Source organism: Amborella trichopoda, chromosome 10 (assembly GCF_054954075.1).
Source record: "Amborella trichopoda isolate Santa Cruz 75 chromosome 10, AtrichopodaSantaCruz75HAP2 v2.0, whole genome shotgun sequence".
NCBI lineage: Eukaryota > Viridiplantae > Streptophyta > Magnoliopsida > Amborellales > Amborellaceae > Amborella > Amborella trichopoda.
Window position 1 is genome coordinate 26491883 of NC_142345.1, and position 60948 is coordinate 26552830.

Below are 60948 nucleotides of genomic sequence, written 5' to 3' on the forward strand. Positions count from 1 at the left end.
TCACTTGCCGGTAGTGTTTCTGAGGTACGCCAGAAGGCTGCCCAATCCCTTTCTGCAAAAGGCAAGCAAGTTTTCATTGCTCCTATGGGTCGCCATAAGGCTACCGTCCACATTTCTATACCTTTGATCTCTATCCTTAGAGGCTCAACACTTTGAGGCGGACCACGGCCTCCATCCATCACACACACCACAAGGCTCGTGGGTCACCTGCTCGTAGTTCTCGGCCTCTTAAGGCTAGATCACTTGCATGAGCCTGGGTTGACCCTCAAGTCTCCTGTAATCCTTCTTCAAGGGGCGCACACACTTCGCCATCTCAGACGTCCCCTCGTCCTGGACTCAAGCCTCCTCATGAATCGATCCTGCACCTCCTTCATCTACCTTCAGCCTTGGTACTCGAAGGTTTTCCTGAAGAGTACCATCCTGAACCAGCCCCAACACTTTGGTCATGTCTCTAGAGCTCATAAGAGAGCTAGGGGCAAGGACCTCACGGAAGATCGAGTCCTTCATCCTCCCCGGCCCAAGATGACTCCAGTTCCTGGCCCTCATCCATTGTCACACTTAATGGAGACAACTCTCTCATGTGCAAGAAGAGTTGACCAGCCGCAACCTAGATAGCAGTTTTGGGGTGAGGTCCATCAAAACCTCAAGGATAAACGCGATAGAGGTCTGTGAATTTTGACTAGGGAGGTGACCAAAGCAGTCAAAACAGTCAATTTTGATGACCCTCTCCACCTAAATCCCTTCTACCCCCTTCAGACCAAGAAGCCTGAAGAAGAACTCAATGAGCCCTGTGTTGTGGTTACTGTGGCAGAAGAAGACTCGGCCACTCAATAACCACTGTCCCAAGGCTATCATGAATCGACTCCCCAATCATGGTCCCAAGACCATAGAGAACTGGTCCAAACGGGATTTGCGTACAAAAGTCAAGTTCAGTCAGGGCATGCTGACCCCTTACAAACTGACCAACCACGTATGACCCGTCAAGCTCGCAAGCCTTCAGCTGCCACTAATGTTGACCTCCCTAGAGAAACGGTCAACATAATGGTCGTAAGCGAGCCCAGTGACGTGCAGGAGGATCGCATGAACAAGTTTGAGGATATGGTGCGTGCGATGATGGAAAAGATCGATCGTATTGACACTCCACGCCATTCGCCTAGCCATGTGGTCAATTCCCATCACTTTGATGATATACCTCCACGGCAGCCTCCTCCATCTACCTCGCAGGACAATTTTGTCCTTCATTTGGTCTCTCAGTCTGATATTGACGCTATGGTCACCCATAGCCTAAAGAACAGACAAATTACAGGCATACAAGGGGCGACCCCTTATCAAAGACCGTACCCCTCCTATATTGATCAAGTCTTATTCCCCTCAGACTATAAGAAAGGGAAGTTTCCTCTATTCAGTGGAACCACCTCCCTAAATCAGCATATCGCCCACTTCCAGGAGACATGTTAGGAAACGGCAGTTGACGGGAGACTTCCTCTCCACCAGTTCGTCGAGACCCTTGATGACCCGGCATTTCAATGGTATGCCTGACTTCCTCCAAACTCGGTGCATACATGGGAAGAGATGGAGAAACTATTCTATCAACGCTTGTTTGAGGTCGAGAGAGAGGTTCAAACCATCGAGCTTCTCACCCTGACTCAAGACCCTGATGAGCCTATAGATTAGTTCATATCAAGATGGAGAAACTTGTCTTCCCGTCATCCTAACCCTATGCCTGGGAAGGAAGCAATCCAATTTTGCATGCGGAATATGCGACCTGAAATCGCTCTACATGTCGAGGCCTCCAATCCAACCTCCATGTCAGAGTTGATCTCTAAATCAGTTTGCATAGAAATTTTGTCACGCCATCATGGTGCGACACGACAGCCATCTACAAGTTCAGCAAGTAACTGAGGCAGTGGTAGCTCTCGAAATAACACACAGGGCAGCCAATAGAAAGGGGTAATCAGTGTAGCCGTTATGGTCACTGATTCAAAGAAGGCTTCCCCCCAAACTTTGGACCTCTCTAAAGGGACAACCGCAACAACAGTAACCTCTCTCCAAGTATAGGAATAAGTTTTATCCCTTCGAGAAGGAATGGGTCCTTGCGTTGTTCCAGTTATTATTGGAGCAGAATATGATCCAGCTTCCAGAGACTAAGTTCCTCGAGCAATCTGGCCTTGACGATTAGGCGAATTATTGTGCTTACCATCGGAGGATTAATCATCTTACGGATGACTGCTGCATGCTGAAGGCCATCATTGAGGCCTTGATTCAGAAGGGTCGAATAAAGCTTGAAGACCTAAAGAAGGCCTTCGGGGCAGCTGAGGCCTCCCATGTTGTAACCATCCAGGAGGAGGATGAAGTGCCTGAAATTCTCTATACCTTCTTCATTGTAATGCTTCAGGAAGGCATAATCAAACCGAAGCAGGCAAGGCAACCCCTTCGCCTTGTTAAGGGGACTGAAGATTATTGGTGTCCGTACCATCAGATAAGAGATCATTACTTCTTTCCTTGACATATTCACAAAGAAGATGCGGAAGTGTCAAGAATTCTACAATCTTCCCTTAAGTGATCCTCAAATCACTTCCTCATCAAGGCAAGAAGATCTCACAAGGCAGGACCTTCCCATCAATGACTCAGACCCTGTAGAACCCTCAACTTCCCAGTCATGGATGATCTACCATGGCCGAAGAGAACTCAAGTCTTTGAGGCGAGTAGCAGTTCGTCAAGGTAAGGTTGTTCGCCAGTCCAGTGAAACGAATCACACATTACCTCGGAAAACCAGAAAAAGACGGGCACCAAGGGCTATTCGCTGAAGAAACAAGACCTCTCAACCCATAGTCGAGCAGGAATTTCTTAGGCCCCTTCCTCCTTTGCCAACTTTGCTAAACTTTATCCATGACACGATCCTTTTTCCTTCTTCATCCTATCAAGAAGACATCCCCGTGACATCTTCCACTCAACAAACGTACGATGATGGTGATGACGATAAGAGCACTCTCCAATGGTCTGAGCACGGGAAAGACCTAAAAGATTCCTTGCACCCGTCCAATCCTGGTGATAATGTAAAAAGCTGCCCAGATCGGTCTGATGAGGGAAACGACCTTAAAAGTCCCCCACTTCCAACCCTTCTCCACCTTCTTCTCCCGCTTCTTATTCTCTTATGTCTTCTACAGATACGACTTTGATGTCCCCAGACTTCGAGGCTCTCGACCGAGAATTCGAAGGAATCAATGTAAGCAAGACACAGCGAAAGCAATTGAGAAAGACCCTGGCACAGGCAGCAGGATTCTAAAGTTGTTGATGCCCTGGTAGCTAAAGCCAAGGTAGAGCCACCTTCATCAAAGAAGCACAAGAAGTCAAAGCCGAAGAAGCCCCAGTGGTCCCCTAAGCTTGATTTCAAGTAGAGATTGAGAGAATCAAGAGGACAAAGCTTCTATTCTTAGGAGGCTTACCACATGATACAAGTATGTGAAGAACCGCCTGGCTTGGAGCAAACACTCCAAGCATCCGTACAAATACCATATGGTTCGTATGAGGACACTCCTCACATCATCATCGCTGAACCTCAATTCCCCTCTAACGTTCAAGACAAGCCTCTCCAACCTAACGTGTTCACCACGTTTGAGGTTGACCTTTCCATCACTCGATTCGAGGAAGATTCAAAAATTAGGACCCACTTTAGACCTCTATCAGAGGTAGATATGTCAGGATCATGGGTCTCTACACTTGAGGTTGATCAAAAAATCTCTGAGAACAATGATGAAGAACTGCAAGAGGCTCTAAAAGAATGGGAAGAACGTGGTTAGGCCACAACTGACGAACTTGAGGAAATAAATCTTGGAGACAAAGCGGATCCAAGACCCACTTTCATTTCAGCGAATATGTCTCTAAGAGAAAAAGAAGATTTCACCACCTTCTTGAAAGCAAATCGAGACGTCTTTGCTTGGCACTATCATGAGATGCCTGGGCTAGAGCCTCAAGCAGAAGTTCACCATCTCATCATCGATCCAACTATCAAACCAGTCAAATAGATGTCAAGAAGGTTCAGGCCTGACCTCGAGATGCAGATAGAAGTCAAATACCCGAAATGGCTAGAAAAGAATGGTCACATCAAAGTGTGTATTGACTTTTGTGATTTGAACATTATCTTTCCTAAAGATGAATGCCCGTTGCCATTCACCGATATGCTCATTGACTCTATAGCTCACTACCAGATCTTTTCCTTCATGAACGGATACTCCAGGTATAATCAAATAAGGATGGCGCCCGAAGATGAAGAGGCCACCGCATTCTTAACTCCAAAAGGGGTCTTCTGTTACACGATGATGCTTTTTGGATTAAAGAATATTGGGGCCACATATCAGAGAGCAGTGCCGACCATTTTCAAAGACATACTACACAAAGAGGTGGTGTTATGTAGGTGAATTGGTGGTAAAACATGAAGAGAATGATGCTCACATGAAGGAACTTGAAAAATTATTTGAGCGACTACGTCTTCATCAACTTAAAATGAACCCGTTGAAATGTGCTTTTGGTGTGTGCTCCGAAAATTTCTTGGGGTTCATCGTCAAGCATCGAGGGCTTGAAGTTGAGTTGGTTATGATCAAGGCAATCCAAGAAATGTCGTCACCCACTGCACTTCGAGAACTGTACTCTCTTCCAGGGCAACTGGCATACATTCGCAGTTTCATCTCGAACCTCTCAGGTCGTTGTAAACCCTTTGCACATCTGCTAAAAAAGGATATCCCATTCATCTGGGATGAAGCATGTCAAGCAGCTCTTGACGACATCAAGCATTATTTGTTCAACCCTCCAATGCTCTCTACACCAGTATTAGGGAAACCCTTCATCCTGTACGTGACTGCTCTAGACGAACTCGAAGCATTGTTGGCACAAAACTATGAAGAGGGAAAGGAGACTGTGCTATATTACCTCAGCCTTAGGATGCAAGGAGCCGAGAGGAACTATCCCCCTATTGAGAAGATCTGTCCGGCTCTGATCTTCGCAGTACAAAAACTCTGCCATTACTTGCTTGGTCATGAAGTGAAACTTATATCAAAAGTTGATCCTGTAAAATTTCTATTGACACGTCCATATTTGTCAAGATGCCTTGCCAAGTGAGCATTATTGCTGATGGAGTTTGACATCACATGTCTCCCACAAAAGACCATCACGAGCCAGACCTTAGTTGACTTTCTAGCAGCACACCCCATGCCGGCCGAATCTCCTTTATCAAGCGACCTCCCTGATGAAGAAGTATTTTGTGACGACCTTGCTCTTGTGTGGGAATTATACTTCGATGGAGGCTTCCAATCGGAACGAGGAGGTGTCAGAGTAATATTCCTAACTCCTACAGGAGAAATACTACCACTTTCTTTCTCTCTTGCTCAAGCCGGTTCTCATAATGAAGTAGAATATCAGGCCCTTATAATCGGACTCGAGATAGCTTTCGATCTCGACTTAGACCAGCTCAAGATCTATTGCGACTCTGAGTTGGTTATCCGACAACTCAAAGGGATTTATGATGTAAGAAAAGACACCCTCAAGCCTCATCACGATACTGCAAAATCATATATGGCCCAATTCGAAGATGTATCCCTGAGTCACATCCCCATGAGGCTAAATTTGCAGGCCGATGCACTTTCGAAACTCGACGCTATAATTCAGTCATCCTCATCAGGACCCACGCTTGTTTGGGTGGCGGAATGGAGACACATCAAGCTAAGAACTGAAGTCGATTCGGATGACGAGAGAAATATTTCCCGAGTGTCCTCCTTATCCATTTGGAGCACTTCTATCGGTCAAAGAAGTAATCAAGACCGAACAAGAAATAGCACAAAGTCAAGGAGCTAAGGGTCAAAATCAAGAATCACAATTCTTTGACCCAATATGCACAGAAATTGAGCAAGTTGAAGATTGGAGAGACCCCAGTACTAGTTTCCTAAACCATAGCAGGCTCTTAGAAGATCGTGTCGAACGTAACAGTACACGTCGAATGTCCACCAAGTATACACTCCTTGAAGATGATGTTCTCTTTAGACGGTCATTTGATGACATTCTTCTTAGATGTGTTGACATCCAAGAGGCAAATAAGGTGTTAGAAGAAGTCCACTCAGGCATTTGTGGGCTACACCAGTCCGGTTCTAAGCTCTATAAACGAATAAGCAGGTTGGGATACTATTGGCCTTCTATGAGCGATAATTCCTTAAGCTACGCCAAATACACTCCAGTCTGGTTCACCAGCCTCCAGAGCCCTTACACCCTACGGTCACGTCATGGCCATTCTCACAATGGGGTATGGATATCGTAGGGCCCATTGACCCCCGTTCCGCAATGGGCCATGTTTTCATCCTAGCTGTAACAAATTATTTCTCTAAGTGGGCTGAAGCAGTCCCCCTTAAGCAAGTTCCTGGGACAGCCATGGCCTACTTTGTTCAACATCATATCATATACTGCTTCGGAGTGCCGACCGAATCATATCTGACATTAGCCCTCAATTTAGGAGTCATCACATTGATTGCCCAGTTAACCAGTTCGGTTTCGAATGGAAGTACTCGACTATGTACCACCCTCGGGCGAATGGATTAGTTGAGCTTTCAATAAGGCTCTATGCAAAGTTCTAAGAAAGTCAGTATCAAAAACAAGGAAGAACTGGCATGAGAAGCTTCCCGAAGCACTGTACTACTATATGAAATGCTACTGATTCCACTCCGTATTCTCTGATTTATGGGGGTGAAGCAATTTTACCTCTCAAAATACAAGTCCCTTCATTGCAAATAGCTATTCACCAGGGAATAACCGAAGATGAGAGAGTTAAGCTCCGGTATCAAGTATTGGATGCACTCGATGGAAAGAGGCTAGAGGCTCAGCAAAACCTTGAACTCAACCAAAGGAGAATGAAGAGGGCTTTTGACAAGACTGTCAAGATCCACTCGTTCACCCGTGGTGATTTAGTCTTAGCCATCAAGAGGCCTATTGTTGTGCATGGTCGGCATAAAGGGAAGTTTAAGCCTAAGTGGGAAGGTCCCTCTATAGTCAAAAAGGTCTCGCCCAACGGAGCCTACATACTAGCACATCCTGGTGGAGAAGAAGCCCTGCCCCCTATCAATAGCGATACCTAAAGAAGTACTATCCGTGATGTATATTCAAAAGAAAGGGACTCAACGTGAAAACAAGCAAGATAGTCCAAACAAAATGCTGACTTTTTCTTTTATATTGCAGGAACCCATTACTAGGGAGGTTACAAGTCTCTTATGTCTGAGGATAAGAGGACGGTTACAAACCAAAACTTGTGCTTTTGCTCCTGCATATGAGAGTAAGAGGACGGTTACAGGCCAAAACAAACGCCTGTCCCATGAGGAAGAAGAAAACCCACAAAAGGAAGGACCTCCTCATGAAGAAGAAGCCAAACCACTTGGAAAGTTAGCTTAAATTCATCGACGAGTAAGAGAATGGTTACAGGCCAGAAGACATAGCAGAGCCATTCCAAGAAGTTAGTAGTCCATTCGACGTGTATGTCAAACATACAAGCCAGATACCTCATCTGACGTGTATGTCAAACATACGATGTAGGATCCATTCGTCGTGTATATCAAACATATAAGAGGGGCTGCCCTGGTAAGGAGCTGGCCTATGACGAAAAGCATGCCCTATTCACAGTGGATGCCCTTCCACATAACAACATGGACCTCACTGATATTCTGGAGGATTTGGCTTCTAACAGGTACCACAATCCACGCCCCATTGTTCGCCACATTTTGCCGGCCCATAGGCATCGCTCTACGTAGCTCATCACCTAGCACCGAGAACCCCACACGTGACTTACCAACACATGCGAGCGTCAGTCTTTGCAAAATGATAAGCCACACATGTTGATCAGCGCCAATTGAAGCCAACGCTCGCTGGGTCCTCCAGAGGCCAGCACTGGTTGCGTGCCCAACCCCTAGCGTCGACTGTTTTGCTTAAGGGTCGGCACCGGTTGTATCAGCACTCCAAATCATCAGCGTCAGTTACCTTAGTTCCAATTGGACTTCTGTTAGCGCCGGCCCTATTGCGACTGTTCACCTCCCAAGACTCCTCGTTTTCACACCTCCTTAAATGGTCACAAGATTTCCAAGGACGACGGTTCACCTCCAACAACCGTATGCCTTCCTCGCGACGGTTCACCTCCAGCAACCGTATGCCTTCCCCATGACGTTTGACCTCCTGCAGCCGTATGACCCACCTCATACAACTGCTTGTCTTCCGTCAGAATTGCCCCCACACGGACAAAAACTCACAGAAAAACTTTCCCGCCTATCTTTTTAGCCTGGACTTCACAATAATCATGTCGAAAGGCTTCTGCAAACTTCCCATGAGTTCTCGAAAACCTTCGCGACACCATGAGTAGTGCCGAAAAACTTCCACAATCGCTGGGAAACCCCTAGAAAGCCCTCAAGACATGTGGAAATACTGACTGATGTGTCTCTCGTCTCTTCCCGAAAGAAAAATGATAGCCGGAGCCTCCTCTACCTCCTAAAAAGATTCCAAGAAGCTCTCCTTTCCTTGTTACCCTCTCTGCAAGTTTGCCAAATTTTGGGCAAAGTACGCACGCCAAAGGTCTTCTCAACAAAACCCTTGCCGAAATCCGGCTGCCTGCAGAAGAACCTTCCCTACAGAGACTGCTGCTGAAGTCCCACTGCTCGTTGGAAACTTCAATAGAGCACTCTCTCCTCGCGGTTAAAGAAAACTTGCTTAAGTTTTTACCCTTGGTGAAAAAGGGAAAAAAGGGGTTTTACCACATTATATAGACGACACGGCCCTCAAAAGCCCTTCACAAACTCAGAGTACCAGTTGCGTCCAAGGGAAGCCAAGCGACAACTAGCCGGGTCGGGCTTCGACATAAGGCCCAAGGTAATTCTCATCGATCCATCCCCAGTGCCGGGTGTGTTTCCAAAAATGACCCTAGCGTCGGTTGACTTGGCGCCGGGTGTGTTTCCAAACACAACTTTAGTGTCGGGTGTATCTCCAAACAACCCTAGCACCAGTTGACTAAGTGCTGGGTGTGTTTCCAAATACAACCTTAGCGCCGATTTACTTAGCACTGGGCGTGTTTCCAAAGACAACCCTAGCGCCGATTGACTTAGCACCGGGTGTGTTTCCAAATACAACCTTAACGCCGGTTGACTTAGCACCGGGTGTGTCTCCAAAATGACCCCAATGCCGGTTAACTCAGCGTCTGTTGTCTTCAAATAATACCATGGGACATTCACAAATGCAGCTGAACAGTGTCGGTTGTGTTGTGAGAACTCAACACTGGTTGAATATTCGTAATAAACCATCAGCGCTACACGTGGTACCAACCGTATTTCAAGCAGTGTATGCCTTACCACTATCCCTAGTGGAGTTGTGTACCCAAGCCAAGACGTGTCAACCTTAGTGGTCCTGCACCCAGGCCATTGCACCTAAACTGTGACTTCCTCAATGGAGTCAAGAGTTGTCCCGTCCCCCACTAGGAGTCACACCCACATTGCGGCCCATCATCCCCAGTGAAGTTGGGGTCATTCTTACCTCCCCAATACCTAGTGGGTCAGCTTCAGACTTAGCTACCTTATCCCCAGGGAGTCGGGTTACCGGTCATAAAGTCTCATCTTTCACCCCAGAGAGTGCCTGGCCCCCTTAAAAACCACAGCAAGGTCCACTTCTGTTGGTCATCCTTCATCAGGTCACCATTTCCACCTAGCCCTCAGTTTGTGAATGGTCTTAGCCATGTTATCCCGAGGGATTCAGATTACCATCCACAGGTCTATTCTCCATGGAGCTCCACCTACATGGCGATCCACACTATGGTCCATGTTGCATGACCCTAAACTGCATAGGTCTAGATGCCCGACCCTAAACTCAACGGTCCGAACTATATGACCTTAAACTGTAGCAGAGGTATAGTTGCATGACCTTAAACTGCATGGTCCAAACTATATGACCTTAAACCATAGTCTACGTCCCGGTCGCATGACATTAAATTGCCCAACACTAGGGTCTGAACTATATGACTTTAAACTGTAGCAGAGGTCAAGGTGCACGACTTTAAACTTCATGGTCCTAGTTGTATGACTTTAAACCTACATAACCATGATCCAACTATATGACCTTAAACCATAGTACACGTCCTGACCGCATGACGATAAACTGCTTTGCCCAGGTCTAGGAGGTATGACGATAAACTCACCTCCACATACGCGCACACACCTTTACGTGCACTTTCACGCACTCTTTTCCTAACCCACCTTTTAGTGTGTGCGCATCACCTTCATTACTTCCCATTTGTTCATCACCCTACATCATTCCCCAGTGAGTCTCACCCATGCTCACAAAACGACGAACTATCCCGTCATCCATACTCATTGTAAGTTAGTGGGTCACCATCATCCACTCACCTTTCATACATCACCCACATGGGTAGCCTCGAGCCATCTCCCAAAAGTGAGCCAAACCATCACCATACTCACTCCATGGCCTTCATAGACTACCATCCATCACCATTACTGTCCAGCTATATGACCTTAAACTGTAGCACATGTCCAGACCGCATGACGTTAAAATGTTTCGCACAGGTCCTTGAGGCATGACCTTAAACACTCCCTCACAAAAAAAAAATATTAACGGGCATGGTGTGTACCTGAACAAGGGAACACTATGAGTAAAAATGACGGACGGGCATAGTCACGAAACCATGAGTAAAAGAATTCCGTGAATAAAAACCGGGCACGATGAAAACTCGAAAGGGCATCGTGAGAAAAAATGGATAAAAAGGGTGGACATGGCTGAAAAGGTCATGGGTAAAAGAGCTCCAAAATAAAAATAAAAAAATTGGTGAAAACCGTCTCTACGATGTCGCTTCCCAAGTTCAAGAGAAAATCCGTAAAGGACGCTTGGACCAATAAACAGGTTGATGCAACATTCGCTTCCACAATTGACTTCAACATCCAATAGGGTGTAGACGTTAAAATCATCCCTAGACATTCCTTCTTCAGTCCTGAGTAAATGGGTAGCCCATTCGATGTCCTTCTCCAGTCTTGAGTGAGAAGTAGCCCAATCGACGTACTTCTTCAGTCATGGGTGAATAGGTAGCCCAATCGACATCCTTCTACAGTTCTGGGTGAGCAAGTAGCCTAGCCGACGTCCTTCTTCAGTCTTAGGTGAACAGGTAGACCAGTCGATATCCTGTTTCAGTCCTTGGTGAACAGATAGCCAAGTCAACATCCTTCTTCAGGGTTGGGTGACAATGTAGCCCAGTCATTATCCCTTCTTCAAGGACCTCCTCCCCATGCATGGAGTGTGCATTCCTTCTCCTTCTCTTATAGACCTCCTCCCCATGCATGGAGTGTGCATGCCTTCTCCTTCTCTTATAGACCTCCTACCCATGCATGGAGTGTGCATGCCTTCTCCTTCTCTTATAGACCTCCTCCCCATGCATGGAGTGTGCATGCCTTCCCCTTCTCTTATAGACCTCCTCCCCATGCATGGAGTGTGCATGCCTTCTCCTTCTCTTATAAACCTCCTCCCCATGGATGGAGTATGCGTACCTTCTCCTTCTCTTATAGACCTCCTCCCCATGTATGGAGTATGCATGCCTTCTTCTTCTCTTATGGACCTTCCCCCCATGCATGGAGTATGCATGCCTTCTTCTTCTCTTATGGACCTTCTTCCCATGCATGAAATGTGCGTGCCCTCTCCTTCTTCTATCGACCCCTCTCTCCATGAGGCTAGGTGACAAAGTAGCTTAGTCATCATCCTTCCAAGGCAGAAACTGACAAAGTAAAGGCGGAACCTACCAGAGACTTCAGCACGCCTAACCGGCACGACCAGACCTTCGGGATCGGCTAATAGAACCTGCCCCCGGCTAGACTCGATAGACAAGACCAATAGTGGTACTCTGATCGTCAAAAGCAAACCTAGTGTAACAACAAACAAACACCACCGAAAAAGTCTCTTCTCCCCCTAAGTCTCCATAGACGAACCCGCGAACAATGCATCCCTACATCTGAGCAACCTAGTTACACCATTACGTGAATCTCCTCAACGTTCACGTGGTCCTGTGGCTAGGAAGGAAAAAGTAAAAGCTGAAGGAAACTTTCCAAATGATTGTCCTTTTCGCTTCTCTTGAAGCGCAACATACGGTGGGGCAAGCTGTTATAACGTATTTTTCATCACCTTGGTCACTGGTAGGAAGCAAGTCAATAAAGCCTACAAAACAGTGGAAAATTCTTGACAGTCTCAAAATGGCCCCATAATTCCTCAAGATCGCCATCAACACTTCAAAAGACCACCTGCCAAGTTTCATCATGATCAGACATGTTTAAGGCAGTGAACACAAAGAAACAGTTTTTGGAAAATTAGCCTCTAGCACCCTGAAACGGACCCTACAACTGGAGTTACATCTTCGGTGTCTCAAATCCATGTGGAACCACACCATTAGATCTGAAACAATTGAAAATCCCTATGGGCCAAGTTTCGGCTTGATCAGACATTTCAAAACAAAGATATGAGCAAAACATTGAAACAAGAGAGGCCGCACACTATTCCCGTATGGCCTCACTGCACCCAAACACCAGTAAAGGTGGCTGTTCTTACGGTCACGGGCAGTCACTTTCAGATTTGTAACTCACTCATTCCAAGTCGAATCACTCCCAAGTTTCGTGAGCATATTCGTCTCATCAAGACGAACAATTCGATATGTGGCATGCCCCGAGATGATATCAATGCAGGGGGAAAAGCTAGAGGGAAGTTGTCGATCTGTGAAGATGTTGTAGAAAATTCAGCAGCGACACATCTCACTCGATTAACCAAATCACGACGTTTGCACAACGGATCGATGCAAAACCAATTCCATTGTGTACGTAAGGTTCAGGGCTATCATTGGACCGAACCACGTACATGATGGACGGTCAGATTTCATGCATGAAGCTGATAAATTTACTAAAATTTCGGCTGCCGGATTACATATTCCGGCCAAAACTCAAAATCTACGAAATCTTCGTTCGGGCTCTAAATCGCATTCTGTTTGTTGCCACGCGATCATGATGACATGCTTAGTGCGTTCCGAATAAGAAATCACAAAAAAACATTAAGGAAAGATCGCACTATTGATCCGAAGTTATCAATATTCAAACAAATTTCAAGTCTCTTGATCATGAATCAAACACATGATTCATGGCTCAAAGTTGGTATCAAAACAATCGCCAAGTTGAGACCTACAAGAAAACAGCGATCTTTCGATCAATCAAGTATCAGAATGACCCTGGGTCAGCCACAGAAGATCACACAAGTTCTCGGGCAGCCACAGGGACTGTTCTAGAACTCCACACATTGTTAGGCAAGGGCAAAACAATCTTTTTGCCCCCATTTTTAAAATTTCATTTAATTCAATTAAATCTTAATTTCAGTAATTAGATCCAATTTTGATCAATCCACCAATGTTTGGGCACAACTCTATATAAACAGGCACTGCCTCATTGTAAAGCCCGGCCCACAAACACAAAAAATCGTGGCCTTCAGTTGATATTTGAGAAAAGTGAATAGAAATTTTGATTCTCTTTCTTCTCTCTTTCTCTCTTCTTTCTCTTTTTTCTCTCTTTCTCTCTCTTCTTCTCCCTCTTCGTCTACCAGTCGACGAGACCTAGCATCGATTGGTTTTCTCTCTATTCCGTTATCAGTCAACGAGACTTTGCACCAGATGGTTTCCTCTCTCTTCGTCTATCAGTCGGCGAGACCCAGTGCTGGTTGGTTTCTCTCTATTCCTCTATCAGTCGACGAGACCTAACGTTGATTGGTTTTCTCTCTCTTCTTCTATCAGTCAGTGAGGCCTAACGTCGATTGTCTTTTCTCTCTCTTCCTCTGTCAGTCGACAAGACCTAACGCCGGTTGGTCTTCTCCCTCTTCGTCTATCAGTCGGTGAGACCTAGCGCCGGTTGGTTTTCTCTCTCTTCCTCTATCAGTCGGCTAGACCTAGCGTCGGTTGATCTTCTCCCTCCTCTATCAGTCGAGGAGACCTAGCGCCGGTTGGTCTTCTCTCTCTTTGTCTATCAGTCGGTGAGACTTCACGTCGGTCGGTTTCCCCTCTCTTCATCTATCAGTCAGCGAGACCTAGCGCCGGTTCGTTTTCTCTTTCTTCTTCTACAGGTCAACGAGGCCTAACACCAGTGGTATTTTCTCTCTCTACCAGTCGGCGAGGCCTAGCATCGGTTGGTTTATTCCCTCTCTTCTTCTTTCAGATGGCGAGACTAAGCACCAGTTGGTTCCCTTCCTCTCTTCTCATCTAACACAGTCGATGAAGCCTATCGCCAACTACTTCCTCTCTCTCCCATCTCTTGAAACAGTCGGTGATGTCTAGCGCCGACTGCATCTCCTCTTCCTTCTTCTCTCTCCTTTCGTCTATGCCATTCTTCTCTTTAACCATTCCACTGCTGCTCTCTCGTTCGACCAAGAGGGATTGAAGTTAGCATCTCATGATAGTCCTATCGTCTAGCTGTAATGTTGTTGTGCCAGGTTCGCTTGGCCCGCGTTACTGCCACGACAGACCGACCATCATGCCCAGCTAGTCGATATCGGCAATATTATCTTGTAGCAATCCTGTGAGCCTTTCTCAGTTACCGAGCCCACTTTGCCACCACGTTATGTCAATTATCCACCAGCCTAATCATTGCCCCAACCTTCTCACTTGGTCGAATCCTTCTCTCCACTTATCTTTCTTTCTTCTTTTTGAATACGCAGGCTTGCATATGTCCATAAAGTAGGAAAGGGGTGAGGCCTGACCCACCTGTCCCATAACCTTTGCCACATATGTGTGTAATTGTAGAAAGCAGAAAATAAGAAGAATACAAGCCAAGAGAGGCGATTCCGAACCAGTTTCAATACTGGGGGGCTTTCTTCATGATCTAAGAGGGCGCCCAAGTGAGTCAGCCCGAGTAAGTCCTGAACTCACCTTTTAAATTCCTCTCTTACCGGTTGGTAACACCTGCCCCCGTTTTCGAACAACGTTCCCGAGAGAGTGATCTCACGAACGTCCTGGGTCTTCTCCGAAACTCGAGACGCGAGCAGCCTAATCCCTCAAGTATCCGGCGGGTGAGATCGAGGTACCTAACCACTGACATGCATGGGTTGTGTGTGCCACCTGTTGAGTGCATGCTAATTTGACCACCACTTGTCACTTGCTGCCCTTTCTTCTTTTATAAATAAAGCTCTTTTCATCTCTCTAAGAGCTTTTTCTCTCTCTCCCTCTCCCACATCTTTTTCTCTCTCTAGAGCCGAAGGGAGAACCCGTTTTTCTACTGTCGTAGGGGAGCCTTGCCAAGAAGGTTGAAGTGGTGTGTGTGTGGAGTTTAGGAGCACCATGAACATCAGGTAAGTGAGCCTAGCTATTATGCATCAATAAATTCTAGGGATTTATGCGAAGTGTTGAAAATGGGGGAAAATGATAGGATGAAATGTATGAGCATGAATGCATTGTGATGGGCTTGAAATATCAGATGCCATGATCGATTGAGTCTTGTATATGATTCTATTTATGGTGGAAATGTGTGAAGTAGTTCACTTGTGGCAATAGTTTAATATGAACTTGGTTTGTATCAAGATTTGCTTTGGTTTATTTTGTGTTGCATTTTCTCGAATGTATGTTAAACTTAAGAAGGCAAATTTCCAGAACCGTGATGGTTCTTGCATCGGACTTTCTAGTTTCCAAACGGCATCCAAATGGACCCAAACTAGTTTTGAATGAATGATATGATTGTCTATTTCAACTTTTCTTTTTATATCATCTTGAAATTCCCCATGGATTAGACATTATAGCTCACAATGTGTGGGTATGTTATTGTTAAAAGATTGCAGAAACTTCCTGAAAACTTTTTTCATACCAAACTTTTGACCTATCAAATGATATCCAAATGCTCTCAGATTATTGCAATTTGGTAAATACATGTGTCTACTATGATGTTTGTATTTTAACCTTGCCCAAATTCTTCATAAATGAGGGGCCATCCTTTAAATTGTGTATATATGTCACTGTTAGCAGATTTTACTAGATTTCATAGCTGCTACCTATGTTGTCACAAGTTTTGACTAACCAAACGGAGTCCGAATGCTTCCAAACCACTGCCACTTGAACGATCTGTGAGTGTACTAAAAGTTGCATGTTTGAAATTCTTGGTAGGTTGAGAGTTATGCTGCAAAATATGAGGGTATATCATTGTCCTTAGTTGTAGAAAAATTCCAGCAACTGTCACTCACTTTGTGCTGAGCTTTTGGCCTGTCAATTGTTGTCCAAACACCTTCAAACCACCACCATTTTAAAGCTCTGTTTAGAGTTACATGTTTTGATCATTTTGAGATTCTCCCTAGATTGGGAGTTATGCCTCCAAGAAAGGGGGTATGTCACTATTACATAATATAGAGATTTTCAAATTTGAGCCTATTGTAGAAATAAATGGTATCTAAGTTCGATGAGGCACTAAATAACTATGAATTTGTTAATACTAGTGCTGAATAATGTATGCATCCGAAGTAGTGGGGGTAGTCATCTCATTTTAGTGTTATATGTAGATGACATTATCATTACAGGTAGTGATCCTAAGGTTATTAAAGATACCAAAGAGTGGTTATCTTCACAATTTGAGATAAAAGACTTAGGAGAACTAGAGCAGGTTCTTGGCATGCAAATCATAAGAGATACAAAGAGAAGATTACTCTACTTAAGCCAATAATTGTATAATGTAAAGATACTGAAAAAGTTTAGAAAGAATGAATCTAAACCAATGGGAACCCTATATGAGAAAAGGTGTAAACTGTTCAAGGACGTGTGTCATAAGACTGATAAGGAAAAAGAGATTATAGAAAAGATCCCTTATGCACGAGTAGTAGGATCATTGAACTATTTGATGAATTGCACACGCCCTGACATAGCATATGCAGTGGCGGTTGCTAGCCGTTATATGAGTAACCCAGGCATAGAACATTGAAAACTTGTAAAGATAATATTTAGATATCTCAAAAAGACCACCAGTTATAACCAATGCTATGGAAATGGTAAATTAGAATTGCAAGGCTACAGTGATGCTAATTGGGCTAGCATAGATGATGAATTCAAGTCTACATCTAGATGGCTTTTCACTTATGGAGGAGCATGTATATCATGGGGCAGCCATATACAAAAGAGTATGTCACAATCAACCATGGAGGCAGAGTATGTAGCCTTGTATGAGGCGGCCAATGAAACAATTTATTTAAGAAAATTGCTTAATGAGATACCATTGGCTACGTTTGAGAGCACTCCAACAGTTATTCATTGTGACAACCAAGCTGTCATAGCCATTTCTAAATATCCTATGTACGACAATATAGCAAAACATATTGATAGAAAGTATCATTCTGTGAGAGAGTTTGTAGGACAAAAGGATATAAAAGTAATGTATCACCACGCGGATTTCATGATAGCTGACCCATTGACTAAAGGTATCAACATAAATACGCATGAAAGGTTTGTAAGGGGTATGGGATTAAGATCCACATGTTTCTTATGATACGCATGTGGTGAGCCTTACTGGCACAACTATTGAACATGTGGAATGTTATATAATTACCCTTTGCCTGTGTGGCATATCCGCCTTTGTGGCGATGACGCCTGTGTGGCATGTGTAAGCGCCCTCCGAGGGTGGTTAGGTTATGTCTTCAGCCATTTAATGGTTCGTATGTGGCGAAATCTCTCGGAGGGGTAAGTGTCATGAACCACTGCCAGCTAGCAGTCTTTTGACTTTGTTTTCCACATTTCGAGACTAAATGGAACAGTTATACTTGGCATGACTTACTGAGTATGACCTCCAGCTAGTAGTCTTTGACTCCGTGTTTCACCACTGTGATGGCTAGCTTGAATATTTGGACAGTTGAACATGACCTCTAGCAGTCTTTTGATTCTGTTATCCGCATTGTGATGCCCAAACTGGACAGTTGTATTTGGCATGACTCACTGAGCATGACCTCCAATTGGTATACCTTATAGACACAGTTTTCCACTTTGCGATGGCTAGTTTGGACAGTTTGAGGATCCTCATGGGATCATGGCTTGATTCACTTTGGTTATTCACATTTTTCAGATGACAGAGATTCCTTTTGATAATGTATGTATCACGGTGTGAGTGTCCGATGCTTTTCGGAGGACACTAGTGAGGAGAGAAAGTCCAATAATCTAAAAGCATGTTGGTGAAGTTCATTATATGGTTGATGATCACGCAATACGTCACGACAATTCATGAGCCTAGGAATGTGTGCGGTTGATGCCATTGAGTGGATGGATTATGTGTGTGGATGGATTTGTTGTTTGAGGATGTACAGCTCAAGCAACCTCTATATAGCTACTAAAAGTTTGTATGATGGTTTTATAAATATTTTGAAACAAGTAGGGGAATGTTAGAGAAAATTGTATTTCCAAATATTTACAAAATAAGGGCCCAAAAAATTTAATTTATTTATTTTCTTTTCTACCCTACTTAAAATATATTTTAAGAGAAGCTAGTGCTTTGTGTAGAGAATAAGAAAGACCCATGTGAAGAGATGGACAAGTGGCTATTGAAAGGCAACACTTGTCATTCCTCTCTCTACATGTGTCTCTCTAGTTTTCTCTTTTTTATAGCTATATTTATGGAAATGGGTTTTGGGAGGCTGGTGTAACTAGCACAAGCACTCTTTCTTTCCCAAAAACCTATTTCTCTCTCTTATGCTTCTTTGTGAGCTGGGTAGAAGGGAGGTGCCTCTCATCTCTATGAGAGCCCTCCAGTGTAACAGGATCAATTCCAGTATCGTGTTGCATCTCGAAGAAGCTTCTCTCTGTAGATTATTTGCTAACAACTGTTTTGCAAGAAACTTGTGTTCTATTTTGTGTTATATATTGCTGGAAAACTCATTTTCAGCTATATTCTCTCTCTAGAAAAGCTATCAAATTGTGCCTATAAATTCATACGAATTTGGTGAGGTTGTTTCAACTTTCTTCTTCATCTTTTGTATCTAGAAATACTACAAGTTTTGAAAATATTGTATGAGGAATGGAAAAGGTATTGGGCATTGTTTTGAAAATATTGTATGAGGAATAGAAAAAGTATTGGGCATTATCTTATATAGTTGGAATAGTTTATGATGGGTCTTTTATGAGTGCATGTTTGTAGGAAATTATATTGGGATTGCTTAAAAGAGCTTATCAATAGTTGTAATTGATTTTTTGTTGAGATTCTTTAGTGGATTACAAAGTTAGTGATACTTGTACATTATCTTGAGTTTGAAAGAATTTACAGCAACTTTTTGTGGGTATTTTGATAAAAATTGCATACCATATGTTTGTGGATATTTCTGATTGAGTTCAAAACCCATCTTGCATATTGATATAGCTCTATTTACTTTTGAAAATCTTAAAGATCCACTATATTTGGGCCAATAAAGAAAGCCCCCTACCCGATTTTTCATTAATAAAAACAGGATAACATGTTATTATACAACCCTACAATATGGAAGTTGCGCCAAATCATGTAATAAAAGAAGAGAGAAAACATTAGGTGGAAGACTACACCAAATTGTGGCTTCTGTATAAACCGATCATCTCTTAGCGAGGGCATCAACTACCATATTCTCCTCACAAAAAACATGAGCAATAGACCACTTGTAATACGATAACCATGCATGACAATTGTCAACTATCATCTGTAACCTCCAAGGGGCATGACGTTGATTTTAATGGAATCTACTAGTAGAGATGATTCACTCTCTATCTGTAACGAAAATCATCTCGTTTGAATAGTTAAAAGATTGCCTTCTTCCATTGATCTAGGCTTTTCAAGACAAACGGTCCAATTCAATTTTCAAAACACATAGTCTTTGAAAGTCATTTTACTGCATTAACCTTTAATTTTTACCAAGTCATGTCATATAAATAAAAAGAGTCATAAAATCCATCTATGGTTTTATCCAAAACAAAAGCATGACTAAATAGATATTTATCAAAACCCGACAAATATCCAAAATGCATATTTTTTTGGCAATTTGAAGAGCCTAAGATGAGATCCTCATCACATGCAATACTCCATATCACTGGACATTACCGAGAGGACAAACAACAAGACCGGGTTCTGTCAAAACATACAAATGGGTGCAACCATGCCTTTGTGCTCCATAATGAAATGAGTCATACCCATCTCTGGTGTTTAATACTTAGGCCACAGATCTTGATCAAAACACTAAAACCACATCCCCTTGTGTTTAATAGCTCACTCAAGTACAAGAAGGTACATATATTAAAGGGTATTCAAAATCAGCTCTTTCAAACTTGTAGTACCTATCAACTAATGTCTTTGTTTTCCATACATATATACAAAACCAACCAAGATATAATCAAAAGAAGTATAAGGTCAAGTTAAACTCAAAATGGTTATAATTTAGGGAAAATTACAAAAAAAACCCCCAAATGTACTATTTACGCAACTTACCCCCCAGCCAACTTTTCCTCTCACTTTTTTCCCCACAACAACTTTTCCTCGCAAAAACCCCCCAAGGTAAAAAGTTGTTATGTTTTGGACGGAAATTCCCTTCCCATACAAAAAAATTCAAATGGCAGTCCTAAGTTGCGTATTTCCGGAGCGTAGAATAACACTGCCGCAGCGCTTTGTAATGATTACCATATCATAATAGGTACTGTCGTGTGGCTCTAGAAGGTGTACCACTAGAGCGCCTTCATCAACGACCAGAGCACTGAAAACCCTGCCGGAGCGCCCTAATGCACTGTCGAAATGCTGTGGCTCCAACGTCCCAACTGTCGAAGCGCATTCATAGAGTGCCGAAGCGAAATGTCTTCAAAAGGTGTACTGCCGATGCAAGATCACGTAATGCCGGAGCAAATTCGTTTACTACCAGAGACAACTACCACACTACTGGAGCGCTGTGGCTCCAGAAGGTGTACTGCCGGAGCGAATGTCTGTATCGTCGGAGAGCGTTTTTGTACCACCAGAGCGACGTAATCAACCGTCGAAGTGCCCTAGCTCCAGAAGGGCTACCGTCGAAGCAAGTTTTCATATCACCGCGCGTTGTCTTTGTTGCCAGAGAGAGAGAGAGAGAGAGAGAGAGATAAAAGGCATGTGAAAAAGGGTATTTTAGATTTTTTTTTTAGTTCTTTTTGGGTTGGGGGGGTTTTGCGAAGATAAGTTGTTAATGGGAAAAAGGTGAGAGAATAAAGTTGGATGGCGGCAAGTTGAATAGATAGTGTATATTGGTGGGGTTTTTGTAATTTTCCCTATAATTTATAGAATCCTCTTTCCCTATATGATCTAACCATGTAATGTGGGATAGATTTCATACCTTTCAAGCCATATAGTGTGGTACCATGCATCCTTTGATCATTGCTTTTACTTGCTCTGACAAACTCTTGTTGTCTTGGAAGAGCACACAACTTATGGAGAACCACGTGGTCATTATCTGCAATATTAGAGAAGCTTCTAATTCTTCAGCTTTCATATTCTTCCTCACTCCAAAATGAGGAAATATTCTTCATGCCATCACTCCAAAGGTAACACTTTTGATTTTGCCTCTGATCTTGGGGTTTTAGGCTGCCACCAATCTCTCTACAGACGCCGTTCATCACCTAAAACCAAGATGCATTTTATAAATATAACATGTAATTTGTAGTTTCCAAATTCAGCACCCTTCACATAGGGTATCATATCTCCCCAACATTACATGACCTCTCTCTAACTTTAATGTCATAAAGTATACTCATAGCACACTATAAAAACTTAGAATGAGCCTAAAAAGACTTTCATCATTTAGGGGAGTATAAATCTGTGACTTAACAATAACACCTTTTGATTTACTGCATAATAGAAGGTGAAAATCCCTTGCAAAAGATACAATCTCTCTTAACTCACTCTATTCAATAAGCATATAAAATAAAGACATTCACATTACATAAAAACCATATAAGATTACAAAAAGTCAATATGACCCTTCTCTAATGAAACAATTTTTTCTCTTAATGCCCATGGAGTTCCTCATCTCACATTTTTTTATTATAAAATAAATTCAAAATGGAATGTATGGCCCTAAAAACTAACTAATAAGAAGGAATATAAAAACGTGACATTCACGTCACATAAACAATCTTTGCTACAAAAAAATGCAAGTTTGAGCACCCTTCAATAAAATAATCAACTCTCTCAAACAACTGGGGGTTTTTCCATCAATTTTTTTTTTTTAAGTGGACTCAAAATGGGTGAATATTAGTCAAATCCCCTCCAAAAATAAAACTATTTAGTTGTTAGAAAAAAATCACAAAACATAGTACACAGTTCTTGTATTCTATGGAATCATAACTGGTACCTCTCAATGATGATTCCATAACTTTTAATGCCCACATGATCTCCCAGGGAGATACTACTCTCAAAACCACAAAATATAAGAAAAGTTCCTCATCCTTTGGTCCAATCAGTGAGCCAAACCAACACAAAAAGCCCTAATTTGTAGCATGCCTCCAGATGTTAGAAATTCTTCCAAAGGTACTTCAGAAATTCTTCCAAAGGTACTTCACTTTTTCACAAAGCCATTGGCTTTCATATTTCTGATTCAAAAGTCACAAAAAAAAATAATTAAAAAACAAAAAACAAAAACAAAAGTAATATGGCAAAAAGGGATCTGGCTTTGATACCAATGCAAGGTAAACAACATAATCTAGCCAAGTATATACATTTAAAATTTTTTTTTTCTTTCTTTTATTCATACCGGCTAGAACACTTACAAGTGCCCAAAATTACAACTTTAATTCATAAAATAAATATTAATACAATCTAGGATCATCTCTTGCAAACCATGACAATTCTTTAAAATCAACAAAATGTATGAAGTTGAATCAAGAAACATGAAGCCACTAAAATACCAAATACCATGCCTCAGTTTACCCTAAGGACTTCCTATGCCCCACACCAAATTATTTCTACTGATGGTGCACGAGATCTCGGTTCTAACTTTGTCTTATATTTCGAGAAGCCTCGGCAAAAATCCTTACACAATAATGAAAGCATATTGGAGCACAGGAGGGGAATCTTTTAACCATAAGGGTTTAGGTTTACCAAGCATGGAGCGCCACTCTACATGGCTTGGGCGTGCCCCTTTTAATAATAAATTATTTTAAATCCTAAAAGAAAGAGAAAAGAACATAAAGAAGAGAGAGAGTGGGGGCATACCTTCCTATGAGTGAGAGAGACCAAGCTCTGATGTGTAGTGACACAAGATGAGGTTTTACTTTGTTTTCATAAAGCCTAGGCATGGAAACTGCATTCATTAAGAGCAAGAACAAAAAAATGTGCTTCTATAGGTGTTTGTCAAACTATAAAATGGGAACTTAGCGAGTGTATGCCATCATGTAGTGCCCATCATCAGTGGAGTCTCCCGACTTGAACTATTAAATTTTCAAGTTAGCTAATCTGAGGATTTCTTTTTTTTTTCTCGTACATATCACAAACATTAAATTTGTTCATTTCTTATACGTCTATAACATGCGGTTCAAGTAGCAATGGGGGCTCATATTAAAACACAAGGAGTTCTGATCGAGTAAAGGATTGATATTACCATGTGCTATCCCGTATGTTGAGCATTTCTCCAGCATTAGTTCATGGCTCAGAACCTCTTAAACAAAAATTATTGAAGAGGATGACCTACATTCATCCTGGCAAACAAGCTCATGAGAAAAAGCTGAGAGGAAACCTTTTTTTGGTGGAGAGAAAACATGGAGGCCATGGAAATGTTTGTTTGTCCCTAGATTTTGTATATTTACTCACTATTACCAAATGAAGAACTAAAAAAGGGGTTTTGAATTAGAGCTCAAAAGATTTTCCAACACTACCTCTCTTCCATGCCTTTCATTTTTTTTCTTTTTTTTGCTTGTAATTCCCTACACAGTCTCAAGCCCCATCACCCTAGAACTTCCATTGCATAGCGGACTAGACTGAATGTATCAGGCAAGGAATTTTCCTCTAACCAGGCTAGTCAAATCTGAATAGGCATGGGCCATATGGGCGGGGTAATGTCTAAAAAGTAGGGCATGTCTTTGGAAGGAAGTTGAAAAGGAAGAATATGAAGAGGGCAAGAATCAAAGGCTTACATTTTGATAACCTACGTGTCTTCCTTGTCGAATGGGAATAAATAAGATCGTTATCCCAAATAAAAGAATTAAAAGAAGTGAAAGAAAGGGGTAAGTCTTTGTAAAGTACTAGATTCAAGGGACCTGCCCTATACATTTAGGAAGAAAACCTGCAAAGCAGATGATGTTAAGTTCTTACTAAATTTTCCTCTTTTCAGAGGGCCAAGTTATGGCCGTAAACATAAGATAAAATCAAGCTAAAACTTCAGTGGGGCAATTCAATCAAAAATAAAGCTATCAATCAAAATTAAAGCTACCCATGCCCCTGAAATAAAATCTGGCCCATGTAGCACTTCTGGATCCTATAATATCTGATTACCCAAATACCTCTCCAGTTGCCAAAATTCAGGATGCCAAAAGAATTTACTGGTCTCTACCCCAGATTGAATGACCTTAGTGCTGATCTAGAAATAAGAGCATGGTCTCTTGCTGCATAAGGATGTCTAGCCTATATATTTTTTTTTAATCAGATACAAAACTAACCTCACACTATGTACCCAAGTCCCTGGACATTCCAAGACAAGATATTCATGACGAGTGCCCTCCCGTGCTGGCCTGGTGGTTGGGCGGTTTTCAGCACAAATGGGCACTTCGAGTCATTGTTTCTTTGAGGAAATGGTCATGGTTTGTTAGACAGACAAGGTTGTCTGGCCCTCTGTTACCTCAACCCTTGCCTTTGCATCCTCTTTCCTTGTGATGGTTTGATTTCTCTTCTGCCAACTTTATTCTTCTCGCATTTTCTCTACAGACCTCTAAAATTGCATCAAGAGGCGCATCATATAGATGTCCAAAGCTTCAAACATCTCACAAAATTTGCATATTGTCCTTGGAGCACGTGGGGGATCACTGGATGAGGATTTGGAGGGATCTTTAAGCATGGCAAAATAAAGAGGGGCGACATCCAAATGGTTGATTACCTGTAAAGTCGAGGATGGGGGATGGGTTGGTGGATCACCGAAAAGGAGGAAACTGAGCAACAACCTTTTAGATCAAACTGCCTCTTGTGGGGATTGAGGTTTGAGAGGACTTGTCAATTATTATTTCAACAATCAATTTCTCCCATAATAATATCCATACTAACTAGTATCGTACTGATATCAGCTAATTTCATTCTTAAATAGCAGAGAAAGAATTTGCAAATTGATAAGACCAGGTGGACAAACTTTCCATCTCCAAGGAAAAACACTAATATCATAAGAAAAATCTTTAATTCCCCTTCTGGAGCTTCTACTCTCACATAGAGTTCTCGTTTCGACAATTCAAAAGTGGGAGAAGGTTATGGTACATAAGCTCCTATATTAATGGGAAATGGTAATGTTATCTCTTACCCAAAACAGGTCATTTATGGGTATTATCAGGAAGTCCATGCAGATCCAGTATAGTGCCTTTTCCACTCCACAAGGATCAAGATCAAATGAATGTTCAATCTCTTTATGTTGAAGAGAGATATATTTCTGACCTCTCAATGAATAATGATTGAATGAGTTTTGGGCAGGATCAAAAAAGAGGGAGGGTTTCCTTGTTTCAAAGCATAGGGATAAGAGGTGGTTCGGAAGATTTATTTTTGTCTTAGAGGATCTTTATAAGGTGAATTTAGTTGGGAAAAGTGCAAAATTCTCTTCTAACAGAAGGGAAGGGGAAGTTTCGAGCCTGAGGTAATAACATAACGGAAAGAGGAAAGATGGATGGAAGAATGGAGTATGCACCCACCCCACCCCAACCCCAACCCCCCAGGTTGGTGGTGGTTGAGAGGATGGCTGGTAGAACTAGAAAAAGAAGAGGATTTGTCAGGAAGAATATCTACTATTGATCTCTATCAAAACCTTCTTCAAAGCAATTTTGGGCCTCTGACTTCCACTTGGCTTGCAGAAACCCATCAATCTTTTCCGACCTAAAAGCTGTTAGATTTTGTCCTTTGCTACCCAGATGAGCCATTAGATTTGGCTACTATATGGAGCTCTCATCTTGGCTGTTTGATGGTGCCGTTGGATTGCCCCGCCTTTTAATCTCTCATTGATGTGTCCCAGAGTTCACGTGCCACTTAATGAGTTTTTTTAGAGGGACGGCAAATTAGTGGCGGATACTGGCACCATACCAATAATCCTTTCTTTGAAATGTTGAATTTGAACCCAAAATTATTCCCAGAATGTTATTGCCTTTAGCTTGGTTTAGAATCAGGCATGGGCTGATTCATCGCTGCATAGGCCTGAGAAGGCACTGTCCTCCCTCTGCAGCCCCAATTATGCTCCGTAGAGGCATCATTTTGAGCCATTTCTACATTTCTGGTAGCTGTGGTATCGTCCAACTTCAACCATTCCCACTGCCTCTTGGGCTTCCTTAGCACTTCCATCTCCATTCTTTGGCTCTTTGTCCTCTGGGGAGCCCACCCCACTCTGAATGTTCTCTTTCTTCTGTTAACTCTGGACCATGGGTCTTCCTAAAGGTTTTTTTTTGTTCAGGCCATAAAACTTTGTCAACCACTTCAATACTTCGTAATTGAGATGCAGGTCACCAACTTTGAATAGCAGCTTGTTAGGGATGATTGTGTCGTGTTTTCTTTACTCTAAATCTCAGGTTCTCAGGTAGCTTCTAGCTTATTGCAGTTACTTAAGAGGCCACAATAACTTGCCATGTCGAATAAGACTATGTAAATCCGATGCAATAAAAGGGATACCGAAAACGATGAGCCAGTCTCGAAGGGTATGAAGGATGGCTAGCAATCAGGGGTGTGTTTATCTATTGACAGAGTAGGAAGAAAGTGCACCTTACTATTTTTCCATTCCTAAAAGGAGGACCTCAAGTAAAAACACACTGAGGTTTTATGCATGAAATTTTGAAATCTCTAATACCTCAAGATCTCATATCACGCTTTGGGGACCTTATTGATCCTCATTCATATTTGCTATGTTCCTTCATGCAAGACCGCATTGGTCTGAATTTTTTGTTGAACTAGGCGTGGGCAATATCTTACCACCATCCCGAATGACCATCTAAATTAGGCTCCATTTTATACTTCAGACTCTGGTGTAGGCCCATCCCACCTGAAGTGCCTTTTAGATGTACAAAAATGCCAATTTGGACATATATTTTCTTATTATCATGGTTACAGATCTGTTTGATAGTCATATGCTTAGTTTAAGGCTGTAGATCAGTCCCAGCTTCTACTTAAATAGTCTTATATTAGACTTATAGAATATACTCGTTCTTTGATAATTCATTGTTTCAATAAAATTATTATGATAATTAATTATCAGTTGTTTGACAGTGTCCCTCATAAAATTATATGAGATAAACTAGTACATAAGTTTACATATAATTTTAGTTTTAAAAATTTTTTTACTTTATTCAAAATAATTGCTGAAAATCCTACTTTAGCCTGAAACAGCTAAAAATGGCTGAATTGTAAAAACATTTAAATAATTACATAAATAATATTATCCATGTACTAATTTTCGGTAAGATAATGTCCTTACAGGATTATCTGTCATCCAAACAGGCCCTCAATCTTCACAACTTCGCCTAATTTTGTTTGAAGGTGGCACTTGTACGTGCCACTAAAGCAGGATGAGAATCAAAGACAGACATGTAAAAAAAAATTATCCTTGAAGGTGCCATAAACTTTGGAAAACCACCCTTAGAAAACTGCAAGGGCTATCGGTAAGATACTTTTCGATTTCCCACATAAAGAAGAATTGCCTTCCGTAGATTCTCCACAAGCCTCCTAGAAAACTGCATGGGCCATTGGTAAGATACTTTTCGATTTCCCACATAAAGAAGAATTGCCATCTGTACATTCTCCACAAGCCTCTCTTCGTTTAATGCATGTCAATTGCAAGGGATGATCCCACGCAAACTCCAGCCCTCAGAGAAGAAACCCTACTTAATTACAAAGGCTTTCAGGGGCATGCTTTTATGGTGAAGAAACCGTATTATTACGAAGGATTTTCAGAAAATGCTTTTATGGTGAATTATTATTTCCTGAAGCACCTAATGACTTTTCTCTTTTTCAGAGTTACCCATTAGCTATGATGATTTTATTTCAGGCCTTGATGCACTGCAAAGTGCCATGCTCCATGCCCCTCAAAATGAGTAAATTTTCATCATCTTCTGATCATAATTGACTTACTCTTAGCGTTGTACATAGAAATTAGTCTAGATGCTATTCATTCTAGGAGATCATAAAAATTGCAACTGCCAAAATATAAACATTTGGGCATTGTGCATCTGGGATATTCCATACCTGTAAAGCAACTTTTGATTAGAATGGATGGTCCAGATACTTGAGAACCACATATCCCAAAATCCGAACAGTCAGTTCAATCACAGGAGCTGGCAAGGCTCAGTAGTGATACATTTTTTTTTAAGAGGCCCGTTGGCTAAACTGTGACTTGTATATAACTCATTTTCTGCACAATTTCTCCTCTCATTTTGTTTTATTAACTGGGGTTACAGAATTTTTTATACAGTCCACAATGCCTTCGCAGTCTGCTTCAGAGAGGGGGCAGCCTGATTCATCTCGTGTGGTGGCTGGCTGAGAGTGTGGAGAGCGGAGATTTCCATGTGTTTGGCATGCTTTCATCGTCTTGCAGTGCTCCGCTTCATCATCTCGGATGTTCACAAACACATCATACAAATTCTCTGAAACATTCCCCAAAAAAAAAAGAATCAGGAATGCTTCCCATCAGTTCTTTTGTTCCTCTCTTGTTTTTAATCATAGTTTATTCCATCAAAGATGATTTTATTTGACAAGCCATTAAGGAAAAGAACACTACAATCAAATGGACTATGTTAAACCACATTGGGTCTCACCATCCCATGAGATGGATGACAATCAAAAGAGTGTGACCACCGTTGGGGTTGTTTACCATTGTGGCAAGATCCACTCTTTCATAATTGTCTATCATTTCATTGGCTAATGATGAGCGTAAATGGTTTCCACAGTCGAATGGATTATAGTATATTTCCCATTCATAAAAGCTAGAATGTACTGAAAGCAGCCAAACAGAAAATCTCAGTTGCCGGGCTGGAAAAGATCAAGGTGGAACTCAACAAATTTTGATTGAAGAAATACGGAATCACCGAGTGATTTTCCACTCACCCACTTTTGGTCGGCGAGTGCATGGTGCTCGGCTTGTCTGAAACTCATCTACAAAAAGGAAGCAGGCAAGAAAGTTAAGAAAAAACAATGGATTAAGGTTTGAGGGAAGGTGCAGTCAAACATTAAATGTACTGACCAAACAGATAAAGGTCCCCCTCTGTGTAGTATTTAATGGCAACCTCTGGAGCAGGCAAGCTTTTCAGCTCTTCTGCAAAAAGTTAGTTAACATGCATGCAAAATGAACTCGTGCATTATGCAGGAATCTTAGTTCTGTATGAGATATCCCAAATTGTTACTAGAGAGAGAGGTTAAATTTCAACGAGCTAAATTCTGAAATCATCCAGACAAGTACATCAAGCTCACATTTTTTAAGGGGATTCTTAAATCATCCACAAGGTGAAATAAAAATACTGACACACAAGCCTACACAAACGAGCTTTCTTGCACACGACTGAGGGCGCCTCTATATTCCATCCATACCATGATCTGGGGGCATTTTGATGATTTGTTGTAAACGTTGAAAGCTAAAAATTTAAGTATGTGGCATGTATGGATGCCCTTGTAAAATGGATGTTCAGTAGCAGAAAAGAGAACAAAACACAGAAAAGTAAAAAGGAAAAAAAAAAAGGAGGTCCCACCTCCTTTTTCTTATCTCCAAAACTCGCTGGGGCCGCTACTACTCATCGCACCCAAACCCTCCATAAACCATCTCTCTCTAGAACTCTCCAACCACTCAAGAGAGAAAAAGGAGCAGACAGAGATGAACATCATGAGCAAACCCACATTTTAAGAAACTCTCTCTCTCTCTCTCTCTCTCTCTCTCTCTCTCTCTCTCTCTAGAATCTCTCTTTCTCTCCAAAACAAGGCATCATGTGCCCCCTCCATTCTCTATCATAATGCAGCAAAGCTTCGCCCTCTATGATTACAGCCATTCTTGAGTTTGAGAATAATAACAGTGCATTTGACTGGGTAAAAATTGAAGAAGGATATGCAAAGAAAATTGACCAGGTCTATCCTTTCTCCATTTTCTTTTTCCTCTCACAGCTCTTCTTTATCCGCCTGGGATTTGTTAGTGAAGAAGCCCAACCTATGGTTCCAGGGTTTTATGATTTTGGTCCTCTGAATCAACTCTTTGAAATCCTTGCTTTTTTTCTATGAACATTGAAATTCTACACATTCGGTTTTGATTTTTATCTCGAAAAAGAAATCAGGTTTTGAATGATTCTGAAAGAGCAGAGATTGGGTTTTGACTTTAAGGCTTTTGGGGCCACGGCAGCTTCTCTATTTAAGACTGTCCGGAGGCCAAGTCCTGGAGTGTTGGAAGTTGCAGAGATTGGGTTTCAGTGGTTTGGGTTTGGGAACCAAAATGGGTGTGTTCTGATAGTTCATGGGTCCGATGTCTGTGGCTTTGGTTGGGTTATTGGTGTATCAGTGCACAGAGAGAGAGAGAGAGAGAGAGAGAGAGAGAGAGAGAGAGAGAATCCTTATGTGCTCACTGGGGGAGAGAGAGAGAGATTTTAACCCTATTCAATATGACTCAAGAACTTGGTATGTCATATCCAGGGTCAATGCTTGTGTAGTTAACAAAAGTGATCTGAGTTGCCAAGTGAAGTCTTACCCAAGCGAGTCCTAAGTTGCTCTTAGGTCATCTTAGTAATGCAATCATTACCATCATCATCATCAAACCTTTCTCCCAACAACACTTGTATCTAGCTAACATTTCTTACAACTTGTCTGAAAAATTAAATTTAATAAAATCTTGACATAATAAATTCCCCTGGCAAGGATAATATTTACCATTATTATAGTTTTGGTAACGGACAGCTGGATGCAGAACCTACAACTGAAATATAAAGGCCATGCTGAAAGAATTCATGCTCACCTCCCTTTAATGTGATAAATTTATCATATGTTGAATATGCATGTTTTTCCACGCATTCAGAAAAGTGATCTGCAAACATAAGATGAATAAAATAAAGAAAGCATACCAATTTTTATAATCTCAATCAATGAGCACTTATATTCACTCAACATTGCAATTTCAAGGTAATAGAAGGAACCACCTCTAGATAATACTAAGAAAACGAGCTAGTTTACTTTTGATTACTCCAAAAATGACGAAAAAAACCTGTATAAAATTACAACAGTTATCAAAAGACAACTTGGAGGTGTGCAATAATCCAAAATCAATATTACGATCATCATGTTGAAAATAATCATAATAGTTTTCCAAATCAAGAAGAAACTGCTCAAGAGTCAAGAGTGTAATTAAGAGCAAATCCCCAGATGAGTAGGTTCAAGTGTCGTCCTCCCAAGAGGTGGAGTCCTCCCACCGACTGGAGCAAAATCTACAGACTGTACCCTCGCACCTCTCTGGCTGAAACCTCCTCTGCCCCTCCTCCTCCCCCTCCCATTTCTACCCAGTTGCATTCATCTTCTACTTCTCTCCCCCCTTCTACTTCCTAGGCTCTACCTTCTGGTCTTCCATCCCCCAATCCCACCTACGCACAAGCGGTGCTTTCTAAGCCCGTCGGCGGTCCGGCTGAGGTAGCGAACCCCCCCCCTTTCCTTATGTCCAGCTAACCATTCCTATTCCGGATGACATCTCTACTACCCTCAAACTCAAACTTCGCTCATCCTTGGTAGGCTTCTTTCAACCCAGGTGAGATGATTTCAGGGCAATCGAAAAAATGGCGTCAAAGCCTTTGGGGGGAGCAGGACCTGAGGTGCCTCCGTCTCAGTAACAGAACCATCCTTTTCAACTTCCCTTCAGAAGCCAGTGCCCTTAGGGATCTCGGTTCGGATTCTCTGCCCACCTTCAAGGGAGCACAGCTACACCTTCAAGGAAATCCTTTGAATTCCTATCTAGGGATTCACTTGCCACTTGTAACTTTGGATCAGTGTTTTAAAATGTGGCCGCATCGCCGCATCATGCGATATGCAGTGGGCTACGCATTTGAACTGACTGCATATGCGATTTTGAGCTATGCGGCCGCATATGCGCCGCATCGCATCTCACACTTCCGTCGAAATTGTTTTCGATTGTGCCCCTCGAGGAGGGGCAAAATGGTCTTTTTGACCATCCAAAAATGGGGGAAACAGTTTGGGGGGGTATTAAACCCCTTAAACGATGATTTACAGCCACTTTTGTGGCTTTTTTTGGATTAAATTGAGCCAAAAAAAAATTAGGCAGAAATTTCTTTTTCATTCAAATCTTCGATTTGCCGGTTATTTGATACTTGGATGTTGATTTGATGCCTTTGATTATTAATTTGGGGAAGTTAGGTGAAAATATGATGATTTACAGCCACTTTTGTGGCTTTTTTCATCAAATCGAGCAAAAAAAAAAATATACAGGCGGAAATTGTTTTTTCATTCAAATCTTTGATTTAGCGGTTGTTTGATACGTGGATGTTGATTTGGAGCTTTTAATTGTTAATTTGGAGAAGTTAGGATGAAAATACGATGATTTACAGCCACTTTTGTAGCTTTTTTTTTATCAAATCGAGCAAAAAAAAATATTAGGCAGAATTTGTTTTTCATTCAAATCTTCGATTTTGCGGTTGTTTGATACTTGGATGTTGATTTGATGCTTTTGATGGCTAATTTGGGGAAGTTAAGGTGAATTTGTGACAAAAGAATTGAGCTTGACTTCAAAACTCTTTAATCTTTATGGAGACATGGACATTTGGCTTGTAGTATCACTATTTTGTAACATTGAAGTTTGTGGTTGTAAATTTGTGCTTATGGTTGTTGATTGTTGAATTTTTTATGAAGCTAGTTTCAAGTTTCTAGTTTCTACCAAGGGATAGTGGATACAGAATCTCCGACAGCTAATATTTTTGGACTTAATCCTTAAAACTAAAATACCTACTATCACATATATCACCTCTATATTTTTTCTATGATTAACTTATTTTTGTAGATTTTTTAGAATTTTTTTATATTTATTGACCGCATCGTCGCGATGCACCCGCATCCGGACCGCATCGAGCCGCATCGCCCCCCCCACCACTTTTGGCCGCATCCCGCATTTTAAAACACTGCTTTGGATCCTCATCTCATACCTCTTCCTCTCTGGTTGGAGGTGGAAGGCTCTTTCTTTCGTGTGAGGGTGCCTTGGACTTCGACCTCTCCACCATCCCCTCAGTTCATCAACCATGATGCAGCTCAGCCTTCCCACAAGGCCTACCCAGCTGACTGGAGAGTGGTGCCCGGCCGTCGCCACCACCATTGGCGGCGTCCCTCATTGGTGATTTTGGAACATGGGAAGGAGGTGCGTACAAGGTTCCAATGCGGGACCACACATCTCGCAGGATTGGCGCCTTCGGGAGCTACGTTGCGACCAGCACAGGAGCAGCTAGACAATAGCACGGCAGCCGCCCACCTTGCTGCTGGCCACGCCGAACCCCTTCCTGTTCCTCCTATCAACAACACTCTCGCTCCACCTGTCCGACCGCTTGTGACACCTATTTTCTGATCTTCTCCTGCCCCAGCAAATTCAACTTTGCAGTCGAATGGCGGTTTCACTTCTCGCCCAAGCAAAGAGGTCGGGTGGACGCTGATCTTTTGGACCAACCTCAGCAGCCTTCATTTATTGATACAGCTGGACCATCAGGCAGTCCCTCTCCCCGCCGGCCCACCATTGTTTCGGCCCACGGGCCCGTCATCGGGTCCCTCCCTTCACCGCCTCTCTTCACCTCAAACGTCATGACACATGTCCCTACAGTCTCTCTCTCTCTCCTCTTTTTCCTCTCCCCATTTTAACCCTTCATTGAATCCTTTTGAGGACACACGTCCCTCTATCATACCTATGCCCCCTGAGCCACCTAACCCCATCCTTGAGCCCCTCACCCCCTCTCCGCTACTATCATCTCCACCCAACCCCATCTTCTCCCTCTCCCCGTCTCTCCTCCCCCTTGCCTTCTCTCTATCCCTGCCCTCTCACCTTTCGATGAAGATCCTCTCTCTCCACCACCTCCTCCCTCTTCTTCTCCACCCCAACCCTCACCCCCTCAACCTGCCCCTGTCTCCCCCTCCCCACCCCTAACTGGACCCCCTTTCTTTCTGCATGCCTCGTTGGGCCCCCCTGACACGTCTTCCATGCCCAGCCCCCCGCCCCCAAGCTAGGTCCCCTTCCCGGAGTGGTATCACTGCCACGTTCACCCTGACCCTTCTTATCCCCCCTACACCTTCGTGTTTGGTTTGTCCAACTCAAACCCTCTCTCTTCTCTACCTCTTCTGACGCCACCCCATTCATCGACCCCTATGGACTGGCCTCCCCTCTCTACTGGGATTTTGGTGGTCCAGTCTCTTGACCCTACCCCACCCGATCTAGAGGCCTTAGCCCCTTTGTTAGTCCCCTACCCCCACTTTCTCCAAACTTGACGCTCTTGGGCCATGCAAGGACAGAGATGTCTTCCTACCCTTTTCCTACCCTAACCCCTGCGGTCCTCTGCTTTTGCCTGAGTTTGCGTCGGCGGTTCCAACCTCCCACCCCCCCCTCCAATTCTGTCACCTACTGTTACCCCCTTGTCCCACTTGTCCAGATTCTCCCCAACCCTGCTTCGACCAATGCAGCTTTCGATCCCTCACAACAAGCGACAGCCTACCCCTTCCCTTGGGAGTTGTCTTCGCCCCAACTCCCTGAACCCTCTCAGCAAACCCCTCTGTGCCTACCGCTCCTGGCACTTGGACCACTCTCACCCCCTCCCCCTGCATCTCAGGCTCTACCCATGTGGAACCCTACATCACCCTACCTATTGACCTTTACCCCTGCAATCCTTTTGAGACACCCCGCTCCCCCACCGCCGACCTTTGCGCTCAGCCTTCACCTGCCTCTTCTTCCTTCTCTTGGTCACCGAACTCTCAATCACCCCCTTCAGTGGATTCAAACTGCGTCAATGCTCTTGACTGAGGACAAGGAGATCCTAAGGGTTATGTGCTTCCCACATCATGGTCATGACGGGGCCTTTCCACCGTTTTCCCAAGGATAAGGTTGAGAGTATGCTAAAGGTAACGATTAAAGGTCATAGAGATATCTTAAACCTATACTTCAGCATCAATTACGACAAAAAAAAAGACTCGGTGCCAATTGTGGTGGTCTTCTCTCCACCCTCAGATCAGGAGTCCCTCCCTATGAGGTCTCCTAGGTTTAACTCTTTGTCATACCCCCACTGTTCCTCATGAAGCTGCTTTCATGGAATGTTCGGGGTTTAGGACAAGACCTCAAGCACTCTGCAGCACGGGATTTGTGCGCCAAACACAACCCTTCCATCGTAGCCCTCACGGAAACTAAACAACCGATCCCTACCCTGCAACTCATCCACCAGGTTTGGGGCCAACACCCCTGCCAGTGGATTTCTATTGTTGCGGCCGGAGCCTCTAGAGGCATATGGGTCATTTGGAACCCAGCTGAACACACCCTCAGCTCTTCTCACCTTGGGGCTTTTTCAGTGATTGCGATCCTCACAAGAATCTCAGACGGTTTTCCATGGAAATTCACAGCAATTTACAGGCTAAATACAGTGTCCCTTAGACCTAAGTTTTGGGAAGAACTGGATCTCGTTGCCAATCTTCCCCACCCGGCGTGGTGCCTTGAAGGAGATTTCAACATCACAAGGTGGTCCTTCGAGCGCAACAGCAACTCTAATATCTCACAAGGAATGCTCGATTTCTCAGACTTCATCTTACGTGATGAACTCCTGGACATCCCTCTACAAGGCAACCTGTTCTCGTGGTCTGATCATTCTTCCCAACCCACCATATCCAAACTCGATACGTTCCTAACTTTTATGTAATGGGCTGATGCCTTACCAGGATCCCATGCAATGGCTCTCCCAAAACTTAGTTGCCCTATTCCACTCCAAACCCAATCGGCTCACAGGGGCCCTAAACCTTTCCGTTTTGAGCTTGCGTGGTTGGAAGAGTCTTCTTTGTCCTCTCTTATCCCTCAATGGTAGGACTTTTTCTCACCCTTAGTCTCGGGTAGGGCAGGGTTTATTCTCCAACGGAAAATTCAACTTCTAATAGTTGCCCTCAAAAATTGAAGCAGAACAATTCCTGCGAACTTTAGTCAAACTAAAAGCTCTCTTCTATCGACCATTCAAGCACTAGATCTATCTGAAGAGTCCCTACGCCTCTCCACTGCTGAGTCCAACCTCAAGACCCAACTTAAACTTAACTACTTCTCTGCCCTCAAAAACGAAGAGATTTTCTGGTTTCAGCGTTCTAGGGTCAAATGGTTGCGCCATGGTGATCACAACACTGGTTATTTCCACATAATAGCTAATCGTCAGCGTAGAGAGAACTCCATCTCGACGCTTAAGTTGGAAAATTATGTTCTCAATCAACCTGCTGATATTGAAGAAGCTATTCTTTCTTTCTATCACTAACTTTATTCAGCCCCTTCTGAACCGAGGCTTAGGATGGGGGACCTCCAATTCCTTACCGTACCTAATCACTGGTCTCAGTGGTTGGAAAAACCCTTCACGGAGTAGGAAATCTTGGACGCCATAAAGACAGGTTCCCTTTTGCCCCTTACAAGATTTTCTGGGATACTTAGCCTGACTTCATCAATTTCTTTGACGAATTTTTCGATCGTGGTATCCTCCACTGAGCGATGAATGCCACTTTCATCGCTTTGGTTCCTCAAGGTTGAGGGGCTGAGGAACCCAAGGATTTCAGACCAATCAGCTTGATCAATTCAACATATAAATTCTGTCCAAAGTGCTGGCCACTAGGATTAAAGAGGTGCTACCCTTTGTGATCTCCTTAAATCAGAGCGCTTTCATTAAAGAAAGGTAGATCCTTGACGAGGTCCTCGTCACTCAGGAGTGCATCCACTCCAGACACCTTGCCAAAAAACCTGGACTCATCTTTAAGATCGACCGGGAAAAAGACTATGACCACGTCGACTGGTTACTTTTGGATGAAACAATGACAAAGATGGGATTTGGGACCCGATGGAGAAAATGGATGAGAAGCTGTTACATCCATCCCTTCTTCTCCGTGCTTATTTGCGACACACCAAGAGGTTTCTTCCCTTCCTCAAGGAATCTTAAGCAAGGGGACGCCCTGTCCCCTTTCCTGTTTACAATTTCGGCCGAGGTTTTCAGCTGTCCTATCTCATGCATGTACCAGTCCGACCTTCTTTCAGGCTTCAAGAAGTGTCCAAGAGGCCCTATGGTTACCTATCTACAGTACGCAGATGATACGCTAGTGTTCATCGATGCTTTACTACTCAAAATCGAGTACTTACGCAACTTTCTCAAGTGTTTTGAATATGCCACTGGCAATATGGGGAAGTCTACTATGATTGGGGTCGCTCTTTCCCCCTCGAAGACTAGAGAGCTCATACCCCTGTGGTCGTGCAAAGTTGAAAATCTACCAACTACCTACCTTGGGATGCCGTTGGCCTTTGGGAAACCCAAAAATAGAAAGCAGTCTCATGTTATAGATAGGGTAGATCAACGTTTAGCTGGCTGGACAGGTAGATTCTTATCCTTTGCCGGTAGGACTACACTGATAAAGGCTACATTGTCGAATACTCCGGTCTACCTTATGTCCCTTTTCCACATGTCGACGACTGTAGCCAATCTCTTGGAGCAGCTTATGAGAAATTTTCTTTGGTCAGGCGACTCTGATTCTACTAAGTTTCACCTCACTTCATGGCAGAAAGTCTACCAACTTAAACATTTGGGAGGACTTGGGATTAGAACCTTCAGGAAACATAATACTGCTCTGCTCGGCAAATGGTGGTGGCGCCTAGTGAACCACAACAATCTACTATGGTTTAATGTGGTACGTATCAAATACTGTATCTCACATAATGCTTGGTTGCCAGAGGGCAGAAGACCCACCAGAACTTCTGGGGCATGGAAATCCTTTTCTACAGCCCTGACTGCTTTTGAGCAAAATATTCGGTTTCACCCGAGGCTAGGTCACACCCCCTTGAGGGATAGGTTCCCCTTGTTATTCTCTTTGGCCTCCAATCCATCCTCCTCCATAGCTGAAGAGCTCTCAGCTTTAGGGGGACCAAGGGTTTGGATCCCTCGTTTCAAACAGTCCCTTTTGAATCCCGAATTCCTGGAATTCACCTCGTTGGTCTCCTTACTTCATTCCACCTTCTTGGCCCACTCCGGGGCTGATAGAATCATCTGGACTCCCTCGCCCTCGGGGCTCTTCTCGGTTTCTTCTTTTTACAAGATTTTGCTGCTACCGCCCTCTACACCTCCATCTGCATCTTCAGTCGTCTTCAAGGTGTGATCCTCCATTGCCCCACCGAAGGTGCACGCTTTTAACTGGATAGTGGGTTTTGAAAGAACCCTCATGGTAGATCACCTACTACGGAGGGGTATCCCAATCCCCAACAGGTGTGTAATGTGCTGTTGTGAGGAAGAGACCAACCCTAACCTCTTCATTCACAGCATTCTTGCCCATAGCTTGTGGAGTAAAATCCTCGGACTTTTCGGTCTGACCTGGGTAACTCCAACCTCTATTCCAGGTCCCTTTCTCCTCGCTGCGGACCCTCCTTGGCCCAACGCAGGTAGACTATATTGAGGGCCATAGCGGCAAGCATATGGGTAATTTGGACTAAGAGGAACTCCAGGATGTTTAGAGGTGCAAAAAGTGAGGTCCCAGCCCTTTTTCATAGAATCACATCCTCAGTGATCTTTTGGGCAACAAACCATAATGCCTTCAATGGCATCTCAGCCACGGTCTTAATTCACAGGTGGGAAAATGTCGTTCAATTCCAACCGGGCCTGGTAGTGAGAGCAAACAATCGGTTGCCCCCTCCAGCAAATCACATCAAGCTTAACTTTGAAGGGTCTTCCCTTGGGAATCCTGGACCATCGAGCATAGGGGGGGTGTTCCGAGATCCTCTTGGACACATTCTAGTAACTTTCTCAACTCACATTGGTCACGCTGATTCTCAATTGGCTGAGTCCTTGGCACTTCTGTCGGGACTCAAAGCATACCAATCTGGCTGGGACCTTCCCTTGCTAGTAGAAGGAGATGCAAAGAACATCATAACTTGGGCTGCTGGCAGCACCCCTGCTCCTTGGTACCTTGCATCGATCTTTGATGAAATCTCCCACATATGTAGGGATCTTCCCGTCTTATGGATGCACACCTGGAGGGAATCAAACTCCCTCGCAGACCAGCTGACTAGGGATGGGGCTCTTGCACAGACCGTGGATCATGAAGCATCACGGATGGATTTTTAGAAGACAGGGGCCCAGTTTTTGGCACCAAAGGACGGCTCCTCTGGTTTCTTTTGTAAATGGGCGACTTCTTTAAGCCTTTTTGGCCTTCTCTATACACTGCTGTAAAGGGCAACGGATATAAGCCCCATTTTTTGTATAGGGTTAGTCCTTTCGGTAACCTATTTTTTGTATAGGGGACCCACAAGCTGGGTCGCCTGGAACAACCATTTTGTAACCCTTTTCTTCTATACAAACATTAACATTATAAAAAAAAAAAAAAATTAATAATGACAATGAAACAAAACCAAAATCTGGAGTTGCTCATTGAGGTATTTCCACAACTAGGATTCTCATTGGTGGACGTAGGAGAGAGAAGAAATGGCAAGGAGTCTCGCATTAGCCAAAGTTAAAAAGGAAGATCAAATTTAGAGATTGGAAGACAAAACTGAGTGATATGTTAAAACATAGGAAAGTCTCACAAAAATAAGGGGAAAAAAAATTAAAAAGCTCCAGACAAGTTGCAGTTCTATGGAACCAGTATTGTCAACCTGTTTGTGTATATGTTGTCCCACTCAACACAAACAGTAGGTCGTAACCATGCCTAGGATTATAGACACCATTGTGTCCAAACACTAAATGGTTCACTTTTTATAACATCTATAAGCATTCAGGTGGTAAAATGTGTTTGTTTACATCTAATGAGATTTTAGCACACTTGGAAGAAACAGTGTAAGAAGTTATAGATCCATATAAATCTTAGATGTACTGAATAGTTTGCAAAGACGAGTTCACAGCTCCGTTTAGTCCCAGAAATGAAAAGCTGTATAAATGAGAATGCCAATCCTGTACGTCATCTAAAATGTGACAAAATGTTTACTAGTCATTTGTACTTACATGCCATTCTCGCGCTTACAGCATACATAATGACTGTCATGAAGTAGTAAAATATTGCAATATGTTGCGCAAGAAGGCGGTCAAACCACATAGAATTTCCTCCTAATTCCTGAAATCAGACAAAATATTTATCAAATACAAGTTTTGGATGCAAGCATTGACTAAGAAATTATAGATTCATCACCAGACAATAATCCAAATGCTCCAACAACGAAATGGTAAAAAGTAATACCAAATGATGAAATGAAAGACATCAGAAGAAAACAAGTTTGCCAGATAGATGAGAAATACCTAAGACAATGAAAAAGAGGAAGCATAATAATTACTCCAACCAGTCTCATTAGATATTGCATGAGCCTGAAGTTATTACTCTAAAACAAGTAAAGCAGTATTCAAATAAAATAAGAAAATAAAACGAATAAAAGCAAAACGTAAACTAGTAGTCATATTAACAATCTTATTATTACATCATAAGAAAATAAAATGAATAAAATCAAAATGTAAAGTAGTAGTCATATGAACAATCCTATTATTACATCATGGGGACATGCATCAAAAGTCTTCTTTACAGACAACCAGTGTTTGCCAGGTCGTGCGAGCTGGCTCATTCTCACTCAAGATGCTCCCAGGAACACCCCCCAACTCGGGGGGTTTTATATAAGTTGCCCAATACTCGGGCAGGAGTATCATAGAGTTGCCCAAGTAATGCGAAACTCGGGCTGACTAGGGCGTACTTACCCAAATATCATACCATGAAGCATTTTATGTTCATTTTTCACCTAGACTCTAAGACTAATTTAAGCTTAAATTTTGGCTGTAGTCCTATTTCCATATATCAAAAGAAAAGAAAGACATATCAAATTCGACGGATTTGAGAGGTAGAAGATATCAACCTGGGTTTTGCCCAATTTCAAAAAGTTCCAATTTGTTTGTAAGTCTGGCAGATCTTTAATGAAATTTAAAATTTGTTCCTTAAGTCCATTTTTGGGTTCCTCGTCCAGCCATAAGCTTCTTTCCCACAAAAAACACTAAGAAATTTTGATTTATAAGATTTTCATTTTGGATATATTATTCATCGAAATTTTCAAGTGCTTAGATCATCTAAAACCAAACTCAAAACGCAGATATGGCATGGGCATTTCAATTGGGGTTCTTTAAGGAAGCTTTGACAAGGATTAGAGGCATCAGTTTGCACCAAGTGCAAAGCTTGAGGTTTGACCTTCAAATTTTCTTCAATTTAAATTCATATAATCGATTTACTTTTTGCTGATATCACTCAATCTAGTAATATTTCAGTTATTGTTGCATTCTATCAAAAATGAGCAAGATTAGAACTTTTTTCAAATGTCATGTATTATGACATAATTTCAGCCAAAAACATCAATGTTTTATCATTTTCCATAATCGATTTTGCTGATATCACTCAAATCAGTTGTTGTTGCATTCTATAAAAAAAGAGCAAGATTAGAACTTTTTTCAAATATCACGTATTATGACATAATTTCAGCCAAAAACATCAATGTTTATGTATGTTGTTTATCTTTTTATTTTATTTGTAAGAATTTTTCTAATTTTACAGATTCCAGGAATTTTCCCTTTTTTTTTGAGGTTCTTCTGAGATAATTGGGCAGTTCGGTATGGCGTGGACTCGCCCAAGTCACTCTGACAGCCAGGGTCTGAGTTCAGTCACCTAGCCACATTGTCAAATAATGTGGACAACTTATGATTTCTTGAATTTGCTTCGAAAGTTCTCAATTAAATCTGAGTTTGAAAATGTAATTTCCAAGATAACATTTCAAGTCCGAACTAGCATCAGATATCAACTTTGGAATCTAGATTGAATCTCACTTTAAAAGGTAGTCATGGAAAATAGGTTTGGATTGTTCCATGATTCAATGTCAATGAGCAGATCAAAAGCACATATCTGAAGCAATGTTTGAATGGCCGCTGAAATTGGCATTACTCATAGGATATCAATTTCAAAAGAGTCCAAGTTGCAGGTCTAGGAGGAAATAATAGAAGCCTAAGAAGCTTGTTTGCTCTCAAGGTTTTCAAAAGGCAATTATATGATGATAAAGAACAAAAGAAAACAGAACCCACTCCATATGCATTCTGTATCCTGGCCCGCAAGAAAACTCTTAAACAACCTTCAGTCTAGCTCTAATAATGTCTGTGTAGCATATCATCCCATAGATCCCTTCAAAGTTAACCCAATCAACTCCTTAGCATATCCCTTCAAAGTTAATCCATTCAACTCCCATGAAGAGCATCTAAACATTTGAACTAAAAATCATGCACTCAGAATATTAAATGACAAAAATCAAATCATGCCACCCCAAGGACCCGAACTGTGCCACTCAACTTCTCCACCATGAGTCCATCATTCTCCCTAGGCTTGAGAACCATCCAAAAGAAAAGGACACTCTACCTGGGATTAAATTCACAGGTTAAAACATTCAATAAAATATCCAAACTTCGTATTTACAAGTCCACTCATTCTAAGAGGAACCATACACCTAAACTCTCATGTTCTATGCAACTATAGACCATGGTTGCACCAGTCAATCAAATGATTCCAGAAGCAATAATAAACCGTGAAAGGCCTGAAATTCATTGGTTAGAGAAGTGCTAATTTCTTCTCTATTGTCCATTTAAATTTTGCAGCAGGAAAACATCATTATCAAAAGAAGCCTCTCAATCACAAGGTCGGTTCAAGCAAGGGAGGTATCATTATTGATTATTTTATAAAATGTTAAATGAAAAGGCGAAAAGACCCTTAAAGAGAAATTCTAACTCCATGACTTTTTGAAACATCCGCTTCTCAACTTGCCACACCTCAAGAAAACACAGGCTGTTTGAAACATTCTACGCATTCCAACAGTTACTATGAGATGAACACCGGGGTAAGAGCCAGAGTAGGTTGACATAGAAATGTCCATGAGCAGCTAATCAAGAGTTGCAACAGGGAGCGACTGTTCTAAAATTCATTTGGCCAAGAATGGAAATGCTTCAGCAAGCCACTTTGGGAAAGATTTCAAGGTTTATTTATTCCTTACAAGAATGAACAAACGAAATGGAATCATTAAAATATTTTAGAGAAAAAGATATGCTAAAATTTATAAAATATATATCAAAGAATCCAAAATTATCTATTTTTGCAATTTGATTGTTCACCTTAGTTAAATTTATTCATGCCTCACTATACCATTTGCATGCACGTAGCTAAACTTATTAGAAAGATCATAAATACCCATACCTACATATAAAGTTTCTGGACCTAAGGCTCAATGGATGGATAGCCAAACCCGCTCTCCTTGGGTCCACAGCTACTCCAAATCACCCCATAAGTCCCCCCTGCAAGGAGAACTCCTTCAAAGCTTCTTGAGTGTCCTCTTGCTACATTGAGCAAGCTTAGCGAATAATGGGGCTGTGTCGTCTTAGCATAAAAACTTCCCTTTCCATTCCATATCGCTTCTCCAGACAGTTTCCATAATAGTCTTCACAGTTGCTCAAATCAGTTCCCACAAAAACCAAGTAACCAAAACATAACGAATTCTATAGAACTTCAATAAGCTATTGCCCACAACTAACCTCCGCATCCACTCAAATACCATGACTCTACCTTCCACATATCAATTTTCAACTACAGGACTCTCGAAAGAAAGAAAGGTCCCTCAGGCATCAGTCTAGTGGTAAGACACCTAGTTTTTCATGAGGCAGGGCAAGGGCCATTGTTCAAAAAAGCGGACTGCTCAGCGCCTAGGCGACCACCCAGGCGGTCCAGCACCCAGGCCTAGGTGGCCAAACTGGGCGGTGATCCCTGGGCGGCCGCTCAGGGCTTGCGCCCCGCAAAGAGGTGGAAAAGTATTTTTTTTTTTTTTTTTTCGCTTTTTTCAAGATATGAAAGTTTATAAATACGGGTTTTAGGTTCATTTGAAACCTAAACCCCCAATAAATCCTTTTAGAGATAAAGAAACCTCCAAAAAACTACATTTTATTGGATTGAATCATCGAAGTGTTTCTCAAAGTTTGGAGTTCAAGCAACCAAATTACCAAAGTAAGTGCAACTTTTAGATTGCTGGTTTTATTGTGAGATGTCTTCTTCAGGAGTTAGTCAGAAATGGAGATCCGGGTTGTAAATATGGATACAACCCGAATCCAAATGACAAAAATTGCGTTTGACAATTTTTACGAAAAATATACAAAATGAGGCATAAACCGGTTTAAGAAACATCTTGCCGGTATTAAAGGGGATGTTGCCCCTTGTTAAAATGTTCGTGAAGCTATCAGAGAGGAGATTAAGCAATTTATAAGTTATGTAAAACAAAAGCAATAATAAAATCCTTGTCATAGATCTATTTCTGCTGCTCCTAGAAAAAGTGATCTGGGTTGGAAGTATGGGTACAACCCAAAACCAAATGATAAAAATTGTATACTGTGTAATTTTTGTGAAAAAGATACCAATGCGGGTATTAGCCGATTCAAAAAAACACCTTGCTGGCGTTAGAGGTATTGTTGCTTCTTGTACAAAGGTTCCTGAAGCAGTTCGAGATGAGATTAGACATCTTCTGAATTTTGAAGAACCAAAAAAAGATGAAAATAAGCCTTGTTCTATGGAAGTATCTTCTCCAGGTTCCAGATGGAGTGGTGATCTGGATTGAAAGTATGGTTGTAACTAGAATCCAAGTGATAAAAATCGTATTAAATGTAATTATTGTGGAAAGGATACTAATGGGGGCATTTATCGGTTAAAAAACACCTTGTCGGTATTAAGGGGGATGTTGCCCCTTGTAAAAATGTTCCTAAGGCTATCAAAGAGGAAATTATACAATATTTGAGTTCAGAGAAGCACAAAAAAAATGGTAGAGCAGCCAAGATTCCTAGGGCCTCATCTGCACAAACTAGTAAGAGGAAGGTAGAAAGACGTAGAGGAGGAAGAGGCGGATTCAGAAAAAACAAAAGAGGACGAATGTTATATTGAAGAGGGAGATGACTCTGATGATGATGGCCTCGACTCTGATGCATATGATTAGGCTTGCCCTATTGATATTCCTTCTGATGATGATGACGATGACTGAAGACTCTTGCCTCTTGGTTCTGAGTGTTGAGTCTGTTGATTGTTGTGTTGAGTCATGAGTGTTGACTTTTGTTATAATATATATTTTCTAAATTTTTCTTGTGTTGAGTGTTGAGTGTTGACTTTTATATCCTACCTACAATTGTATGGTTTTACAGTTTACTGTTTTAACAATATGGATTATCAAAATTCTCCTCTCAACTTCTATCTTTTTTTTTTCTACTTGGAATATGGTATTATATTAGTAATAATTTGATATGGTTTTTACTTTTTTTCAAATTTCAACTAGCAGCCCGCCCAGGTTCTAGGCTCCTGCCTAGGCGATGGGCGACCTGGACCCCCCAAGCTGCCTAGGACCCGCCTAGCGCTTTTTGATACACTGGCAAGGGTTGGAAGTTTATCTAGAGAGAAACATAGCTGAATTACCCTTCTCTTTAGTCTAGTAGGCCTTTGTTTAATGGTAAGACACCATGTTCTCTTTTGTCAAGTGGCTTTTGCCTAACGTAAAGACACTATTTATAGAGGCGTGAAATATGGGATCAAACCTCCCTCTTGTAAACACCCCAAAAGAAAAACATTATGATGGCATTCCTAGTTCCCCAATTTCTTTGCAAAATACAATAGCATCATCCACAATTTCAAATGAATCACCATCTACATACCATCGCTTATTGTGATTCCTACTGAGGGGATTCCACTGTGATAGTAGAAAAGAACATAATGAGGGATAAAAGATGCCCCATTCTCAAGACTCTCAGCCTTTCAAAATAACCCTTTCATGCCTCCTTAATTGTAACAGGAAAATTAGTTTCGTGATGAGGTTAAATACACCCTTTCTATCTATATGTTAACCCGACCCAATCCATTAGCTAATAAGGAAATCCATGAGGTGTTGGTGTCTCGTCAAGATCTGGTTTTTTTCAAGACAGTAACTTGTTTTTAATTAGGTATCTCGAAACTATCAAAGCTATTAATTGTGAATTGTGTATATTTTCTTCCTTTTATTTTATAAATCACATAGGTTGTACATAGGATGATCTTTCTTAAATGCAGGCTATATTAAGATATTTTGTTTCTTTGTTTTGTATACCACATAGGTTGTACTAATGTAACCCCTCTGTATACAATTGGATTTTCTCTCACAAGTTGAATACAAAAAATTCTTCTTCCACATGGTAACAGAGCCCTAGATCATTATCATGTTGTTTCTATCTGCTCGTCTGCTATTGCTCAATCGTGTATATTCTTGACCGAGTTGTTCTTTGATCGACTTGCTACATCGATTTCAGATCTGCACCATTGGAGACCAGTTGCATCGCCACTTTCAAGCCCCTTTCTATTCTTTCAGCTGTCTCGACTATTTTTCTCTCTCTAGCAAAGATATCAAGTTTTGTTCATTGCTCAATTCTGTTGATCTCCCGTTGATCGATCCTGCCCTGTTCTTGCCTTCTAAGACTTGTGATCTGTCTTTGATTTTACTGATCTAAGCTTCGATTTGCACCATCCAAGACCTCTAAGGTTGTTGATTATTCTTGGTTCTTGCGGATCCAAGCATTGAGTCTGTTCAGCCTTCTTGCAAAAGGTGTTTCTACTGTCATAACAAAATAGATAGATATTTCCACTAAAATAAATTGGCACAATAACTTTTTCCCCTCTTTTTACCAATGAAAAAATCTACAATGACTCTTACAATGTAACAGTTTCAGTCGTTGCTCTCACAATCCCGATGGCCCAATGAATATGGTTTTGACGATCTCTCAGGCAGACATTTCTTACGTTGTTCAACTGGTTAGTCGATTCTTTAGTGCCCCTTGCTTTGTTTATTTGGCAGTTGTTTTATGTATTATTCATTATATTCGGGACACACTTGATCATGCTATGTTGTTTTCTTCGTCTTTCAGTCTTGAGCTTTGTGCTTACATTGACTTTGATTTTGCAAGGGACACTTCCAACCAGAAGTCTACGACAGGGTTTTGTGTTTCTATTTGTGACTTCCTTCTTCTAGAGCAAGAAACAATAACATATTGCTCAGTCCACAACTAAAGTGGAGTATGGAGTCATGGCTTAAATAACGGTTGAGATTGTCTGGCTTCATTGGTTATTAGCTGACTTGGGTGTGGAACTTTCTGCTTCTACTCCCTTATAGTGTGATAACAAATGTGTGACTTCTATTAATAAGAACCCAAATTCCATGAGCGGCATATTGAAGTAGATTGTCATTTTGTTCAATAGGAATATTTAATTGAGACAATCTCTCTTCCATACATCGCATCTTCTTTTTTTTTTAAAAGGTTTCCATACATCACATCTTCCGCACAGCTTGCTGACTTCTTTTTACAATCCCATAATGCTCCTCATTTCTCAATCCTTGCTTCCAAACTTAAAGGTTCACCTCCAAACATCACGAGTTTGAGTGGGAGTGTGAAACTGTGTATATTTTCTTTTTTTATTTTGTATATCAAACCAGTTGTACCAAATAGGATAACCTTTCCTTGATCATGCAGGTCTTATTAAAATATTTTCCGTCCTTTTTTGTATATCACACGGGCTATATAATGTTACCACCTCTGTATACATATATTTGATTTTCTCCCACAAATTGAATACAGAAAAATTATTCTTCTTGCACTTTAATAACAACTTGGTCATCAGAAACACCTAAGTCTCTGGAAGTTGGAGCTGAAGTGCACACGGACAATGTTCATGACGTGTATTGGCTTTTGGTGTAAGAAAGCTATCAAAGTGAAAGGTTCCTGCAAGTAGGAAATAAGAAGAAATTTTGCAGTCTGCTCTATATTTCTTGTTACAAAAGGTGCTAAAAAGGTGCAAATTTTGTACAATTTAGGCACACCAGATTCAGAAAACACCATATATTATGATCCATCGATTGACATCCCTCTACTATGCATCATACTTTTAAAAGAAAGAAAAAAAGGGTAATATGTTGCCACTCAAAACACAGGTTATTCATGAAAAGAACTAAACTTCAGTGAGAGACCCAAATAACTACAGAAAACAAAAAAATAACAAAACCTCCATAATTAGCAAATGGTGCAACTCATTCCAGCTTTCTGCAAAGTGCACTTTCAAATAATCAGCTCTCCTCCACCAACCAAAGCTTTCGTACATGTGCAAAACTGACATGAAAGCTGCAAGAGACAAAATATCCAAATCCATATCCATCAAACATAAGGAATTCATGAGCACAGAATAATATAGAGTTCCATTTAAAATTTTGACCACTATGAATCTGTAGACCCAGCAGTAGAAAATAAACAAGTAAAAAATGAAAGCTAGAGGATAAGAAATCCCTAACTCACCAAAATAAGGTACTCTTGCAATAGTTTCTAGAACATAAAATCTGGCATAATGCCGATCACGGTACAACGCATCCAAGATCTTGATAACTACTTCCTGCAAGAAATGGTAAGTAAATTAAAAGTTACACATACAGAATACCCACAAGTTTTAAGCAATAGATTTATTGAGAACATAGGAAGAAGAAATTCACAAAACTAATTAGACTTCAAATTAGGGTCTCTTAGTGAGCAAGTCAGGTTTTAGGGTTTTCTTCTACAAATATGCAAGTGTTGGACAGGAAAGAGTACAAAGAAAAAAGAGTTTATTTTGAGTCTCGTGAAAAGATCTTTTTGGAAGTGAACTTCATTGCAATCCTTGAGAGAGGATATATTCTCTCACCCTTTATTGTCTTCTATATTTCTACTTTACTAAATTTCTTTCTCCCTTCACCCTAATCAATTAGCATCAGATCATCCATGCATCAATTGGTATCAGATCCTAGAGATCAGAGATCCATATACCATGATGCTACCACAAACATCAACCGATCCACTTATAGAGAGTGTGGATCAAATAATTGAGACAGTCAAAAAAGACCAGACAGAACATCATCATCATAGCCTTTTTTCATACTATTTGGGGTCGGCTACACGAATCCTAGTCCACCATTCCGCTCTATCAAGGGCCATAGCCTGAGTAAGGTCATAAGTCCCCATATTTTTTCTCACTACTTTCAACCATGTCCTACCCCTTACCGTTTTTTAGCCTTCCACTTGAATTAACTCACATCTCCTAATAGGTGTCGTACCTAAGTCTACTTTCTTTCATCTTATCGCCTATTGGTGCCACACTTAAGTTCTTCCTAAATACACATCATTTGCAAAAAGATCAAACAGAACATCTCGGTAGTATAATACAAGAAGTTCTACAACATCTACCCAGCAAATTGCAACACAGGGAACAAGAATATGAAGAGGTGGAAAATCAAAAACTTGATCACCAATTCAAGCTTTGGTCACATAACACAACATGCTCTAACAGTTGATCTAAACATAAGGCATGAAAAACAAATGGTGGAAACCGCAAGAGAGTTTGGCATCACAGTCAACCTCCAAAACATATCACAATTTTGTTGGATTAAGTCCAACAATTAAAAGTTGGATAAGAAAAGGGTGAAAATTTCTAGTTTGAACAAAGTGGAGAAAACATAGAAGGAAAATTCGAATTCCATATGCTCAATATCGAGCTTCTATCAACCTCGAGAGTATAATGTAATGGGTTTTTATTTTTTTTATTTTACTATTCTCTAGATTTTAGGTTTAGGCTTACTCTGGATTTCTAGCTTTCTTTTCGGGGGGGGAGAGAGAGAGAGGACACGAGCTGTAGAGGAAGAGTGTATTCAAGAGAGAAGTGTTGTAAATGCAACAGCAAGGGAAAAGAGAGCGTCATAAATGTGATGGAGGGGAAGGGAGAGAAAGAGGACACAAGCTGTAGGGGAAGAGTGCCATGAAGAGAGAGTGCTAAGAATCAGATGGAGAGTGTGTCATACAAGCGATTGGAGAGAGAGAGAGATAAATGTGATGAAGATAGTGCAATAAATATAGTGGAGAGAGAGAGAAGGGTGTGTGTGGGGGAGCGGGGGAGAGAGAAAGAGAAGGGTTTGTATGGGAGAGAGGGGGAGAGAGAGAGAGGACACGAGCGGAAGAGAGAGAGAGCTATAAATGTGATGGAGAGAGAGTGAGACTATACAATGAAAAGAAAGAGATGGTGCAATAAATGCGATGGAGAGAGGAATTGCAATAAATGCCATAGGATTCTCTCTCTCTCTCTCTCTCTCTCTCTCTCTCTCTCTCACACGCACACACACACACATTGTTTTCTCTTCTTTCTTTTTAAGCCATGGCACCCTGCCCAGGCAGGCACCTAGGTGGGATTGGGCGCCTTTGCAGGCACCTAGGCACATGCCGGGCCCGTTCATTTTGGAAGGCTGCCTAAACCACCCAAGCAGCTGAATTTCTTTCGGTGCCTTAGATTAAACGAAAATGACGATGTAGCCTTTACTACATCTAAAATCAAGGAGCAGGTATAGTGGTGCTAGTCAGGTATCAACTTTCAGCAATTTTTCCATCAACTTTTATTACCAACATGCCCACATTACAAGTGCGGCCATATACTTTCGTATATATTTACAACAAACCAAAAACAACCCTATGATCAGGTTGCAGCCATGCTCTTGGGAACACCACACAAAACCAAGTATAACAGAAAATAAAACATATTTTTGAGAGTTGCCCAGGTACCCATGAGCCTTGGCTAACCCCATACCCGATCTTCACGGATCAATGGTGCCCCAACTTGAGCAAAGTTCTAAACTCAACTCAAAAACTTCTCAACAAACTCGCAGGATGTGACTCATTTGGTTTCTCTTCCGCTCAAGGATTTCTCTTCATCTCTAGGTTTTCTTCATAGTGGAAATGCAGCCTAGTGACGATGTTGATCTTCTCTCACTTGTGCATCTCTATGAACTCCTCATCTTCTCACATCAGCAGTGCCAAAAGATCATCTTTTCTCAATCTTTGACCCATAAAAGAGGCCTTCCACTATGGAGAGCAACAGCTCATAGAGAAACCTTTTCTCTTCTCTTGGATGTCTTGAGGAGACCCACATGAAGGCCACCTCTTCCTCCTTTGCTCCATGGTGATTTTCATGCCTCTTTTACCTTCGTCTTCTTGTTATCTGCTGCAACTGAGGAATGCTTTTCTCAGCCATGTGCTTTCTTTGATGATGTCTCTTCGTTTCTCCAATCATGCCTGCTATGGAGAGACATTTTTGAGTCTTCACCACATGCTCCGTCCCCACTGCAACTGAAGATCTGGTCTTCATCTTGTGTCTGACCCAAAGGTGCATATTTCTTCTCTACAATGTGTCAAACCTAGAGATATTGAAATTCTGACGTGCAGCCCACTGAAGTTGTCGCTTCTTTCTTTTTTACCACACACCAGCCATGGAGAACTCCTTTCTCTCTTCTTGGCAATGGAGTGAAACCCTGTCCTTTCAACATTCCACCCTGCTTAGCTCTTCCACACAAATACCACATGTGTCTTATAGAAGAGTGGGCCCATCCTTTATATAGGCTTTCTTAAGTCAGCGTTTAAGTTTAGACTTATGCCTTCGATGGAAGATCTCTAAGGTGAGAGAGGCCTATAAATCTCAGCTATCCACCCAAGGACTAGCCACCATGACAAGGGGGAAATTGCACCATTATTCCGAATTCTTCGTTTCACACTCTTTCAAATTTTAACCTACACAGGATTCCAATCTTTCCCAGTCCCACTTGGACACAGAGAATCTTTCCAAAGCTTTTTTCTTTCTTTTAAAGAGCAATTATTTTCTAAAAATAACTCCAACAACCTTTTTAAGTATTTAGGGAATCTTGACAGACTTGTAAATACCTTCATTAGTTAGGAAAATAAAGAAAATATAAGATACTATAATCAAAACCACATGAAACAACTTCCAACCAACTCATGATAGGAATTAGGAGATTCTTGGCTATGATGTGGAGCCCATGGCTAGTGAGCCCAACACATCACACCATCGGTTGGCATGTGGAGCCAAAGACAATGGGCCCATGTGATCCATATAGGTTGCATGGGCACATGCGTGCCAGGCACATGACCCACATCTCTATAGTCCCTGGAGAAATCAAAATTATATTTCCAAAAGTACCCTTCTTTCTTTCAATAACACACAAACACACATTTAACGTGACTCCTATGAGGAATAAAAACCAATTTATTCCTCTCAAAAAGCCCTTTTAAAACATGAGAAGATCTTTGAAAGAGTGAGCATGCCATGGGATAACACATCAACTTAGAACCTCGCACTCCATGCTAGCAACTCTGCAATCACTCTCTACATAGCAAGTTGATGCAACAAAACCCATGACCCAAGGTCTATCTGTAGGGGGCTCATCATTGGCTAATCACAAGTCAAACACGAACGTCAAGCGGTCCACTTTGATCCTCTCTCAGCACATGCACAAGTGGTCCACTTTGATCCTACTTATAATTGCAGCTATCATGCACGAATGTAATCAGGGTGGTGTATTGAGGCTTTAGTCCTTACCCTCACACCCCTCCAACCCTCACGCAAGAGTACATATTCCTCCTAGCTATACCTACCACTAAGCTCTCTACAAACTCGACTAGGGATAAACCAGAAACCCCCCCATTGTAAGTGCACCTGGCACTGAGCCAATGTCAAGCCCAAGGTCAGATTTTTTGCTGGTCCACTACCAAAGCGAGAACCCATGGCACTCATGCCACATCGCTATAATGACACCTCTTTAATCCATAGAGCCACTGTAAGGTCTATTTCATCCATAACGTCCATTGCACCTTCATGGACCGATATGCGCTCCCCCTCAAAAGCTAGGATGTGCACCTTTATCACAACAGCAACATGAGCGCTCTACATGGGGAAAACAAGAACTAAGACCTTTAAAGGCCACCAAACCCAACAGGCTGCAACCCAATAACCCATTATTTTGAATGGATGAGGACCAAAGAACCTCCAAGATCATTCCTTTATTCTTTAATATCAGTCTGATGGATCCGAAGCCCTAAAAGTGCTCCATCTTGAAAGCCATCTCAAAAACTGACATGAATTGTCCATTTCAATGTGGGTAGATGGATCAAATTTGGAGCTTTCTAGAGCCAAATCCATCATTTTGTGATGGAGAAGGAAGCACAGGTGCTTTGGACTGTCTTTACATCCTCGAAGTTTGAACCATGAAAATAGTGGGTTTAAAGAGCAACCATACAGCACATGTTGTAGCCACGTCAACACCATCAACAAAACCTAAACTGATTTGAGGAAAACTTTTATGTGGAACATGGAGAAAATCTTAAAACAATTGCCCACCCTTCCAGACTTATCTATGTCATTTCAAAGTTGCTCAATATCATCTGATATTTGCTGGGAGCCCAAGGGTCTGTTTGATGGCATCCTAATATCCTAATAATCTAAAATCCCCTATAATTCTCATTATATGAGTTTACATGCCTTGTTTGATAGGATTAAATCATAATTTTTAATATTAAGATGACTCCCAAAAATCTAAATTCCCAAATATTTAACTTGTAGTTGAATTTTGTGGGATTTAACTTTTACATTATAATTTTTTCTTTAATTTCTCTCTCTCATCCACTCATCTCCCTCTTTTGTCCCCTCCCCCTCCTCTCAACGAAGACACCTCTCTCTCTCTCTCTCTCTCTCTCTCTCTCTCTCTCTCATGGTGGGCCAAAGAGGATGAATCATAAGAGAAAGCAACCCAGATGTAAAACTTTTCAAAGACCTCTGTCTTTATAAACATTAGGATTTCACTCTTATGCTCATCTATTGTTCCTCCATCTTTGTTGAAGATTGAGCTCTGAGCTTTAATGGCGGATGGCAAAAAAAGTGACCCAGATGTCAAGCTTTTTCAAGACCAACAATATAGTGTCTTGAAGATTTGAAACTTTAGCACGACCCATTTAAATCCCCGACCTGATACACTAGGCTTTGAGATGGCCTATTTTGGTCATATGTGTAAGGCTTTGAGATGGCCTATTTTGGTCATGTGTGCTAAAAACATTATCCCTGTTATATAGATTAAGCCTTAAATGTGGTGACCTATGAGAAAGGAGTCTTGGTTGGGTAAACATCTTATCAAGAAAGGCATGCCGTATATCCATTAGGGCAAACGTGCACCAATGAGGTTTAAAACAGGGTTTGAGAGACAATAGTAGGGTCTGTGAAGGGGCATTGAAACCAAGGGAAAAGATGTATGGTGCTTATAAGGTAGCTACAGAGGTGGCATAGAGAGAAGTCCCCACTATTTCAATTTGACGAAACATGGGATGATATTTGGTTTTGGTTGGGTTTGAGGCTTCTAGGCTCCAATAAACAATCCTGATGCTGAGATTTTCGTCGATGAGGTCTTTTCCTTCTTTGAAAGAAGGAGAAGCCAAAACCTAAGGTTGGGGTAAAAACCTCAGTTGCGTTTTGGTTGAAAACTAAGGTCAGATAAGCAAGAGACGAAAGACCATTGTTTCTCTTTCAACTATATGTGAGCAGTCAAACATACACCAAAAAATAGAATATCGATAATAGATAATCTTAATTATATAGAAAACCTAGCAATACCTTTATACAAATTTTAGAAAATCTGAATTTCTAAAATTCAGTTTTGTCAAACATACCCTAAAGCATTTAGGGTCTGGCATAAAAAAGTAACAACAACTGGACAGTTATGTACTATTGATTTTTTAGTTCCAGATTTTGAGTTAAACACTATTAGAAACATTAAGCCATAGTATATTTACTGGACTGATGTAGAAACAAGAAAATCCACCATAATTGAATGAGCTTTCATCTTACAATAATCTCCAATTGTGGGTACTACCACATTCTAGAAAACAAAACAATACAATATAATATCACCCATTATGTACTTCACAAAGCAGCTCTAGGCGCCACCTTTAATCATGTGCGAAAGTTCTTTAAAGAAGACTGCAAGAAATCCATCAACTCGAAAGATGCCTCATGCTTCTTAAATCTCATCCCCAAATAGATCATTTTGTGAATTTCTTTTAAATGCAAGTTTAATGGTCATATTATACATGTGGTAAAACAAATTCAAACCATTGCCAATCTGAAGACCAATATTTAAGAAACTAAGTAGCAAATGCTATACAGTTTTTAAATATGTATGCATGTCATGCTTTCTTTCGTGGAGATATCTTTAGATGTGAAAAACACACTCAAGACACAGGCATCAACTAAAATATGGCTTTCCTGGTGCATACAGCTTCGAAAGTTAATTTTGCAACAACATTCCAATTTAAGTTCTCTCACATAGACTGCGGAGATTCTCCTTTATTGGTTGAAGATTAAAGTACTTAAAAAAAGGAACGTCTAATATAAAATACAACTATAAGTTTAGGAAAGCATCAGAACACATTAATGTCATACCAATAACAACTGCATGAAAATGGAAAACAGGAAACATTAAAATTTGGAAGCGAAAATAAAAGTTCTAGAATTTTAGGCTATACCGTGAGAAGCACATTCACAGATTGTTCTATCTTGATGCACCATTCCTCAAGAGTTCCTGATGTACTTTCAAGTGGCTCTTGCTCAACCTTGTCTTCTTCCTTGTCTTGTAAAATTGTTGCTTTCACTAGATGTAATTTCCTAAAAATGTAAGGGAAGTAGAAAGAAAAATAATTATCCAGTGATGCACAAGCTTGAAATTCATATTGAAGTTACACCTTATAATATTTTGACTAATGTAGGAAGTTCCCCAAGGTAGCCTCAACTTTTAGATTTTAAGAAGGTCCTCAAAATGAGTAATTTTATATAATATATGTCACATATAGGGTGTGGTTTCCATAAGGTTGTAACCTTAAACAATCCATTTAAGGCGCACCTTCAAATTTTATCATAACATATAATTTTAATGCAAGACATTCTTAAGATTACCTCAAAATCTATTTTCAAATCTAATTATAAAAATTTACGTTCCAAAAATGATTAAAATCAAGTAGATTTAGAAACATATGAAAATCTTGAAAATGGACGGTCTAGATAATATGTTGTAAGATGCACCATTTCTAAGACTCAAAATCCTTTTTTTTTCATAGTCATACATCTCAATGTCGAGATAATCAATTAGAGGGTTTTCAACATTAAAATAACCTTTACCAATGGATTTTTGAGGTGCATATGTAGTTCTCGATTTTAAGGTTGCAACCTTATACAAACTTTTCCCTTACTTATAATAATGTTAACAGTTCCTGAGAAGTGATTGCATGCAATAAAATGACTCTGATAACGACCAAAAGTAGCTCAGTACCCATCTAAAGAAGTAAAAAGCAGTACATGCTCTTCACTTTTTACTAATTCTGTCCAAAACTAAGCATCCAGATGTAGGAGAGCATACATATATTCCAAAAATAATCAGACGGCTCCATTTTTTTTTTTCTTTTTTTGACAAATGACAGGGCTCCATATTAATAGTTGTATAATCATGGGTTTGGACCATAGAAATAGATATATATGGTAAAGTTTTTCTGATGGAAGCAATATATTCATGGCGTTAAATCACATAAACACAATCTTGGCCTATTCCTCAATCAGCTTGCTTTTTTATAACCATCATAGAACTGTTTAACAACACTTTCCAGTGCACGTATCTCTCAATTTTATTCATATTTCCCATCAAAATTACTTCGCAGTTTTTCACTCAAATAAGGAAAACCAGATCTCCTTAACACATTTCTCTCTACTACAAACATCTCTGGTCCAAATAAACTACCAATTTAGAGTGCTCACAACCAATGATGAAAGTAGGGAGTAGGATCATGCAACGAAAGACAGGATATCAATAAATTGAAGCTGTAAATTAAGTGAAGCTTTCAAAATTCCAGTTTCCATCAATTGCTATTGACCAAACGGAAGCTAGAAACACATAAAGATGGTAAACCAAACATGAAATCGCAGCCAATAAGGCACACTTCAATTTCCATTCTCTGATAATAACAAATTAAACAAACACAAACTCAAAATTCAATCTCTCAATTCCGTAATCAAGCCTTTAATTCAACCCAAAAAATAAAAATTCCAAACGAGAGACAGGCGACCACCGCAATCATTTCACAAGACAGGGCTTTAAATTAACACAAATAAAAAAAAACTAATGGATGGCTACATAAAAGACCAAACGGTATCAAACAAACTGGGATTCTGTTAGAGAGAGAGATTTACCTCGGAACCCTCCTGCGAAGGGGAGAGAGAGTGGGGAGACAGGTAAGGACTTTCTGAGTAGAGATAGAAAGGGAAACAGAAGAAGGGAAGGGAATCATGGCGGTAGCAACCGTTCCCATGTCTAATTTGGCCACAAAAGGCATCGAGGATTCTCTCTGTCCAGCAGAGACGAAAGCAAACGGCAAGAACGAGAGGAGTGTATCTCTGGATCACCTGATTCTGGTGCCCGCCGAATCTATGGCTGAAGAGGTTTTTGATTTATGTGCGTATTCTATGCTCTTGCGGACTAAACTGTACATTTTACTCTATCGGACTAAAGAGCTTTCCTTTTTTTTCTTTTTTTGTGAAAAGTTTATATAGAGCCGAGGCTCTAAATAATCAAATAAAAAGCATACCCCAAAAATTTCACTAGAAGTGGTTGTTTTGATGCCCAAATATCCTCAAATTGATCATCTCGACGTCAAGATGCATTGACATAAGAAAAAATTGGATTTCAAGTTGTGGAAATAGTTTAGTTTGTGATGTATTTTTTTACCATCAATTTTTAAGTTTTTATAGATATGTCATCTACACTATTTTTGAATCTTTAAACTTTATAAATATAAATATAAAAATATATTTTAAAGCTATCACAAATATTTTCAATATTGAAACCACATTTCTCAACACATTTTGAAGGTAGGCTCTAAATTAATTGTTTAGAACCTACGCTTAATACAAACTGCACCCTTTTTTTTTTCTTTTTTTATAAAAGTTTAGGATTGGATTCAGAGTTCTTAAATACTGACCTTCAAAGATTAAGACCATGTTTGTTCAATCTTGGACTACTATTTTTCAGGAACATGAACAATGGTATTTGGTTGCTTTCTGGAGGGCATCTAAAACTCCTTACGTGTGGGAGTGTTTTCGTGTCAATTGGCTGCCAATTGATGCGAAAAGATAGTTGGACCAATTATGTGAAAGAATACCTAATATGCAGGTCAAACATGCTCTTTTTGGAGATTAGTCATTCTCGAAGAGGTTTTGTTTCCATAGAGCTGGATCCTTTAATTGCCATGAGATAGGGTTTTAGACAAAGAAAATGGTTTGATAGGGCTGCACCCGATCAAATTAAGAAAAGCCTCACCTCATAACTCATTGAAAATTGCAATTCAAGTACTGAAAAATGCTTACATCGATCATCTCGACTTGAACATTACCATTGTGAAAAAAAATAGGATTTCACCGTCCGTTTCATCCTAAAAATAAGGAGTCACAAATCTATAAGATCTATGCAATTTTTTTTTGCCAAAAGTGCCTTTCAGATGAAGCTTTTAGGGGAGGCTTTATTTTTATTTTTCTAAAGCCTAGGCCTTATAACAACTTGTATCTTTCATACAATAGAGTAAGTATATAATTTACTCCCACGAGAGTACTAAAAGTTCCATTTCTATCCTTGTTGCGTTTTGTTTTTTCTCGGCAAATGGCACGGCTCGTATGAGATTGCCACATTCGGTCGCTTTGGCGGTTCCGCGGCGGTGTTTACGTAGGGAATATGTAATGAGACCACTTACCTCCATGGTCACGATTAATCTCGCCCATTGGATGTGAAATTGGATGGTTGTATTTATTTCATTCATCAAGAACAAATTCTAAAAGAATTTTTCTCGAGCATTGTGACACTTCCAAGCTATCAAGTTGCACATCGGATGCTTGTAAATAATTGTGACCACCTTGTATCAAAGGTAAATGATCTCATTATATACCATCCCTATACTAAATAAGTATGTGGTTTATGTAATGAAAAAATGTATATAAAGCCGAGACTCTAAACAATCAATATAGCATGCCCCTAAAAAATTCACTAAATGATGTTGTTTTGAAGTCCAAATATCCTCTAGTTGATCATCTTGACTTCAAGATGCATGGACAAGAGAAAAAAATGGATTTTAAGTTTTCAAAACAGTGCATCTTGTAATACAGTTTTGGAAAAAGTTTATATAAGGTTGCAACCTTATAATGTAGAGCTACAGATGCACATCAAAAATCCATCGGAAAATGTAGTTTTAATGTTGAAAAACTCTTTGATTGATCATCTCGACATCGAGATATATGACCATGAAAAATAAAAAAGATTTTAAGCCTCAGAAATAATGCATTTTACAACATATTATCTACACCGTCCATTTTCAAGATTTTCATATGTTTATATATATACTTGATTTTAACCATTTTTTTAAATTTAAAATTTTAGAATTAGATATAAAAATAGATTTTGAGATAATCCTAAGAACATTTTACATCAAAATTATATACCATGATAAAATTTGAAGGCGCACCTTACCCTTACAGTTATTGATGCATCTGTATGCGTCAATTTTTAAGTTTTCATAAATTTGTTCAATCTACGCTATTTTTTAAGCTTTAAAATTTATAATTAAAGATGAAAATATATTTTAAAGATAGCACAAACATTTCCAATACTGAAACTACATTTTTGGAAACTATTTGAAGTTGTGTTTTACTTTCATTGTTTAGAGCCTCGGCTCTATATAGATCGCGCCCTTATATCATTTGTCAACTATAAACAATTAAATCAAGACACACCCCCTATTACTATAGGCAAGGCCTAAAAATCTATTTTCACCTCAAATTATTAAATTTATAACTTCAAAAATAGTGTAGATCGAATAGATTCATGAATACTTAAAAATCTTGAAAATGGATGGTCTCAAGATATAGCTATAATAAATGGTAATAGAAGTGGAATCTCTGTCGTCAGATCTTCATCAGGTGGTTCAAAATACATGTCACTATTTGATTTTAATATATTTTTTATAAATTATAGAGTAATGAGACTATGAGACCCCTCCCACACCCATATGAGTAGGAGCCCAAAGGATCACCATTAAATTTTAACACAGATCTCTAGAAACTGTATCACATGGGTAGGACTTGGGTGAATGGATTTATTGATAACTTTTCTAGGGATCTTTATCAAAATTTAATGGTGAATCTTTGGGGTCCTACTCACATGGGTGTGGGAGGGTCTCATAGTATCATTGCTCTAAATTATATTGAGAAGAAATTTTAGGTGTATATGCTTGACACTATTGCACATCATATAAAATATAAAAATAATACTATCAAGAATTCAAAATGTCTAAATTTCCTCTACAACTTTTTAGAGATATTTTGGTCATTTTATATTTTAGAAAATATTTGTTTTATATTTTTTCATGTACGCCCTTTTTTAGTACATATGCCCAACATTTCATCACGATCCGATTTCTAAAATAAAAATAAAATTCAGATAGTGACATTTATTTTGAACCACCTGATAAAGATCTAACGATTGGGATTCCACCTATATTACACTGCATTATAGCGC

The 60948-nt window shown here is 40.9% G+C and overlaps 1 protein-coding gene and 1 long non-coding RNA gene across 5 annotated transcripts; both read right to left on the bottom strand.

Annotated features, from left to right (window-relative positions):
• Positions 1–20235: 20235 nt before the first annotated feature.
• LOC110006421 (uncharacterized) lies at positions 20236–26115 on the bottom strand. 3 transcript variants are annotated; one of them, XR_016042556.1, is made up of 4 exons: positions 23620–26115; positions 22375–22612; positions 21358–21640; positions 20236–21090 (listed from the first exon to the last, which is right to left on the bottom strand). It is a non-coding gene; the product is annotated as an uncharacterized LOC110006421 (long non-coding RNA). The 3 variants fall into 3 exon arrangements; XR_016042557.1 differs by having other exon boundaries at positions 24674–26055; XR_016042555.1 differs by having other exon boundaries at positions 25519–25842.
• A 2307-nt stretch (positions 26116–28422) lies between these two features.
• Positions 28423–57767, bottom strand: IM (Alternative oxidase family protein). Of its 2 annotated transcripts, XM_006829441.4 has the most exons (9): positions 57579–57767; positions 55868–56006; positions 48788–48881; positions 48501–48616; positions 40391–40499; positions 31171–31239; positions 29425–29496; positions 29289–29336; positions 28423–28828 (listed from the first exon to the last, which is right to left on the bottom strand). In XM_006829441.4, exons 1-9 carry the CDS (start codon positions 57719–57721, stop codon positions 28614–28616), a joined length of 1005 nt encoding a protein of 334 aa, XP_006829504.3. In that variant the 5' UTR covers positions 57722–57767; the 3' UTR covers positions 28423–28613. The 2 variants fall into 2 exon arrangements, with proteins under 2 accessions (XP_006829504.3, XP_088705624.1); XM_088849498.1 differs by lacking the exons at positions 28423–28828; positions 29289–29336; positions 29425–29496; positions 31171–31239; positions 40391–40499 and adding an exon at positions 47904–48220.
• Positions 57768–60948: the final 3181 nt, after the last annotated feature.

Excerpts from the sequence above, each read along its gene's own strand:
- IM (XM_006829441.4), bottom strand. The coding sequence starts at position 57,721 with ATGCCTTTTGTGGCCAAATTAGACATGGGAACGGTTGCTACCGCCATG. Across the intron at positions 48,882-55,867 it reads CTGTGAATGTGCTTCTCACG|GAAGTAGTTATCAAGATCTT; the intron begins GTATAGCCTAAA and ends CATTTCTTGCAG. Across the intron at positions 31,240-40,390 it reads TGTAAGCGCGAGAATGGCAT|ATCACTTTTCTGAATGCGTG; the intron begins GTAAGTACAAAT and ends TTATGTTTGCAG.